At 46.6% G+C, this 65,367-nt stretch overlaps 2 protein-coding genes across 2 annotated transcripts; both read left to right on the forward strand.

Annotated features, from left to right (window-relative positions):
- Positions 1-4,233: 4,233 nt before the first annotated feature.
- On the forward strand, positions 4,234-33,310 carry Xpnpep2 (X-prolyl aminopeptidase 2). Its single transcript, XM_036174957.1, has 21 exons — positions 4,234-4,282; positions 6,794-6,867; positions 9,008-9,118; positions 10,351-10,414; positions 11,353-11,457; positions 11,684-11,770; positions 13,022-13,168; positions 16,374-16,475; positions 17,100-17,181; positions 17,458-17,653; positions 18,322-18,411; positions 19,125-19,234; positions 19,898-19,975; positions 22,723-22,794; positions 24,505-24,565; positions 25,702-25,771; positions 26,336-26,440; positions 26,797-26,856; positions 27,523-27,599; positions 30,274-30,363; positions 30,939-33,310. The coding sequence occupies exons 1-21, from the start codon at positions 4,234-4,236 to the stop codon at positions 31,131-31,133; spliced, it is 2,025 nt and encodes a 674-aa protein (XP_036030850.1). The 3' UTR covers positions 31,134-33,310.
- Positions 33,311-42,103: 8,793 nt separating this feature from the next.
- On the forward strand, positions 42,104-58,055 carry Sash3 (SAM and SH3 domain containing 3). The gene is made up of 8 exons (XM_036174793.1): positions 42,104-42,311; positions 50,124-50,219; positions 50,685-50,831; positions 54,058-54,199; positions 55,373-55,521; positions 55,661-55,870; positions 56,004-56,154; positions 56,641-58,055. Exons 1-8 carry the CDS (start codon positions 42,255-42,257, stop codon positions 56,829-56,831), a joined length of 1,143 nt encoding a protein of 380 aa, XP_036030686.1. The 5' UTR covers positions 42,104-42,254; the 3' UTR covers positions 56,832-58,055.
- The last annotated feature ends 7,312 nt before the right edge of the window (positions 58,056-65,367 follow it).

The raw sequence follows: 65,367 nt of genomic DNA on the forward strand, positions 1-65,367 counted from the left end.
TGACCATCCCCTACACGTGCTCACCAGCACTGACATACGCACTTATGCACAAAGAGCTTGTTTTTTCCCCACGTAGTACTGAGGACAAAACGGAAAACTTTTACATGCTGGGCAAGTATCCTACCACTAAGCTGTACTTTCTCTCTCTCTCTCTCTCTCTCTCTCTCTCTCTCTCTCTCTCTCTCTCTCTCTCTCTCTCTCTCTCTCTCACACACACACACACACACACACACACACACACTTTTTTTTAAACTATTTTTGACCCAGAGTCTCACATGTGGCCTGAACCTCACACAATTCCTGTGCCTCAGCTTCCCAAGCCCCTAAAATCAAAGACTTGCACCACCAAGTCCAATTCGAGGTAGCTTTTTGTTGCTGTGGGCCAGGTACAAAAAAAAAGAAGCACACAACAGCATCCCAGAAACCTTCTGCGGCTAGAAAACCCACCCCATTCAAGACATTCTTTTTGGAAGAGGGATGGGGAGGCTGGCCCATGCATGGGTGAAGTCTAGTGTCAACAAATTCGTGTTAATCCTACTCTGCTAGGCTCTGTCCTGAAGACAAAATTCTGTAACAGCAAGCCCCTGCCCTCGGGGATAGGTGATGTGGAAAGGAAAACTAAGAAAGTAAAGGGTCAGGGCAAAGTTTTTCTTTTTTTTAATGCTCAAATAAAATGAGTATTTGTTTGATTGTCTCTTTATTGTTTGTTTGTTCTAAGACAGAAAGGATGGGTCCAGGTCAGAATTTGGGATGGTAAGGAAGTAAGCAAAGGAGGCCTGGTGAAGAGAGATCCTGAAAAGCAACTTCTCCAGTCTCAGGACTTGGCCTTTAGTGAGGTCTGAAGTCCAAAGATACAACAGCAGAAGTGAACTGTCTGTGCAGGCCACAGGGGGACTGGAGTGTGTGACTCATGGGTTTCCAAACAACTTTGATAAAAAGGACCCTTGGCCAGTCACCCTGCCCATCCTGAATTATTGCTTCCCACTTCAGGACCGTAGCCAATATTCGAGGTCAAGTCTCCAAGATGATGAAAGTGAAGGCAGTGATTTCTGGATACAGAGATAAGAGAGGTTGAGGATACAGGCAGGTGAGGTCATTGTCATTACCAAGGCCAAAACAAGGTCCCAGGGGATGGAAGTGGAAGGCTAAGTACCGAGTAGACACATCGCAGGGCAGAGTTCACAAGATGAGGACAGGATGCCTGGGTTGTTGGATCGCTTTTGAGACCTAGATCCCATTGAGTTTTGCTGTTGTAACAATAACTGCCACTTCAGCAATTCTGGGGCCAGGGCAGAAAGGACTAGGTGTAGTTGAGACCTGCTTTGCTGCTGGTCATGCATGTCCACGAACAAACACAAATCATTTAGGCTTTGCTCTGGCAGGCAAGCTGCAGCAGCTTCATGGAGACTGACTACCCTGCCCACCTGCTCTGCTCCTTGTCATGGAGACTGACTACCCTGCCCACCTGCTCTGCTCCTTGTCAAGCCAGAAGACTTTCAGGTTTTGGGAACAGCATGTCACAGGTGAAGAACTGAGGGTTCAGATAGGTGACGTTAGTGCCTGAGGCCACGCAGGTGACCACTGACAGGAACTGTCTCTGAAGGCTAGCTCTGCATGAGCCTGTGCTTGCCCTAGGAGGTAGCTGTTACACCCCGAGGAGCTGAGTGCCTTTTCGAAGACCTTTCTTCCATCCTCCTGTTTCTGGGAACTACTACTTCCCCAGTCCGGGAAAGGGTGGCAAAGAGGAGATGGGACAGGGGTGGAGGGGGAGACAAGAGCTTTGGCAGTCATGGAATGGCATGGAGTCCTCCCAGTTCTTGGCCCTCAGGTTGGGGACTTCTGCCCTTTGCTTTTCCCTCCTGAAGACAGAGGTCACAGAGCATCCTCACTTATTTTGACTCTGCCTTGTCAGGGAGTCCCAAGACTGCGCCCCTTTCCCTCTACAAAAGTTCTACTTCATCTTTTTTTATTGTTTGATAATTTCATACACGCATGCATATAAATGTGTTTTGATCAAATCCACCCCCCATTATCTCCTCTCTAATTCCTCTACGATCCCACTCCACCAACCAGCTCCCAAGTCATGACATGGAGACTTAGTGTTAGTTTTGAATGCTTGGCCTTGTTCAGGCTCGTTTCTTTTAGCTTGAATTAACCTGTTTCTCTTTATCTCCTTTGGCCCTGGGCCTTTTTTCTTTTCTTACTTCTATATATCTTACTTTCACTGCTTCTTGTGTCTGGGGTTGGGGGGGGTGCCTCCCTTCTGGCCCCCAGAGTCTCCCTTGTTCTCCCCTCTGTCTTCTTCCTGTTCCTCCTCCTCTCTTGTTCCTAGAGTTCTCCTGTTTATTCTCTCTTCCTGCCAGCCTTGCCTGTGCCTCTCCTGCCTAGCTATTGGCCACTAAGCTTTATGTTAGACCAATCAGGTGCCTTAGGCAGGCAAGGTGAGACAGATGCAACCCATCTTTACATCATTAAACACACGTCCTCACATCATTAAACAAATGCAGCACAAACAAAACACATCTTTGTCCAGTTAAAATAATATTCCACAACATCCCACCACACCACTGTTCCCTCCCAACTTCTTGCACTTTAAAAAAAAAATCCACTGAGTCCCGTTAGTGTTGCCTGTGTGTGCATGGGTATGGGACTATCTACTGAAGCATGGGTAGCCTCTCAGGTGCTACATGTCTGGAAAAAAAAAGACTCTCCCTCCCATAACAGAAATCAATTACCAATAGCTCCTCAGATACGGGTGGGACTTAATGAGCTGCCCCCCCCCACATCCATGCTCGGAACACTTCATCATTCTTTTTTGTTGTTGTTTGTTTGTTTGTTTGTTTGTTTTGAGACAGGGTTTCACTGTGTCGTCTTGGCTGTCCTGGAACTCGCTCTGTAGACCAGGCTGGCCTCGAACTCACAGAGATCTGCCTGCCTCTGCCTCCTGAGTGCTGGGATTAAAGGCTTATGCCACCACCACCCGGCTACACTTCATTCTTAAATGGACTGTTGAAAGTCACCTTAAATTCATTGTGGTTACAAACAGGAGGTAAATACATTAAAAATAAAGTCAAAGCTGGACATGATGGCTGAAGCCTATAAGCCAGGAGGCTGAGGCAGGAGGATTGTAAATTCAAGGCTAGACTAGGCTAGGCTTTTGATACAAAACCTTGTATCAAAACTAATAAATTGTCACTTGGAAGTATTTCTATCTGGGCTCACAGGGCCCCAAAATTTCTCAAAAGCCTTTCCTTGGAGCCTGTGGCCTGAAGCTTTCCACTGAAATAGACTGGGGGTCGGGTGGAGCCTGCCAGCACACACATATGATCTCTGCTTTTGGTGTGGCATGAAGCTCACTGATGAAACTGACTACTGCTTAATGAGCCACACTGCAGGGTGACCAGATCTCTGTTCTAGAAGCCGTGTCAAGAGGATTTCTTCTCAGAGCCCCCAAATTCCTCCTAGGTCTTCTTCCTGCTTCCATGGCAGCCCCTGGTCCCTCCAAATCTTTGGGCCTTCAAAGGTATTCCTCCCAGATATCAAGGTCCCTCAGGAGTTTAGAGTTTGTAAAGGCCAGAATATTCAAATGACTGCGACTATGGGATCCCAAGGGAAGGTCTGCTGGTATCTTTTAGTATGGACTACTGGAGAGATTCATGCCAGTTGTAAGGAAGTCATCCCTCAGCTAGCCGCAATCAACCTCTCTGGAGTGGGACAGCAGAGGTTGTGGGGAGAGAGAGAACTCGCTGGCTTTTTCTTACCGAGAAGGGCTTGGAGGAGGAGCAGAAGTAGGAACAAATATCCACCCCAAAGCAAAAGCAGGGCTGTACCCATCGCCTGATGTGGAGGAGCTAATGGGAAACAGCTTGTTGGAGGGTGGGGAACAGAATTCAGGAACTGCTGGGGTAGCGCTGCTGAAGAGGGGGATGGGAGAAACTGGCTGATTGAGACCAGCTGTTGCTCCTCAAGCTCAGAGATCTTTGGACTGTGCCCTGGGGTAGGCTCACACCCTCCTCCAAGCCACAAGAAACCAACACAGGTTGCCCAGGCAGCCTGAGGCTCCTCTGCCCTCTGTGGTTTCCCAGACTCCTCTGAAACAGAAGATTAGAGAAGGATCCTGATCCAGCAGCAGGACACAGCCGTCAACCTTGCCTGCTCCTGCCCAGGAAAGGCCGGGAGGAAGAGGCCATAAACGACCCAGTCCTCTCCTCATCGCCAGCATCTGGAGACCCAATGGCCCAAGCCCACTGGCACTGCTACCCCTGGCTTGTTCTCCTCTGTGGTATGTGTACCCCAGCCTCTCCGGGAAGGCAACTCTGGTCTTTCTCCCCAGGCTCAGAAAAGTTTGGAGTGAGGGCTAAGAGTCAGATTATCTCCTTTCTCTTTGTCACCCTGTCTTGAAGAAAAGGGCCCCCTGCAGGGCCTTCATGACTTGGATCAAGTCTAGTTTAGAACCTTCCCACCCCACGACAAAATTATTTCAACACTCATTGGGTTGATGACTTTTTGAATGATGACTGCAGAAGGGACACAGGTGGGGCACACAGCACAGACTGCGAGAGGTTTGGAACCAGTTAGGACTGGAGGGCTTGTAGCCCAGAAAGTTCCTAAGAGGAATCCTTGAAGGTCCAAGGATGGAGAATTCTTGCTAAACTGACTTAACAGGATTCTTGCTGAAGGCAGGCTAGGGTAATCAGGTATCAAGGGTAGAGAGATAAGGAATCTGATCCACTCAGATATTGAAGGGTGGAGGTTCTCTCTAAACTGACTTAGCAGAATTCTTACTAAGACAATAAAAGCCCGGGAGGACAGGGCAAGTACAAAAGGTCAGTGTTGAGGTCTTGTCAAGAAAAGAGGCCAACGGGAGAAAATCAGATCACATCCATGGTGTCCTGTTTATTTCCAACCAGGTACCCAGTTCAGCTCCCTACTTCTATCCCTGGTCCCGGGGAAATCTTTCTTTGTTCTGTCAGCAGTACCCGCTCATTAATTCAGCCTCCAATGAATGAGTATCTCCTTGGTACCACCACTGTGCCAGAGAACACAGAGACAGTGATATATCCTGGCATTCAGAGGAACATGGATTGGCTAGGTCCCACTTCCTAGGTTGGCACCTTAGCACTGTCATTTTGCTAGACAGCTGCTCCTAAGGAATTGGGGGTTCATTTTCTTAGATTAATTTCTTAGATTTCCTTTGAGTTTATGAGGCCAAGTCATTCAAGCAGGGCATTCATGAAGCCACTTATAAGGTAGAAGTATAGCATCTCCCTGTACTCAATCCTCCATGGCCTCCAGGGAAGTATGTGCCCTAAGTGTCAGGATATGCAAAGAAGTTGTTGGACTTTCAGGTCAGGAAGGATCTCTAATCCTGGCCTCCTTTACACAGCCCCAGAGCTAATGGGGCATAGCTCAGTGCCTGGCGCACAGTAGGCACTTAAAAACATCTGTTAAGTGAATATTGGGGTGCTTGCTTAGGATCTTACCAAATTTGGTACAGAGCCCAAACTGGAAACTAGGTTTCTGTATACTATGACCCTTGTGTGCCACACCCACCCACATACTTTCCAGGACTTCCCATGCTTGACCTAGTGAAAAGATGGAGTTAAGTTCCCTAACTCCTATTTCTTTGGTGGTGCGAGAAATAAAACTGGGGACTTATTTTCGAAGTATGCAAATGCTTTACCACTGAGCCACACTGCCAGTGCCACTCTCTGCCCCCTCCTTAGATGGCCTGGCTTCAAATCTCCATCTAACCACTGATTTGCTGTGGCGAAACCTGAACAAATTATGAAACCTACCTGGACCTTGGCTTCTTCCATCATAGAAGATGAATAATTATACATTTCTCATAGGGTTGTCACACATATCAGAGGAGATACAGTTGTGGCCAATTGACAATGGGACTGCATTCTGGGAAATATACCATTAGGCAATCTTTTTTGTTCCATGACAACATGGAATATACTTTAAAAAACTCACATGGCTATAATATCATTAGACGATATAATATGGGGTCATTGTTATATATGTAAGCCTTGGTTGACCTCAATAGTGTCATGTGGTACATGACTATGCAGCAGTTAGACTGCCGAGCTCATTTATATTTTCTTCTGCATTATCTTTTGAGACAGGTTCTTATGTAACCCAGGCTGCCTCCAAATTTGCAACATAGCCAAAGATAATCTTGAATTCCTGCCTCCACCTTGTCAGCATTGGTGATACAGGCATACAGTGCTATGCTCAGCTGTCGATTACTGAATTCCATATCTGGCACACAGTAGGAGTTCTTTGAATGTTTACTCACCTTTCACCACCTAGTCTTGGACTAGGGTGGATTGCTGTCTTGGATTTAATCGAAGCCTAGAATAGTAAGCAGAGACTTGGACTGTAAGAAAGGGTATAAGTGACCCTTGTATTTCAATAAATCATATGCATACACACATGAAAGTGGATTATCAAGGTCCTCTAGGGAATTTCAAAGAAAATTTGATTTAAAGCCTTAATTTATTCAATTTTCCCACTTTACTAGACATTGAAAAGACACAATTAGATTAGAAGGGGAAAATGATGTAATGAACACAAACCCATCCAAAAGTGGCAATCACTTGTCAGTGAGCATGACCCAGGGTGCCATCCAGTTCAGACTGATTTCCCATGAAGTGTGATTATTTTTAGTCTCCAGCGTGGTGTGTTTCAAAGGATACGGGTCCTACAGGCTAAGGGAAGATGTCCCTTGACTCTGTGAGAGCTCTCTGGTCCCCAAATAACCCTAGTTTTGTCTCCTATTTCCTAGCATGTGCCTGGAGTTACCCACAACCTAGGTACCTTGGAAGAGAAGATGTGAGAAACTGTTCAACTAACCCTCCGGTGAGGCCTTGGCCCCATTCCCACATGCCCCTCCCACCCATCCTTCTCTCCATCCCCTATCGGCCCAGTTGCTAGCCTCTCCTACAGGCTTTCTTCTGATTTCTGCACGCTGGGGCCCCTGTTTCTTATTAAAACCAATCAGCAGCAGCTCAGGTATCTAACATACCCACTATGGGTCCTCCGCTCCTCAGACCCACTGATTTCCACAGCTTGTTGGCTTCTGCCCTGGTGTGGGGCTGGGAAGCTTCCACGAGGAGGGGGTAAAGATAGTGAGAGACTGCTAGCTGGCCTTGAACTGAGACTAGGAAAGAATGAAAACAGAAATTCTAGAGCAGTGGTTCTCAAGCTGTGGGTCACAACCATTGGAAAACATATTTCTGATATTCTTAGGAACTGAGATACCTACTCAGTAGCAACATTACAGTTATGAAGTAGTATCGAAACTTTATGGTCAGGGGTTCCTGAGACCATTGGAAATATGTGTTTTTCAATAGTCATGACCCACTGGTTGAGAACTGCTGTTCTAGAGGGAAACTCTGAAGAGGGAAGCGCAGATGATGGAAGGAAGAAGCCAGTGAGCTATAAGACCTATCTGAAAGGCAAAAGTCAGTTGGGAAATGGGAGGTAAAGGGAAGAAAGTGGCCAGCTTCCCAGCTGGCCTCTAAAGTGATTGTTCCCACAACTACAGAGGGTAACGGACTCCAGGCAGGGATGGGCTCCAAAGTGTGAGGAAGTGGACAAGCTCCAGTAGTAGTCTGAGCCACAGGGTAAACATAGAACATTGCCTGAGATAGCAGCTTTACAGAACCATGAGGGCCAGCAAGTGAATGAGCAAGCCACAGAATTTTTGTATTCAAACAAATCTAGATTTCTTGTAGAGGAGAAGGCAAAGAAAACAAACAAACAAGAAAAAAACATGGTTTTCATTTGAAAGATAAAAGACCCTCTAAAGAAATATCTGGCATGAAGAGGCTCTTTCTGGGATATGTCACAAATACTGGGGTACTCATTCACTCTCTGGGATTATTTGGGGTCAATGGGTAACTACTGGAAAAGTAGGATTGCTGGATGAAAAACAGGACTTGATTACATTTAAATTTCAGCTGATAATATTTTGGTATTAAAGTGTGCCCCAAATAGTGCATGGAACATCCTTATATTAAGATATGATCCCTTGGCGCCGGGTGGTGGTGGCACAGGCCTTTAATCCCAGCCTTCAAGAGGCAGAGCCAGGCAGATCTCTGTGAGTTCAAGGCTAGTCTGGTCTGCAGAGCGAGATCCAGAACAGGCACCAAAACTACACAGAGAAACCCTGTCTCACACACACACACACACACACACACACACACACACACACACACACAAACACAAAGATATGATCCCTTGCTTAACTGAAAGTCAAATATAACCAGATAGGTGGCCTGTACTTTTGTTCATTATATCTGGCAACTGTACTCTCAAGATATCCCCAAAGGGACTGCCCATAGCCTGGCCTGGGACCAGGGATGAAGCCCCTGTAGTTTTCAACCACACATCCAGTAGACATTCAGGTCCCTTAATTGTCACAAAGGGTCTTTCCTCAAGCTCTACAATACGGCCATCCCTACTTAGCTTAGGTTTCTTAATTTAGACTAACAAATAATAGCAGCAGCCAGCCCACTCCACCCTCCCCCTGTTCTTTAGAGAAAGGGTCTCACTATATAGTTTTGGCTGACCTTGAACTCTCTGTTTAGAGCAGGCTGTCCTTGAACCCACAGAGATCCACCTGCCTCTGCCTCAGCCACTAGCCTTGCTGACCTCATCATTTTTTTGTTTGTTTGTTTTGTTGTTGTTGTTTTGTTGTTATTATTGTTATTGTTTTCAAGACAGAGTTTCTTTGTGTAGCCCTGGCTGTCCTGGCCCTCACTCTGTAGACCAGGCTGACCTCAAACTTATACAGATCCAGCTGCCTCTGTCTCCCAATTGCTGGGATTAAAGGCATGTACCATCACTGCTTGGCAACCCCAAGACTCTTAAATATAGCCTAAATACCCCTAAACTCACCCTCAGGAGAAGCCGGGGGCTCCCCTAGAGGCAAAATCCTAGATGTCATTTTCTGTAAGCAATCCATGTGTTTGGGTGTCTTCCTGTTATCTGTCAGCACCTGCCAGTTACTGCAGTCAATACAACAGTGCAGCTTGCAGCCCTCCGCCAGCAGATGCAGGCCTGGAATCTCGCTGCCTACATCATTCCAGACACAGATGCACACATGGTAAGGACCAGCTCTGTTCTTTTTTGCCTTCTCCTTCTCCCATACTTGGGCTTGTTGGTCTCTAAACAGAAGCCACAAACAAGAGGCTAGCAGGAGCTGGAAGCTGAAGACAGAGAAAGCATTTCACAGTGAAAAGGATGAAAATGGAATGCTCAAATATACTAGTTTAAAGTCAACTGAAAGAACGTACCTCTTTACACTGGAGGAAAAACAGGGCCAAAGTTGCTTGACCACCCAGAGGGCTAGACTATACAAGTGTGGGGAGAAGACTGGGGAGAAAGCAGACAGAAGTCAAGGTGACGATCTGGAGCAGACCTCCTTTCCCCCACACAGTAGTGCTGCCTACCCAGCCTACCTTTTCCCACCAGTCACTCCACCTCTACCTCATCTAGCTCCTCACACCAACCCAGCTAGAAGAAAAGGCATGTTCAAAGTCAATGTATCTGCTTCAATTCATTTCTGACCTGCTGGGGATGCTTAAGAAGTTTGACCAAGCATCTTAGCTTCTTTCAGCAAAGATAACAATATATCCTCAAGGATGGGAAGCAACATTAAGTCGTCTCCCAGTATCTACAGCCTAAAAGAATAGTGTTTCAACTCCCATATATAAAATAACATAGTGTTTGCATATAATCTATTCATAACCTCCCATATGCTTTAAATCATTTCTAGAAGGCTTATAATACCTAATATAATTCAAATGCTATATAAATGTTTTGCTTAGGAAATAATGACAATAAAAGCATATACCAAATACTGTCCCAGTTTTTCCAACTTTTTTTTTTTTAACCAAGGCCAAGATTAATAGAAGCTGCACATACAGAATTCATGGATATGGATATCTATCTGGCCAATAGTGTATAAAGCCCAGTGCAGAAGTTATTTATGAAGTACCCAATATAGTGTGATAGACTCAGGAGGAAGACATGATATTTGAAGGGGAATACCAAAAGGCATGGCCAGAGACCATACTGAATTTGCATTATGACCATGGTGGTAAATTTTGCAGAACAATCTGGTGTAACCAAATCCAGTGCTACACTGTGGGTTTGGCAACCCAAGAGACAGTTTTTGAAAGGTAAAGAAGATAGTATGCTGAAGGAGTTACAGAGGCTTCCTGGAAGAAATGCCAGGTGTGGCAAGACAGGAAAAATCTAAGATGGAGTTGGGATCCTTCCACATGGCATCTGACTCCATGAAGAAAGTTAATGATGGTGTTGTTGATTTCCTAGAGTGAATATATTGGCAAACATGATGAGAGGCGAGCATGGATTTCAGGCTTCACAGGAACCGCAGGTAACAGCCATTGCCCACTCTGTTGGTAGACCTAAACTGATCCATAGTGGACCTGGTATGACCAGTTCCTCAGCACCTAGGACCAGAGGCTGGTGTTCATTCTCATTCTCCCCACCCTTATGAACCCAGCATGCTCCTCAGGTTAGCTATCTCAATACCCTATGGCCATAGTTCTTCATAGGAGCTGGCCCTCCTAGCTTCCTTCCCATGCTTGGCTGCCTCTGCCACAGCCAGGCCCAGCACAGTGCTCCTTGATAATGGTTTCTGAAGCAATTGCCACTTCCACATCTATTGACAAGAAACCTGTTCTTCCTTTTACATAATAGCTCATTTGGAGATAAAGTTTTACTTTATAGGGTCTTTTTACAGACAACACCACTCTATATGGCCAAATGAGACATAAATATGGAGGCTCTTAATGCTGTCTTGTCTCTGTTTCTGAAGAGCCCTCCTGTCCTGATCCTATTCTCTTAAATGGAGGTAGCTTCCTTTGTTGACCTCAAGGTGCTCTGCCTCCCTCATTGTGAGCCCTTATTCTCTCTCTCATACAGTTGTTGTATTCGTCTTCCCCAGCAATCCTCAGATGGGCACCTAGTTTGATGTCTTTATCAGCCCTCATCTTTTTCTGAGAACACCGATGTGTAGCATTAGCTCCTTTGGACTTGCAGAAGCCAAGCCGATTCTTGGCCTACTAAAAGTTCTAAAGGCCCTGTATAGGGGCCTACAACACAAAGCAGAGCTGGGTTGCCAGAGGAGCTCTCTGTAGGTTCCCCCAAGCGTGCCTTCGACATCTCCTACCTCTCTTCCTTCCAATGGGGGAGAGAAGCTGATTCAAAAGGTCCTCGTGACAGAGCCAGTACTACATTACACACCCAACAAAGTCCCACCCCTCACTGTCATCCTCGTACTCACCCCTAGACTGCTGTGCTCTGCTGCAGGTACTGCCGTGGTGACCATGGGGAAAGCAGCTGTCTGGACTGATAGTCGTTACTGGACTCAGGCTGAGAGGCAGATGGACTGCAACTGGGAACTCCATAAGGAAGGTAGAAGGCCCTTATGGATTTGTCCCCCCAGCCCTGGACCCTAGACTAGCTTTGGGGAGATACAGGTGAGTGGCTGTCTGCAAAGCTGTGCTTGGCCTAGGTTGGAAGTTCAGGAACTACGAGGGCATCTCTGATTTGTAAGGCAGGATTGTCGCAGACAGGAGTCCAGCTCTGGGGTCTGATGCTGGTCTGCAAAGTGACTTTTGTGTTCTCTCCCATCTTGTAGTTAGCGTCTCTTCCATTGTCGCCTGGATCCTTGCAGAAGTCCCTGCTGGAGGCCATGTGGGCTTTGACCCCTTCCTCTTCTCTGTTGGTATGTTTTTCTCTCAGTCTCTGGACTTGTGTGAGCTGCCAAGGAGGGTGACTCAGCCTCCTGGGAGGTACACAAACATATTTGCTTAGAATGAGTGGTAATATGACCACAGGGTATCTTGAAGTTGTGGCTGTAGAAATATTTTACAACGAGATATTCGTGGATTGTATAATTAAAATATGCTAAAAGAACAAATGCAAACTTCACCAAAAAAAATGCAATGAATGCAGAAAGCCAATCTGGAAGACTAGGAATAATTAAAATACAGTGGGTAAATAGGTCTGGATGTCCTTGACCCCAGAACTATCCCTGGGTCCTGGGACTCTACCAATTATGATACTTGGGATCTTTTAGAAAACGTTTCCTGGAAAGTAGCTTAGAAGGATCGAAAGTGTAGAGAGGGCCTGTAAGCTAAAGAGGGTCCCATAGGAATCTGGTGCCTATGGTGTGACACCTTGCACAGCCTTGGTGCAGTGGGAAGCCTTGGACCTGCCTAGGCTCAGTGTGCTGGGCTCTGCTGACTCCCCATGGGAGACTTAGATTTGGGGGATGTGGGGATGCGGGGTGGCTTGGGAGAGAGGGCTTATGGGTGAGAGGAGGGAGGAGGGGGGATCTGTGGGTGGTATGTGGAGTGCGCAGAAAATTTCCTAATAAAGAAAAATGAAAAAGAAAAAAAAAGGTCCCATAGAATACAGTTCCCCAAGTTCTGGGACCCCAGACAGCTGGACAACCCATACATACCATCAAAATCGACTTCATGAATATGCATTGAAAGGCTTCTACTTCCAAACAAACTTCTTTGTTGGCCTATCCAAAGCCCTGAACATCACCCTTCATCTGAATGGTGACATTAATTCCTAATAAATGGTTCGTACCTCAGAGGGATTGTCCCCAGTCACTGACACTTTAAAAAGACCAGATTAGGGTCAGGGGTATAGTGCAGTGGTAGAGTACTTGCCTGGCTTCCACAAGGTCCTGGGTTCAATCCCTAGTGCTGGGACTGGGGGTAGGGCAGTGAAGGGCAGGTTTAGCTAGTTGACAGTGGCTGGCATCGAGGTAGGAGAGAGAGATGGAAGACATGCTGGGAAGAAGAGAGATGCATTTCAGAGGGCCAGAGCCTAGGGCAGGCTTTGGGGGGCTGGAGCCATGGGAGCCAAGCAAAGGCAGGGCTGAAGGACTAACTTTGCCTAGATCAGTTCACCTTGAGTTGTAAATGGACAAGGAGCAAGGGACTCCTTTCTGTCTCTGCAGATTCCTGGGAGGACTATAATGTGGAATTCCAAGACTCCAACAGACATCTGGTATCTGTGACAACCAACCTTGTGGACCTGGCATGGGGGTCAGAGAGGCCCCCAATGCCAAGCCAGCCCATTTATGCCCTGCCAAAAGAATTTACAGGTGATTCCATCAGCCTATTGTGCTTCCTGGTCTGCACAAACGAGGGCCCCTCCCAGCATGGGTCCCCAGTGCTGCTGCCTGTTCTTTTCCCCTGAAAATGTCATTAACCAAGGCAACAAAGTAATGGTTGACAAACTACCTGAGAAGTGTGGTTAAAATGTAGACTGCTTTTGTCTCTCTCCTGGGTCCAGAGGTGCCCAGACTATATTTAGAAAGCACTGGAATGAGCAGTATTCCCATTTGCAGGAAGACATAGCTGAGAGGGAGGAAAAAGGAGGCTTGTGCAGAGTTCAACAACAAACCCCCCTTTCTTTGAAAAGATTGTTTCAGGTTTTGTTGTTTGGTTTTGGTTTTTGGTTTTTGTTTTTGTTTTGTTTTGTTTTGTTTTTTGCGACATTGGTTGTACTTTTTTTAACGTATGGATATTTTGCCTGCATGTTATCTGTGTATCATGTGCTTACCGTGCTTGTGGAGTCCAGAAAAGGGTGTCAGATCCCCTAGGACTAGAGTTTCAGATGGTTGTGAGCTGCCATGTGGGTGCTGGGAATCGAACCCACATCCGCTGAAAGAGCAACCAGTACTCTTACTGTTGAGCCCTCTGCCCCCCCCACCCCAAAGCTTTTTTAAGAGAGAAGTCTGTGATCTTAGTTGTTTAGTTGATTATCTGGTAGTGGAAGCTGATTGGTCATTTGCCCCTTTGCTTCTGGTTCTACTCTGAGGAGGAATTTAGATTTAGGACATGAATGACTTGGACAGTAAATGACTAAGTTCAATGTCACTCTGTGGCATGGAAGAGGGTTCAAGTTTTGGCTGGACCACAAAAGAAGGTTAATTGACCTAGAAAATTCTAACATCCATAACCCTGACCTCATTGGCACTATCTTAATCTGATATAAAAGATCAGTTTGCATTATAGTTCTTGTAAGCAATAACTAAATCCCGACCACGGTCTTGATCACTAACTATTTTTACTTCCCTGGAAATTCTGAATGGACCAGTGGAGATGCATTTCTTGTCACATTGAGCAATCTGCGAACCCCCTTTCCACATACAATTCCACATATGATTTCTGATTTAGAAAGGAGTCATGAAAGCAGGAGGGATTTCAAAACTGTGGCTCTGATGACACAAGTCGAAACAGCGTCCAATGTCTTCCTGCACGCCAGTGTAACTTACAGAATCATCTTTGTGCACAGCCTGCTATTTATGAGTATTTCATCACAAAAACCCCTCACTTTTCTCAGCTACAAAGGCCACCATGGTTCTGGGGAAACGTGAGGATAAAAGGGTTCTGATTTAAAAAAAAAAAAAAAAAAAAAAGGCTAACCCAGGATTGGGACAGAATTCACGTGCATTTTGTCACTTCCCATAAGCTAGGAGATGCTGAGGCATCTGCACTCTTCAAGGAAAAGCCATTTGGAGTCAGAGCTCGGCTCAGAAGCCAAAGAACAGAGTTCAGCTTCAAGACGCCTAGACAAAAGTAAATTTTCCTCTCCAGCCATGTTAGGATTTTTTTTTCATGTGTAGGTTTTAAGGGTGGGGTTGGGGATGGAACAAAGAGAATGAGTGGCAGGTGGAAAGTTAGCCACTCACATCAGACCATTTATGTGTGTTTTTGTTTTCACAAAATGGATCATAGTCACACATCTTTCTTTTTGTGAATTATAAGTTGCTGGGGGCGTTTGTTTTGTTTTTGAGGCAGGATCTCACCCTGTAGCCTAGGCTGACATTAAACTTACTATATTGCCTAAACAGGCCTCAAACTCACGGCGCTCCTGTTTCAGCCTCCCACATGCTAGGATTAGTCATGTGTCACCATACCAAGTAATACTCATGAATTGTGATCATAATTTTAAGTGAAAGGAGCCATATCTTGTATGATTCCATTTCTATGAAACACTCAGCATTGGCAAACTCATAGACAGAAAATAGATTAGTGTTTTCCTGGGGCTGGAAGGAGAAGAAATGGGGAGTGACTTCTTAATGGGTACAAGGTTTTCTTTGCGGATGTTGAAAATGTTTTAGAATCAGATACTGGCAATGGTTGCACAATACTATGAGGTTCTGAAAGCCAGCTGAATTGTGTACTTTATCTAGGCTAAAATGATACATTTTATATTATGTCTGTTTTATCAGAATAAAATAACCCTAAAAAGTGTATCATACCCAAAGCTTTTGGTTCTAGTTAAAAAGTTTTATCCATTTGCATAAAGTTTTTTAATAGCATTAAGTTATCATTTCTGTATCTGGGCCCAAGGAGGAGTCTTGATGCTCATGACATTCTGCCAAGTTTTTTCCAGTGCTGTCTAGAGAGAGACTTTACAAGCCTTGGAGGAGGCAGAAATGGGAGCTGAAAACTGAACTCCTGGAACTAGATCCATGCATTCTAGAAAGGATAGTACGGACAAAGTGTGAAGACTACTTAGAACACTGAAAATGTTCAAAGGGGAGCTCAGGGTTTGTACAGATTAGGACTGTGGGCCAGGCCCATCACACAGACATGAGTTCAAATCTCAGGTCGACCCCTTCATGAAACCCTAGGCAAGTCACTTTACCTCTCTGAAGCCTCACTTTGCTTATCTGTAAAACGGTGCATGTCAGCATTCAACAATGCCAAGAAGTGCTGAGTCCAATAGCTATGGCTTACTAAGTGCTGAAGTTACTGCAGGGAAAGTTAACCACCACCCACTCCTCTCTCCCTTCGTCCATTTAAGCAGCTCTTCTGTTCCTTCTTTAGGGTTATTACAGGTTAAAAAAAAAAAGCAGTCTGAAGCTTAGCGAATGCCTTTCTACAGCTTTATAAATGTCAATCCATTGGATTTTTGCAGCAAACCTATTGAGGTAGATACTGCTGTTACACCCACCCTCATCTAACAGATGTGCAACATGAGAGACAGAGGTGTCAAGTAATTTTCCCAAGATCACACCCAGTTACTAATGGCAAGAAGATTATTCGAGTGCCATCTGGGTCCAAGGCCTACATCATTAATAACACAACTGTTTGAAGATAGAATTCTACTGCTTTTGGAAACATAGAAAGCTGGAGTAGTTCAATTATAGAGCACTTGCCCAGTGTTCAAGGCCATTGGTTCCATCTCCTCCACCAGAAAGAAAGGAAAACTCCTACCCTTAAGGAGTTTCCCAGGAGCCCTGTGCCAAAGACAAGGTGTGTCACTCATACTTCTTTGGGTTCCTTTGCTTCTAGGGAGCACTTGGCAGGAGAAAGTAACCACCGTCCGAAGCTATATGCAGAACCATACCATGGCTCCCACTGGTCTCCTTCTATCAGCACTTGATGAGACAGCTTGTGAGTGGGAAATTATGAATGCAAATGGGTCCTGTAGTCCCAGGCCTCCTAGGCCTTGCAGCTTACAGCTCTTCCTGAGATAACAGCATAGTCAGTCACCAGTTGCTAGGAGCTCTATGGTCATGGCCCAGGGGAACTCAGAGGCCTTAGACAGCAGCTGCTCAGGGCTGCAGAATAAGGTGCCCAGGGAGCTTCAAGCCAGAGGGGCTAGCCCACAGGCCATCCAGGAAAAACAGTGATTCTGTCTCCTTAGGGGGAAGAAGGCCTGCAAAGCCACCAGCAGCCCTGGCTGTCGTCGGGGCCACTTAATACCCAGAGTAACCCTACTCTGTCCCCACGTGGCTGAGGGCTTTCTGCTCAGTTTCCATGGCTAGGCTTCAGACATTTGGAGGATGAACCAATACTATGTGCTGAATGTCACCTATCTACATTTTATGGGGGAGAAGTCCATAGCTCTCTTCATCATCTCAAAGATCTCTAAGAAGATTGAGAAGCAATCAGAGGCAAATGCCACAAGCTGCTGGCGTAATCTTGAGGTCAAAGCAAGCAGTGGACCATAGGTGTCAGCAATGCCTGCTCCCATGCAGAATGGCCTCCAAAAGTCCCATCAATTCCTTTTTCCAGGGCTCTTCAACCTTCGTAGTAGCGACATCCCCTATAATCCTTTCTTCTACTCCTACACGCTGCTCACGGACTCTTCTATCAGGTACAGCTTCTCCTTGGCTTACTGTTGCGCATTTCTTCCAACTTCCACTCTATCCAGTACCACTGACCTCACAACCTTCAGGTGCTCATGAGTTCGGGTGCCTGCCACAGCAGACTTCTCCAGGAGACTTCCCACTGGCTACTCTTGACGCGCTGACTTTGAGCTCTCTATGCTGGCTTCCTTGGGAATCAAAAGAGTGGTATATGGCCCCAGTTCCTCGTGTCTTTCTTAATAGGTAGGCATTCAGGGCTCTCCTGGTCTTCCCTCTCCACCTAGGTTGTTTGTCAACAAGAGCCGCTTTAGCCCTGAGACCCTGCAGTACCTGAACACAAACTGCACATCACCCATGTGTGTGCAGCTTGAGGACTACAGTCAAATTCGAGAGAGTGTAAAGGCCTATGCCCTAGGCAACGTAACAATCTTGATTGGGCTCAGCTACACCACCTGTGGGCTCTATGAAGTGATACCTGAGGTAGGTTGGCCAGTCACTGACTTGGAGTTGTCATGACAACTGGCCACTTATAATAGAGGCCCTCAGCCATTGGGCCAGCTAGTCAGTCAGCAAATGTGCAGTGGGTACTCTTGTAGACCTCAGTGACAGAAGACTGAAAAAGAGGAGGGGAGTAGGAGGAGGCAGCAGGGGTGTCTCTCCACAGAGCCCATACAGCTACAGAAGCTAAACAAAATACAGCCTGATCTAGAAGAAGCTTTAGAGTCAGCTGAACCTGGTACTGAACAGAGCTCTTTTCCTAAATGGCCATGCAGTGGCATTAGCTAAGTGGCTCATTCAAGTCTAGATCTCTGTTTCTTTAAAATAGCAGTGAAGCGGAGCACTTACAGGAGCTGCTGTCTGAGTTCACAGAGATAGTACTTGTGAAGTCCCATGGCTGACAGAGTACATGGTAATTGCTCTGATACATACAGCACACTTCACGCTGCTAGAACGGCCTGTGGACTGCAGCATGCCAGGCCTGACTGCTGGTACCAGGGCAATGTTCAGCAAGAGATCTGCATGTCCAGAAAGCAGCCAAAGGAGAGAGCATGGCCATGAGAGAGATCAGCGAGTCTCCCAGCCTCGCCCCAGCTGGGTCTTCTCTGTCCTTTGTTTACTGTTTATCTTTTGGTCCATGCTTCCAACAGGAGAAAGTCGTGACAAGCACCTACTCCCCAGTAATGCTAATAAAGGCTGTGAAGAACAGCAAGGAACAGGCCCTCCTGAAGGCCAGCCACGTAAGTCCCTATGGCATGGCCTTTGGGGAGGTCTGTCTGATGGGTTACCCTTCTAGAGAGAACCCTGAAGACGACTCTCAGTGAAAGCACGGAACACACATCAAATACCTATCTTTATATCTATCTAGGTATGTAGATATTAGATGTGGTGATGTGCATTGCTTTGAACACTGCCTACATTAAATAAGTGCTAGCTGTAATGATTTCCTGCCTGGCAAGAAGATAGCTCGCTTTTTAGAATAGTCTTAACATTAGGATAAAAGACCTCATTTTGAAAGAATTTTTCTTAAGAAAAAATTTTAACGTACACTACAGTAGAGAAAATTGCCCAAGATTCCCCATGTCCCCATTACCTAGCTTCAACAATCATCAAGCCATGCCTAATGCTGTTTCATCTGTAAACACCCCCCATCCCATGCATGACCCTTCCCTCCCACCCCTTGCTGCTGGATTATTTTAAGACAAATCCCACATATCCTATCATTTTGGCCATCAGCGCTTCAGTAAGTATTTTTAAAGATAAGAACGCTTTTAAAAACACGAGCACACTCTGATTAGATAGAAACATTAACGAGAATCCTTTGCTATCCAGTAGCTGGTAAAAATTATCATATTTTTAAAGCACTCAATCCCAGGGCAGCTATCTGATCTTCCCTGAGTGAGGAAGCAGCCACTCTGGCCAGCTTCAGTCACTGGTGTGCTTCCTGCTTCAGGTGCGGGATGCTGTAGTTGTGATCCAGTACTTGGTCTGGTTGGAGAAGAACGTGCCCAAAGGCACGGTGGATGAGTTTTCTGGGGCAGAACACATTGATGAGTTACGACGGTACAGGACTTATTATCTTTTGGTGCGCGGGGGTGGGGAAGTAAGGAGTAATTAGTCCCCTTAGGAGGAAGAAAGATCCTGCTTGTATTTGGAAGTGAGATTGACAGGTTCGTGGGTGGTCTGGGAGCTGTGCAGGGGGTGTTGGAAGACATTCCCCAGCCCCGCTGAAAGCGGGACAACCCAACAGCACCCCCTAGCGAATGCCTCATATGCAGCCTGCTCTCCCTGAGAAAGGCTGGCCGGACGGTGTGGGGGTGGGGGTAGGGGGGTGAGGGGGTGGGAGAGTGCGGGTATGCGGGGGGGGGGGGGGGGCGCTCTTGGGAGCTTCCAGTAGAGAGAAGGTTTCCCGAGGTAGCTTGTGGTGCCATCTAGGTTTGAGGTACAAGACATAACACACGGATAGGATGTTTTTCAGATACAGGAACTACATTTCTTCTCTCCCGTAAGTAAAACGGAGGCAGAGGGCCAAGAATTGGTATCCATGATCTGTTCTTCTCCATATTTGAGTGCTCTCCCTACATGTGACAGGACAACTTAGAGAGGCAGATGGAGCCAGGCTTGGGTGAAGGCAGCCGGGGCTTCATTTGCTGTGTAAGATAAGCTGTGTAAGTCACAGCTTAGTCCCTGGACCATTCTGATTATTCTTTACATTGCCCTGCCTAGGAATGAAAACTTCTCCTCTGGACCCAGTTTTGAAACCATCTCTGCTAGTGGCCTGAATGCTGCCCTGGCCCATTACAGGTATTTCAGAACAAAGAATTTTCTAGAGTACTTGTGAACAGGGGTCATTGTTATAAACAGAGGGACTGGGGTGAGAAGGAAATACACTGAGCTCTGGGTTAACATTTAGGGTTTGGGGCCTTCGGGACTGTGGGTAGTCAAGGAAGGAACTACTTTGCTATTTAGAAGCTCATTAAAATTAAAAGGCCTGAGTGTGGCTTGTGTCCCTAAAAAACTAGGACTTGGGCGGGTGGGGGGGGGTGCTTGGATGCTCTGAGGTCTTTAAAGTTTAAGGAAAGCATAGATACTGTTAAAAGCTTTTTTTCTTTTTTCTTTTTGTTATTTGTTATATTTGTGTTTTAATTTTACACATCAGCCATAGGTTCCCCTGTCCTCCCCCCTCTCGCCCCCACCCCCACCTTCCCTCCATTCCCATCTCCTCCAGGGCCAAGACTCCCCTGGGGATTCATTTAAACCTGGTGGATTCAGTACAGGCAGGTCCAGTCCTCTCCTTCCAGGCTGAGCAAAGTGTCCCTGTGTAAGCCCAAGGTTCCAAACCGACAGCTCATGCACTAAGGACAGCTCTGGGTCCCACAGCCTGGGTGCCTCCCAAACAGTTCAAGCTATTCTATTGTCTCTCTTATCCAGAGGGCCTGATCCAGCTGGGGGCTCCACAGCCTTTGGTTCATAATTCATGTGTTTCCATTCGTTTGGCTATTTGTCCCTGTGCTTTTCCAATCTTGGGCTCAACAATTCATGCTCTTACAATCCCTCCTCTTTCTCGACAATTGGAGTCCTGGAGCTCCAACTGGGGCCTGGCTGAGGATCTCTGCATCCACTTCCAAAAGTTATTGGATGAGAGTTCCAGCATGACAGTTAGGGTGTTTGGCCATCTGATCACCAGACTAGGTCAGATCAGGCTTTCTCTCAACCATTGCCAGCAGTCTACAGAGGATGTATCATTGTGGATTTCTGGGGACCTCTCCAGCACTCTGCCTATTCCTGTTCTCATGTGGTCTTCATTTATCATGGTCTGTTATTGCTCGTTCTCCCTTTCTGTTCTTGATCCAGCTGGGATCTCCTGCTCCCCTAAGCTTTCTTTCCCTCAAACCTTGCCCTTCATTACTCCCACTGTCATCCAGGTTGTTCATGTAGATCTCATCCATTTCTCTGTCATTGGGCTATCCCTGTGTCTTTCCTAGGGTCCCGTTTTCTAGGTAGCCTCCCTGGAGTTGTGTAGCAGTCTAGTCATCTTTGTTTTACATCTAGTATCCTACTATGAGTGAATACATACCATGTTTGTCCTTCTGAGTCTGGGTTACCTCACTCAGGATGATTTTTTCTAGATCTATCCATTTGCCTGCAAACTTCATGATGTCATTGTTTTTCTCTGCTGAGTAGTACTCCATTGTGTATATGTACCATATTTAGATCTCATTACAGATGGTTGTGAGCCACCATGTGGTTGCTGGGAATTGAACTCAGGACCTCTGGAAGAGCAGTCAGTGCTCTTAACCACTGAGCCATCTCTCCAGCCCCTTTTTCTTTCTTGTTGTGAGTTATTTCTGTTATTCCTTTGTCTGAGATAGTTTTTTTTTTGTTTTGTTTTGAGACAAGGTCTCATGTAGCCCAGGCTAGCCTCAAACTCACTGTGTAGTTTAGATTGGGTTTTACCTCCTGACCTCTGCCTCTGCCTCTTAAATGCTGGGTTTACAGGTGTGCACGGTCACACCTAGCTTGAAACAGGGTTTTGCTTTGTAGCTCAGGCTGACAAGGAACTTGTGATCCCTCTTTGTGACTACAGGTATGAATACCAAAGAAAACCCCATAACGAAAAGCCTGTCTACTTAACCTCCACCAACCATAGTGAAACCAAAATATGTTAGTCCACATGGTTGATTCCCATAGAAAACAAACCATGGTAGGCCTGCCTGATAAAATTTGGAGGCCAAGCTGACCAGATGCATCAGGTTGGCCTGGACATGACAGAAAATGTGTCAAATGCTCTCCAGAGAAAGACCTAACATGTCTGAGAATTCCCTTCCTTGATGCCTCCGCCCAAGTCTTGCGCATGGGATCTAGAGAGTGGCAGAGTATACCTGCCTCAGTTCTCTAACAAATTGTTCTCCAGCCGGGCAGTGGTGGCGCACGCCTTTAATCCCAGCACTAGGAGGCAGAGCCAGGCGGATCTCTGTGAGTTCAAGGCCAACCTGGTCTCCAAAGCGAGTTCCAGGAAAGGCACAAAGCTACACAGAGAAACCCTGTCTCGGAAAACCAAAAGAGAAAAAAAGAAAAAAAATTGTTCTCTAACCCTACCCTTGAAGTCCCCTCTCTTCCTGTGCCCTTGCTTCTTAGGGTCCTCTTAGATACACCAAGAAGTTACTGAGAAAGAGCTCAAGCCCAGCACCTCTCTGCTTTGCTGTGGACCTCTTACAAGCCTCTAGCCTCTGCAGATGTGTTCTTTTGTGAGCAGAGATGGCTGAACCAAGTAGCCTCTGAGACTCTTAGCTCCCCTCCCTGGGAACCAAGGTCTTGGCTTGGCCACATGCAGGATAAACAGAAGTGTGCTGAGGATGGCAGCTGCAGTTGGAGCCAAGTGCTTTCCTGGAGTCCTTTGAGAGACAGTTATTTCCCAGAGCAAAGAGCCTGAAGGCTAGCTCCCAAGTCGGGAAGGAGTTCTATTTCTCCTCAGCCCCCATCCTCGTGTCCACCCTGTTTGCCCAGTGCAGGATTCAGATTCCCCCCTCAGTACTCATTGTCTTTCCCAGCCCAACTAAGGAGCTGCATCGCAAGCTGTCCTCAGATGAGATGTACCTGGTGGATTCTGGAGGGCAATACTGGTATGTACACCCCATCATGCCTTGGCCTACATCTCAGCTCAGACATCTGGGGCTTCCAGAGGCTGGCTAAAGCTGGCTTTCCTGGGTCATCGGTCTTCATTTGATTAAAGCACAGACCTGCATTGAATAAGCCCTGGGCAGCCTCCTCCTGTTCCCACAACTTGTTAGAGAACTGAGGCAGGTATACTCTGCCACTCTCTAGATCCCATGCACAAGACTTGGGCAGAGGCATCAAGGAAGGGAATTCTCAGCCTGCACAGTAGAAAATACACAGAGATCAGAATAATGGGGGCACTCATGCAACACCTGTGTGGGAATTAGGAAAAGATTCTACTTGCTTAAGTAATTTTTTTTCAAGCCTGCAAATTATTTACATGGATCTGCCTGGCTGCACAAACACCAGCACCCATTTTCTCACCCACTCATGCAAGCCCTAGACTCAGCCCACATCAGAGCCATTTCACTCCCTGTGGCAGGATGACTGACCATGTGAGGTTGGAGATAGAGGCAGATGAAAGAAGTAACCCTTTAGATGTGATTCTCTTGCACCACATCAACCTAAACAGTCCAATGTGCCAGTCATGTTGAATAAGCTAAGTAGGCATTCCTTCGAAATGTGTGGGCAATCATTCAGTTTCATCCAGTTTCTATCCTGTGGAAAGGGTGAATGCACTAAGAACACAGACTCTTCTTCTTAGCACACCTCTTGGGGAGCCAGCTCGCCATGTGCTCAGTTTAGCAGCCTGTACTTACCACTAGTTTGATGCTGTGTGAACTTGAGATGGCCGCAAAGAGGAAGTAAGTTTGTGGGGGCGTGTTGGGTTGGTACATGCTCAGAAGAGGGTAAGGTAGGGAAATAGTCACCTCACTTCCTCTTCTGGCCTGAGGAAGAAGTTCCCCACGCTCCATGACCTACTCTCAAGAAGCCCCAGAGCCCTGGGATGGGTATGCTTAGTGCCAGCCTGGGGGAATGAACCCCTACAACTAGTGATTGTGACTTGGACCTGCTAGCTCTGGCTTCACTTCAATGGAATTCCAAGCCATATTGACAGCAAAGAGCATCTTAGGAGGAGTCAGCATTTCTCCAGCCTGGCTTTACCAAATCTTAGGGAGGGAGACGGCCTCATAGCCTAATGACTTCAGTGGTCTCACCTTTAGTAAGGAGGCCTGCTCTGAGGTCCTCTGGGGAGTTGCAAAAGTGTCCCATAGATGATAAATGGCAGTGATTATGGGAGTGTTAAGATAATGTCACTTCCCTGAACCTCAGTCTCCCCACATGTAATTTATAAAAAAGAGAGATAGACAATGCCCTGAACATAGCAACTTTTACCTTACAAACTCTGCTGAGTCTCTTTGGTATGTCGATGCTGAGTTATGATTCTGGTGGTAGTACCTATCCTCCTTCCCTCCCCCCACCCCCTCCTAGCCAGCCATCTTTCCTTCTTCCTAACATGATCTCACTGTGTGACCCAGGCTGCCTTTTCCATCCCAGTCTTCCTGTCTTCAACCTCCTGCTTGCTAGGATTCCAAGCATGCACCACCATGCCTGGTTCTCTGTCTTCCTTTTGCTTCCCACCATGCCCTGTTCCAGCTGGGTCACTCAAACCCCAGGAGAAACAAACAGTAGAAAATACACAGGAATCACATGGCCCCAGTCCCTCCTCCCAAGTGCTCAGCAGAGTTGGATGTGTTAGTTCCTTTTCTTCACAGGGATGGGACCACAGATATCACCAGAACAGTGCATTGGGGCACCCCTACTGCCTTCCAAAAGGTAAGTACCGACCCCAATTTCCCTCTTCACTCTCAGAGGAGCTAGAGCTGTTCTGAAAAGAGCTAGAATGGGACCTGGGACATTGACTGGGGCAGCTGGGCCAGGGAGCTGCTTGCATGCAGCCAGCAGGAGGGGAACAGAGGGGGGCCGGGGAGGGGAAGCCCTGTTGTGCAGGCAGGCCTCCTTCTAGCATGTGGTGGAGTCTGCTTCCTCAGAACTCCAGATGGCAAGCCAGGGCGGGAGTATGGGGAAAGGAAGTGACCACATGGCCACTAGTAGTGACCAGAGCAGGGCACCGTTGCCAGTCTCTCTCCCCCAACAGGAAGCCTACTCTGCCACATGATCAGGTCCAACCCAAACTTCAGGCCTTAAGAAAACTAAAGGAAGTTGCTAAGGCATGGTAGTACATACTGAGGAGGTAGAGACAGGAAGATTGACTGTTCAAAGACAACCTTGGCTACATAGAAAATTGAAAGCCTACCTATGAGGGATACAGGAGTCAGCAGGTTAACTTTGAACATTTGCTCATTGCCTTATACTCATTGTCAGTCTACTTTATCCTGCAACTTTAGGAACCAGGTACCATTCGCATCCATTAAGTATGAGGAAACCAAGGTACAAATAGGTGAGAGAGTGCTGGGCATGGTGGTATACGCTGCCTTTAATCCCAGCACTCCAGAGGCAGATGCAGGCAGATTTCTGAGTTTGAGGCCAGCTTGGTCTACTGAGTGAGTTCCAGAACAGTGAGAGCTAAACAGAGAAGCCCTATCTCAAAGGGAAAAAAAGAGAGAGGTGAGAGAGTCTCTGAGTGGCTAAGCTAAGATTTGAGACTTGAGATGAAAAAGACCTGCTGCCACCCACTCTGTTGTTACCCACTCTGTCACTACCCTCTACAAGCATATTTTCAGTACGTGACAATGAGCCCTGTACATCAGCCTAAGAGAAACACATGGAGTTGGCCCCAGCTTTGGGAACACCTTCCTTCCCCACCCTCCTTTGATCATCTTCCAAAACATGAGAATGTGTCTCCTGTTCCTGGGCCTCTGTTCTCATCTGCTCCCAGAGCAAGCATCATGGAGCTCCCTGGCTGCTCCTCCTGTCCTCTCCATCACCTCTTCCTCCTCTCTCCTTACCAGGAAGCATATACACGTGTGCTGATGGGTAACATTGATCTGTCCAGACTCATCTTTCCTGCTGCAACATCAGGTAGATTTCAATACGAGACTGGACCCAGTCGTCCCCCGCTTCCCCAGGCTCGGATCTTATGGGACTCAGATTGCGATCCTGGGAGGCTATGGAACATCCCATCCCTCTCACATAAATGACAAGATCCAGCCAAGAGAGAGGACTTGCCCAGGGTCCTACATAGGGTTAGTGGGAGGACTGGGCCTAGCCACTCAGTTCTCCTACCTCTTACTCCAGTGCTGTCACTCAGAGGTACGGGAGGTCAGTGTGAGCTTCAGAAGTCATATGCAACTTTTGAAGGAAGTCATTGTCAAAGTCCTAAGGCCTAAATCATGAAGAGACATTTCAGTCAATTAATCAGTCCAGGTGATTAGTCCAATGTATAGAGTACTAGAGACAGTGAGGGGTCAGGCTGGGCTGTGTAGGAGACACTAGCTTCATCCATCAGCCTTTCTCCATCCCACCCCAGTGTCCTCTCAAGAGCTCTTTTTCTCAGGTACCACCCTAGAAGTTGAGTAGGAAAGGCCAAGGTGGACAGTCTAGGGTCCAACCAATGGACCAGGAGCAATCTCTTTTCCCTTTTAGGGAGAATGGTGGAAGCATTTGCCCGAAGAGCCTTGTGGGAAATTGGGCTCAATTATGGTCATGGGACAGGCCATGGCATTGGCAACTTCCTCTGTGTGCATGAGTGTAAGTATCTTCTCACCTACACTTGTTTAACCCTCTCCTATGAGATAGAGTCTTCCACTGCATGTAAATTACCAACCCACAGAGATGCATGACCCATCCAAGATCACCAGATGGTAGGAATGATGCTCCAAGGGCTAAATGAAGAATATTGGCCCTGGGCATTCCAGAGGGAGAGCCAGGGCCTGCTGACTATATAGTCTATACCCCAGGGAAATAAAGGCAAAGCTTATCTGGTGAATGCTAGTTCTAGATATAACAAGTGCTTCTAGACATAGCTAAGGATCCTCCCTCAGAACCTGCTCACTTCAAGCTGGTGACACATAGAGCTGAAACCATGCTTATATCTTCCTTCCCAGGGCCAGTGGGATTCCAGTCTAACAACATTGCCATGGCCAAGGGCATGTTCACTTCCATTGGTATGGTTCTTGAGTCCTTCCACTCTACTACCCCATCCCAGAATGAAGCTATCTGGGGAATGCAGGCATACGTATCCATCTATGGAGATCATGCTGAGCATAGGCTTAGCCCCAGCTCTATCACTGCTTTCTTTCCTAAATCTAGACCCAAATGGTTATCACACTCTCACTCCAAGCTCCCTCTGCCCACACCTCTGTTTTCTTTTAGACCATCTTATATAGCACAATCTGTCCTTGAACTCATTATACAGCCAAAGCTGGCCTTAAGTTCCTGATCTCCTACTCCCGCTTCTCCAGTATTGGGATTACCAGCATGTGCCACCACTCCTGAATTTTCATAATCCTCTTTTTCTCCTTGGAAAATGGTTTCCAGGTTGTCCATCAAATGCTGGGGTAATAGGACAATGGTACACATGGAGATTGGCACCCTAAGTGGGATCTTCAGTCTTTCCTGCGAGACTACAAGAGAAGGAGAGTGAGGCCACGTTATACTTGAGAGGACCTGAGGCCTGGTGTCTAACAAGTTGTAGGGCTGACAGAGCCAAAGCCACAGGAAGCCAGGCTGCCAGGCCCTGCAGTTACTTGAAGATTGGTGCAGGCAAGCTGGGCATGGATCCCTCTTATCCATTGCTTAATATCATTTGCATCTCTATGTTTATCTCTTAGAACCTGGATACTACCAGGATGGGGAGTTTGGAATCCGTCTTGAAGATGTTGCCCTTGTGGTTGAAGCAAAGACCAAGGTAACGTGCTGTGGGCTAGAAACACATGGCCAACATGGCTCTCTTTGGTTGAATGGAAGTAAGGAAGGCTGAAGAAGGGCATTTGATGTACAAGCATGAATTTATCGGAAGTCTTTCTTGGCTCCTTAAGAATTCTATAAATCTGTTTCTCAGGCTGCACACTGAAATAAATCATCTGGGAATCTGCATTTTTTCTTTTTAAATATCAGTGCCAGGCCCCACTCCAGACCAAGTGAATCAGTATCCCTGCCCTAAATCACTGGTTCTCAGTGCACATAATAATCACCAGGGGAGCTTGTTAGAAATAAGGATCTGATATTATAGCAACCAACAAGATGAAATACCTGAATATAAACTTTAAAAGACTCACACAGTGAAACTCTGCTAAGGGACATAAAAAAGATTTAAGTAAATGGTGCTCTCTGGGAAAAAGCCTTACTATTATGAACATATCATTCTCACTAAATTAATCTATAAATTCAAGACAACCTCGATTTCAATGTTAAGTGGATAGTTTTTGTAACTTCACCAATGAAAGTAAAGTTTATTTGTGAAAATAAACATGCAAAATAGCTAGGTAGCTAGGGGAAAAAAATTGAAAGCTTGAGGAGCAAAGAGGCAAACTAGTCCCATCCAATCCTACCGTAAACTATCCCAACAAAAACAAGTTGGAACTGGAGATGAAACAGACAGCGGGAATAATGAAAGCAAACAGCCATTCCAGAAATAAACCTCCAATTCACATAAATATGGGGAGTTAGCTGGTGCTTCACCACAGGAGGGAAGAGAGAAATCACTCCACAAATAGGCAAAGGAATGAATGATTAATCATTGTGGGGAGTAAACAAAATGACGTCACTGTTATAGCAAATGAAATCCCAGATGGACCAAAGAGATTCTGTTATTATTTATTCATTGCATGAAATCGGGGTTATCATATACCTTAATCATAGCCATATCCCCCTTACCCACTCTTAGCACCCTCCTCCTGCTTGCTGCCAGATGAACTGAACTTTCATGGTCAACAATATAGAACCACTGAGGTCTAGAGGAAAACCTATATGAATTCATTTACAATCCTGAATGGAAAAGGACCTTTCTTTAAAAGACCCAGAAGTGATTGGGGGGAGGGGGAGGCTCATAACTAAGTTAAATAGAAAATATCTGTATGAAAATCATAGTATAACCAAACTCAAAAGTTCTGTTTCAAGTATAATATGTGCAACAAAGAAAGGATAAATATCCTTAATTTTACTGTGAACTACAAGATCAAAACTGGGGGACAATGGCAAAGGACATGAAGAGACAGTTCACTAAAATGAACAGTAACTCAATGCATGTGAAAAGAGGTTCAACTGCATCTTTAAATGTGGATAAATCAAAACAGCAATAGAATAGCAGATCACTGCCCTGGGTTTACTACCAAGTAAAAGGGGAGGAAGGTATAGAAAAGTATGTATGGTAGGATCCACTTTGTGTGCCTGTTTAAAATTTGCATATGTAGTTATATACAGTCACCAGATTAGTTAAAATTAGAGACTTTGATAATACCCAGTGCCAGTAAGTATGTGGTATGATGAGCACCTTCATTTACTGTTGAGAGAAGTATACATTGGTGCAAACTTTGTGGAGGATAGTGTAACAATGTCTATCAAAATACCCATTAAAAGTTTCTGTGACTCTCTCTCAGCTGTCCCTCCACTGGATATATAACATCTGGATATAGTGCCAAAAGTTCATCATCAAGATGTTTACATAGTGTTAGCAACTTGTAGCGTTGATGGTAATAGTAAAAGAATGCAAATATCTCCCAAACCCATGACTGGTTAAGTAAATCAGGATATATCCCCATACTTTAGACTTTTATACTTCCCTTTAAAAAGAAGTAGATCTTAGGGATGAAGAGATGGCTTAACAGTTAAGAGTATTTGCTGCTACTGTAGAGTGTCCAAGTTCAGTTCCCAGCATCCACATGGAAGCTCATAATCATCTGGAACTCTAGTTCCTCGGGATCTTAAACCACCTTCTGGCATCTGTGGGCACTGGGATGGGACTCGGTTATAGCCTTGGGTTTACTCCCCCAATGAACCTACCAAATGAACTGGTCATCCTACTACTCAGGAGTTTAGAGGCAGGAGGACCAAAAGTTCAAGGTCAGATTCTGCTACATAGTAAGTTTGAAGACAGCCTAGGCAACAGAAGACCAGAGAGAGAAAGAGAGAGAGAGAGAAAGAGAGAGAGAGAGAGAGAGAGAGAGAGAGAGAGAGAGAGAGAGAGAGAGCAAATAACATTTATAGATCATTTAAACATAGGTTCCAAGGTCCTGCCCTAGAGATTCTACCTGCAGTGAGTCTTGGAAGTAGTCCTTGCAACCCAAATATTTAATGTGCTCCCTATACACTGTTGATGCCCACAGTTTGAGACCCAGACATGTGTCTTAATCAAAATTTCAGGAATCAGGAAAGAAGCTGCAAAGTAGCGTGCTGAAGGGTAGGCAAGAGGACTGGCCAAGAGAAGGGCCTCTGGGAGGCTCAACCTAGCTGCAGTGTCCAGAGCTGGCAAGGATCAGTTCCCTGCACTCCTGCCTTCGGAGTGCAGTGTTCCCTTGCTACCTTCAGCAAGCTCCTCAGCCTCCCTCATTTTCTTACTTTCTACCTTCTCTATGGACTTTCAGTACCCAGGGACCTATCTGACTTTTGAAGTGGTATCCTTTGTGCCCTATGACCGAAACCTCATCGATGTCAGCCTGCTGTCCCCGGAGCAGGTAAGCATCTTTAGTATTGCCTACTCTTCAGGCAGCTGACTTCCAACCACCCTAGGCCTTTCTTGTCTTTATTCTCCCTACTCCAAGGACTTCTGCCCTTCACCCAGAAGATCCACATTGTGGCACCTTAGGTACCCATTGGGGGCGTATCTTCCTAGCTTGTCAGAGATCCCAAAGCTTCTAGGACTTTCTAGTCAGACCAGCATGCCTAAACTCAGTAAACCCCTAGGGACTCTGAGACTGGGCTACTTAGCTCTGCCACCAAAAGGCATAGAATGATATGCAGTCCCTTCACCACTCTGGGCCCCAGTCTCCTCTTCTATAAGATGCAGATAACTATACTCTCCTTCCTTTTTATTCTTCTGCCAGACATCAACCTCCTCTCCATGAGCATCACTATATTACTAAGCAATCACCACAGGGCACTGCCTCTGGAAAGCCCCAGAAAATAGCGGAGGTCTGAAAGTGGCTGGGACCCTAGTCCACAGTGAAGCTAGAGTACCACGGCAGGGGAATCAGATGGTACCAAGACCTCATCTCTTGGCAGCTTAGCTCAAACCCACTTCCCTTTGCAGCTCCAGTACCTGAATCATTACTATCAGACCATTCGTGAGACTGTTGGCCCAGAACTGCAGCGTCGACAGCTGCTGGAGGAGTTTGCATGGCTGGAGCAGCACACAAAACCCCTGTCAGCCATGGCCCCTCATTCCACCTGTTTGACTTCTGTGTGGGTAGCCTCTGCTCTTGCCATCCTCAGCTGGAGTAGCTAGAGGCCCCCCAGTTCTCCTGCGGACTGATCGCTTGGGTTTGGAATTCCTTTGCTCTTGCTTAGCTAGCCTCCCTCTGCCATACATGTCCCAAGAGCCCCTGCTGGCCCATCACCTTGAAGTCACTCTCCAAAGCTTCCTCCAGAGCCAGAGCCCAGGCAGTACATTCTACCTTCTCCCGGATGTACATGCCTCATCATGGACTCCCACCCCCAGGCCCTGGGATAGCAGAGCCACTGTGTAGCCTATAGGCTAATGCTCCTATTAGGGCTCCATAGCCCAGAGGGCCCCATCCTATCCTACTTGCTGTTCCCACCCACGCTGACTCCTTATTTACCCTCAGGCCTACAGTGGCCTCCTGGCTGCAGACTGTAGAGTTGAAGGTCTACGGGTGACTCAAGCCTGCCTGCACTACCTGTAGAAGGAGGCGGCTGGGTGCTCTGCCTGCAGACTGCCACTCTAGCACTGGGGAGAACAGATGAGTGGAAGTCAGCTGTGACCTGGAACTGGAGACCTGTCAGGAGCACGCATCAGTCCTCTCCCCACATGTGAACCCACAGCTCTTAAACCACCAATGTGCTCCTTGACAAGTGATCACGTAGGGAGTTAAGGCATAGGACTTTGACTGTGAAGAGAGAATGGCAAAGGCACTCTGGAATGTGGGGATCAACCTGGGCAGGAGAACCACACTGCCCTGGACTCCTCTGGCCCTCAGGGAGCATTTTAATCTTCTAAGGTGTAGCCACCATGACAATGCTATTAAAGCCTCCCATATCTTTGAAATCCTCTTAACTTTGTGTGGGCAGACTCTGATTTCCCCATTTTATAGACAGGAAAACTGACTTTCAGACAGGAGGTGTGGCCTGCCTGAAGAGACTCAGCATTTGGTTAGGCGATGGGGTTAGGCGATGGGGTTAGGAAATGGTGGGGCCAGATGGGCTGGCATTCCAGCTCCTTTGCCCATCAGCACTGTGGCAAGTCTCCTAGGCTACACGTCAGCCGCTGCCTCATTTACCAAACCCACTGCCATCAGTGTTTTCTCTGGTCTGGCCCCGACTAGTCGTTAGCCACCTGGCCTCACATCCTGCTAGATGCTTAAAACAACTTTGCAAAGAATGCAAAGATGCCTGCCTCTGGTTTTGCATTGTGTCTGCTGTTGCTGTATTGGAGGAGGCTGCTGGTACCTGTGGCTTTTGTGGTGGGGGAGGAAGAGAAGAGGCTCAGGTGGGGGCAGGGATGTGAGGCTTCCAGAATCTCAGTAGGGAAACACGTGGGCTTGAGAATGTGTTCATGAGCATGCGTGTTAGTGTGTGTGTGTGCGCGCGCGTGCGCGCGCGTGCGTACTTACGCTCATGGGCATGTGCTCCATGCACAGCCAGCTACCTCCAGCCTGTATGAAGGTTGTTGAAACATCATGAAGGGGACAGAGATGGATTCATCACTATTTGGAACTTAAGTGTGGTTCATAAAAGTTGGAGCCAGCTTTTTTGCCTCAAGGGAGCACATTGAAGGTGAGAATCAAGGTTCTAGAGGCCCAGTGTTCACCAAAGGCAACAGGCTGAGAGTTTGCCTGGCCTGGTCCAACAAAGCCTAATTCTCCAAGTGTGAAAATGATGTATGGAGAAATAAATGTCTTGGTGGTTTAAAGCATTGCTACACAAGTGTGAGGACCAGAGTTCATAACCCCAGAAACTCCTATAAATGGTAGGTGGGTGTGGAGGCCTGCCTATAATTCTAGTCTCCCAAAGTGGAGACAGGGCCTCCCCAGAGCAAGCTAGCTAGCAAGACTAGCCATATTGGCAAGCTTTTGGTTTACCAAGAAATCCTACCTTGATGAATAAGAAGAGCCATAGATGATTTCTAGTATAAACCTCCACTTCAACATGGGCATGCACACACAAGCAAAAACATGTGCATACACTCCACACACACAGAAAAAAAAATTATATATGACCACCCAAATTTGCTTCCAAAGGCCTCAGACCTGTCCTGTCCTCACCGAGAAGCCTGGCACAGGTGAGGCTGTCTGCCGTGTCACTTGCTCTCTGAAAGCTCCTACTTATAAAAAGTAAAGTCATCGTCACTGTCACCGCCGCATTCTGTACCACCGTGTGGAAAACTTTCCATGCATTGTCTCATTTTATCTTCCCAAGCTATAAGAAGGTGTTGGTATCATTCTCATTTTCAAAGTGAAGAAAGTGAGTGAGGCCTTTAGAGACTGGAGAGAAAGCAACTTGCTCAAGGTGATGTTTATATTAAGTTGGTGAATAAAACAGAATTCAAAGCAATCAGATGGCTCAAGGACGTGCTCTCTGAAAACAGCAAGAGGGTTATGACTCCTCCCACTTTCCAAATGAGAAAACAGGCTCCAGTGGGCTCACACAGCCGAGGAGAAGCAAATTCCATAGCACTCTGTTTCCCAGGGCCTGCCTGCCCAGGCCTGTCCTGTGTGCCCCGAACTTGCTCTGCCAGTCATGGGCACTAACCAAACCCCATCTGCAGGTCATTCAAGCTAAAACCTAGAACTCCACCTGATCACGTTACAATTTAGCTCCCCTGCACTTCCATCTACGGCCTTGAGATGAAGTTCAGCCTCAGATGCATAGCTGTAGAAGGGTCTCAGCTAGCCCAGCTCCTGCCTTCCTTGACACCTGGAGGGCTGGCCATAAGTGTTCCTGTTTAACAGTCTTGCTGCGAGACACCCAAAGGAGTTCTTGTGACATCATTAGGAATTGAAGATAGAGCGCTCCCCTTTTGCCTCTAGTCCTATCTTTTCACACCAGAGGGGAGAGTTTACTATGTTTCTCCTGAACTTATTGCAGCTAGGGAGCAGGCCAGGTGGAAAGGCTCCTCCCTGTTCCTAGGAGTCCGGTTTCTAGGATTCTGGCCTCTTTTGGAGCAGCTGCGTGGCCTTGGGCAAGTCACGTCATCTCTCTAGTCTTTGGTTATCAGTTTTGCAAACTACCCATGCAGGCTTCCTGGAGAGGCTGAAGAGAACGACCCGGATGTGGCATTATTCTGTAAATCAGGAAGCTACACAGACACAAGATAATAATGCTGTTATTTACCTAGCACAAGCTACCTTCAGAAGTGGATGGGAAAACAATTCATTTCGGGCCCAAATTACCTTTTCCCCCTCTCCCTCCCTCCTTCCCTCCTTTCCACCCACCCCCCACTCTCTGAAAAGGCTGTTGGGGCTAGCTTCTAATTTGGCATTTTCTAAGTATGCTCCCTAGAGCCCGAGTTTCCTTAGAAACACTTCAGGGCCTGTCACAAAATGCAGAGCTCCAGCAGCAAGTGGCCCTCCCGGGCTTTCCATACAACTGTGCTTGAAGAAGTTGAAGGGTCCGATTTGTCTGTGTTGGGGGGGTGGCCTGGGCATTCCTTCAGGGACTTGTGCTCAGAGGGGCCTCAAGCTGGTTTGAATGGTCTCTTCCCAGCCACCTGTCTTACCGTTCTTTTCTTTCTAGCTTGCTTTTTTGTTTTTGTTTATCTGTTCATTTGTTTTTGTTTTTGTTTTTTGAGACAGTCTCTTGTAATCCAAGATGGCCTCGAGTTCACTACGTAGTGGAAGCTGGCCTCGCTTGTTTCTCCACCTTGTTTCATAATTCTTAATACTTTTTTTTTAAGGAAAAAAAGCCCTGCATTTCCATTTTGCATCCAAGCCTGCAAGTTCTATATTCAGCCCTGAACAGTACCTTCATGAACAGACAGAGAAAAGGACACACCCAAGATCATATAGTCTGCCAGGAGCAAGTACTAAATCCCAGACATTCTGCTTCAGCTCTGTAGTGACTTCTCTCTCTCTCTCTTTCTTTCTTTTCTTTTCTTTTTTTTTTTATGAAAGAAAGCATTTAATTAAGGGCCTGCTTACAGTTTCAGAGGCTTAGTCCATTATCATCACAGCAGGGAGCATGGCAGCAGGCAGGTGTGGTGCTGGAGAAGCAGCTGAAAGCTGCATCCTAATCTGCAAGGGGGGTGGGGAACGACACAGAGAGACCTAGACAGAGACAGCCTGGGCCTGGCATGGGTGTGTGGGCTTTTATCCCCTCCCACTTACACTGTGTGCTTCTGTCACTCCCATGTGGTCTCGAATGAAGAAAATGAGACCCAAGGAGACCTGTTTGAGGTCATGTAACTGTGATGGAAGTGGTAAGGTATTGACATTTTTTGAGACTGAGGTTTCCTATGTACCCCAGCTTGGCCTCAGACTCAGTCCTTCTGCCCTTCTCTCCCAAGTACTGAGACAATAGACCACTACCAAGCTCTGCTCTAAGCCACATCTTTGTTTGTTGTTGCTGAGGGTCTTACTATGTAATCCAGATGGCCTATAATTCCCTATGTAACGCAGGTTGACCTTGAATTCACAGCAGTCCCCTAGCATCAGCCTTCAAGTATTACTATTACAGGCAGCAACTACTTAACTTTCTTTGTGCTTTCAATCTTTTTTAGACTAGGAAAGGATGTGGGCAAAATGGCAGATACATACACAAACACACTCACAGGGAGTTTAAGTAGTTCATCTCTAAGTGGTATCAAAGTCAGTTCTTACTCCTTTGTAGCCAACTGGCTCTAGCTGGTCATGAGTTGGGCCCTCAGAATGGGCTGGGCTACCAAACAGTTAACCCACGTCAGCAGTGAATTTTACCAACTCACTGAGCACTTCCTCAAATAAATAGTTGGGCATTCTTGGTCTCAGAAAAATAGAAATATGAAGATTTAGTAGCCACTGTTTCCTCTCTGTCCATCCCTGCCCCCACCCCCATGGTTCATCACAGCTGGGAGTGGGAGGTGCTCCCCAAACCCTCACCCAGGCAGGCCTTGCTCTGAGGCTGGCCAATCTCTTAACTTCTGTGTTTCTCTATGAAACAGGAACTTAGCAAGTAGCTTAGGTTTGGTAGGATGGATGGTTGAGAAAACCCCAGTGGGCTGTGGCAAGGCCCTGAAGCTGAAAAACTGGTTTTCCTTAGGCCTTTTTATTTGTCAACACCACGAATGTTCATTTTAGCAGAGGGACCTTGACTTGGTAAGGTGGAAAGACATAAGCTATGGAGAAACACTAGAAACGGGTCAATGGGATCATGGGCCAGAAGTTTAGAGTGGGCACAAGAAACTAGCAGGTGCCAAAGTGATGTGGGAAGGAGGCCGTGGCTCCAAAATAGTCACCACCAAGCTTATCTTTGCTTTGATAAAGTTTTTTTAAAAAGTCTCCCAGAGGGAACCTGGAGGGAACTGATGTAAGGTCATCCACCAGGGATCAAGCATGTTCCAGGAGTTCTCCCTCTCTGTAGGTAATCTGTAATAAGCCTAGTCTGTCTGTCTGTCTGTCTGTCTGTCTGTCTGTCTCTCTGTGTGTGTGTGTGTCTGTCTGTCTGTCTGTCTGTCTCTGTCTCTTTCTTACACACACACACACACACACACACACACACACACACACACACAGAGTTAGTTTTACTAAGGCACAATACTGTTACTTGCCCAATGTTTCACATCCAATAAGAACATTTTGAACTCAGTTCAACCTGCCTCCTTTTCTGGGATGTGTTCTCCTTGTCGTTAGAACCCTTGAAAATTGTCCCCATGGCCTACAGAGCTCACTGCTCATAGATGTTTGTCCTGGTAACCTGGGCACTGCTGCGTTCTAGGCAGAGCAACCCAGCCACACCTCGTCCTCCATCGTAAGGCCCTCCAATGAGTCATCAGCATGTTTTGTTCTGAACACCAAAGCCCCGCCTCCTCTCCAGAGGGCAACTGCCACAGCCGCCTGCAGGTGCTTTTTGTTTTTAAACCAAGACCTTATCATGAGTTCAGAACTCCCGATACGATTGTCTTTCTGGTAGGAGCTCCCCAGTGTTCCTGTGCTGAAAGCCCCGAGTGCATCGTGCACATGGTGTGTGTTAGGCACAGATGAACGAGCGTCCTAGCCTCGTCTCCAGGCCTTCTCTGGCCCTGCTTGCAGTTACTCTTCTTGCACTCACTCTGCCTAAGATTAGGAGCCAGGCTGCTAACGTGGTAGGCTTCACCTGGAAATCCCCAGGTATTTTTCAAGGGACTACATAATCCTTGCTTAGATATTTCTAGAAACAAAACTACTACTTAACCGGGACTGAATTAGTATCAGCTGAGTATCCAAAATTCCTTCCTTTAAATTAATCCAAAGAATCCATTTTCCTATTCCTCATCATTCCTAGCCACATAGATGTGGTCACCTATATGACAAGTGTTGGGAATCAACATGCCTCGAATCCCTCCCCCAACTCTCTAGGCGAAATATGACAGATGTTTGCTCCTCGACATGATGACAAGGGCCCTCTATACATCATTCCCACTCAACCAGCCCTAGTGACTGCAGCTGTAGCGCACATGATGTGACTTCAGATGCCTTCTACATCCTGTTCATGCCCCTACGGGCCTGCTTTAAGGTAGCCCTGTGGCACCTAGTCCTGTACCCAGCCCAGCATAGACCCAGCATGGAGAAAGAGCATGACCAAAAGGCTCCACAATGCTTTCATCCCCCTCCCTTTAAAAACTCTGTATTAGAGGCACCGCAAATACTTAATAGTGTGGCCCCAAAGCAACATATGCCACATGTTTAGAACTCTGACATCAATACTAGCTGTGCAGTCTTGAGCAAGTCACTTAACACCACTGTACCTTGACTTCCTGGAAAATGGGGCTGACCACAGTGCCTGGGTTGGGGATTGTTGTAAAGCCAAAAGTTTTCACCTGGAGTGTAGGGAGGGTTGAGGGTAGGACGTGAGATAAGAATCTTTGGGGAAATGTAAATCTTCCTTCAGTATCCAAACTCTTAGTGTCTCAAAGCAGGGATGGAGCCATTCAGGGACAGGAGGAGTGCAACTCCACCAGTCTGGATCCCACCTGCCTTATGTGACATGTCCCACCCGTGATCTCTATCTACCAAAAGAGAATCTCCACTGGGTGTACTGGTGAGGGCCTGCTCTGTGTGGACACAGTCAACAAGGGCCTGGTGTCTTTGGCACCCCTACATCCACCACCTGAAGTTTCATATTCATCCTGCTATCAGTAGGATAACCCCAAACAGCGCACGCATGCACGCACGCATGCACGCACACACGCACACACAATTGTGTGCTAAATCAAGGTTCCCTTACCCAATTATTTACACTTCCTTCTAGGCCACACCTCTGCAATCATTTATTCCAGCCTAAACTACCTCCCTAGCTTCTCTGGAGGGTTGTAGCGGGACTGAAGAATATTTGTGAAGGATCTAATGAAGTACTCGGTAAAGAGCAAGCACAGAGCAAATGGGTGCCTGCCACTCCACCTAGGGTGGCAGCTCTCAGGTACAAGGGACTTAGACATCTGTTTATCTTATACCTCCACCAAGTGCCTAGCACAAGGCTGTGACCACACCAAGCTCCTGGGTCCTGCCTGTCAGCCCATTACCGAGTTTAAGCTGGCCTAGTTCATTAAACTCTTTTACCCTGGGTCACTACTTTAGCTGAGGACTCTGTGTACCTGGAATGGAACCTATAAAATGCAAATATGACAGAAGCCTATTAAACAAGTATTTAGGACCCATTAGCTTCCTGGAGCTTGACCCACTGGGACTCTAGCCAGGGTCATTTGCTGAAAGAAAGGCTGGAGGAAAGCAAGTCTACATGAGGGAGACCCTGAATCCCCAGAACACCGGCTGCGGACTGGGTCTTATGCAAATCTGAAAGAAGAGAAGGGGAGGTGCTGAGAACACTTGCTCTGCCTGTTTAGGGGTCTGTCACCTCTCTGCATTCTGTCCTGAATGACCTCACCTCCCACTTCACCCCCACCCCTTTCCCAGGCCTCTGCAGCCCATCGCCCATCCACCCACCGGGTTTGCTGGCAGCCTTTGAAGGTTCTGCGGTTAGTGTGTGAGCTCTGCTCGTTGCTGGGGCTGGGCAAACAGGAAGTGGGCACATCCTGAGCGCCGGTCAGGGACGCAGCACAGGCCCAGAAGGTTCTGTGAGTTGTTCCTACCTTCGAGACGAGACGCCTGGCCCTGTAAGCTTTAGGTGTCCCTGGACAAATCAGCCGCACTCCCTATCCCAGACCTGGACAGAATGACTTCCCGGCTTGGATCACACTGAACCCCCACAGGCTGGATGTGTCTGTCCTCTTCCTAGCTTTCAGGGTTCTAAACACACTGCAAAGCCTTAACCAGTTAACACTTGGTGCCCCTAGGCAGCCAGGGAAAGACTTTCAGACTGAAAAAAAGCAAGCCGCTAAGAAAGGAATGGGGAACACAGAATCTTTCCATGAGTCAGCCTGACAGTTTGGCTGGACTAGCGCCGGAGGAAATACAGTTTCATCTGGAGAGAGATGGACTTTGCACTTCTTTCCTTAGCGAACAGATGCCGGAGGGCCCAGGGAGGAAGTCACAGAGAACATCTTGGGAGCTGGGGCAGGCCAGCTCGGGATTTCACAAGTTCCATAGAATTGAAAGTCTTTCAAAGGTGTATCATTAGAATTCTTTATGATGTTCCATGAGGCTAGGGAATAAAAATCGAAGGCAGGGCATGAACCAGGTAAGAAAGACTCCTCACTGAAGATGAATATTTAGTGCCACATCACTTTGAGAGTTTATTTCTTCCTTGTTCTCTTCTACCTTCCTTGAAGAATTATTTTAGTCTAAGAATAAAGCTGTCTTTAAATTAAGAAAAAAAAAGTGCACATCCTTACCCCAGCAATTCCAAACTTTCTGGACATTTAACCTAATAATAAACTTATAGATGTGACTGAGTAAATTTTACCTTAAGGATTTTCCGTAAGTATTTGTGTGTTTTTTAAAAACCAACCAAGACAAGATTAATTATTGTGGGTTCACACAACCAAATGCTAAGCAGCCATTTTAAAAAATCATGTAATTCAGGCTGGTGGGATGGCTCTTTGAGGAAATTGCTTGTTGTACTTGAGTTCAGATCCCCAGCACCCGCATAAAAGCTGGGTAAAGTGACATACATCTGTAGCTTCAGCACTGGATGGGGAAAGCGGAGACCTGTGGATCCCCGAAGTTCACTAGCTAGCCAGTCTAGGTGAACACCATGAGCTCCAGGTTCAATGAGAGACCCTTCCTCAAAAAATAAGGTAGAGAGCAATAGAAGTAGACACCCAGCATTGACGTCTAGCCTCCACATGTGAATGCACAGGTAAGCACGCACCCTATCTATGTACATGTGCACACTCAGGCACACATATAATCACATAGTTCCAGACTATTTCAGCCAGTCATGGTGGTGCACATCTCTAATCCCAGAACCCAGGAAGCTGAGACATGAGGATCACAAGTTACAAGCCAGCCTGGGATACAAAGCAAGACCCTGTGCATGAGAAAATATAAATATATTCCACATGAAAAGCAAATACGAACAGTTTGTGAAATGTGGGTTGTTGTTTGTTTTTTTTTTTCATTGAAAGTTTAAAAATAGCTTTACTGAGGTATAATTGAACTTCAGCAAATTGTAAACTTTTAAAACAAAGCTTAAAAAGTTTTAACATACATTCATAAAACTGTCACTACAATCAAAATAGCATACATATTCATTACCTCCAAAAAGTTCTATGTGTCCTTAATAATCTGCCCCTCCCGTCTCTCCAAATCTCCCCAAACCAATGGTCTGCCTCCCATACAGTTTGGTTTTTGTAAGAAGTAAACTTAAACAGAGGTGCTAGATGTTGAAAAGAGTAAAGGCTATTTTTCTGAACTGTGCAAGCCAGTTACGGAGACTGTTGAAGTTTCTTTTTTGTTTGTTTGGGTTTCTGTTTTTTGTTTTTTGTTGGTTTTTTTGTTTGTTTGTTTGTTTTTTGAGACAGGGTTTCTCTGTGTAGCTTTGGAGCCTGTCCTGGATCTTACTCTGTAGACCAGGCTGGCCTTGAACTCACAGAGATCCGCCTGGCTCTGCCTCCCGAGTGCTGGGATTAAAGGTGTGAGCCACCACTGCTGGGCCTGAAGTTTCTTTTTATTGTACATCTGTATTTGCTAAAGTGTATATGATATATAGCAGTTGCTGTGTGTAGTAAACAGGAGTCATTGAAAGTATTTAAACATCTGCCACAAATGCATATGTAAGACATCGGTTAGACCCCTAAGCACTGCAAATCATCACCACAATTGTTATCATCATCATCTGCCGATCATAATTCCAAGATGGGTGTGGTGAATAAGCATTTGATAAATGCCTTTTGAGTGGGGCACCTATTGTTGACATGACATTGCCTGCAAATGTTTCTCAGTTGTTCTTGTGATCAGTTTGTGTGACAGCTGAGGGGTGTTGAGTGTAGGCACACCTCCTCTAGAATGAGAGCCATATGTGTGCTGATGGAAATGTGGATTGTTGCTGGGATGATCGCTGTAGGAGTTGTGGATACAAGGCTTTTGAAGGTTGTAGTGCCAAGAGCATCATGAATGCAATGTTTGTAAGGGTGACCACTATAAGAATGATAAAAGCAGTGGAAATATCTGATGAGATGGCAACTCTATCTATCATGGCTAAGGTGTGCTGATAGCAGTGGGGGTGGTAAGGAGGATGATGGTTGTAGAGGTCATGGTTGTAGGAGTAGTGACTATCTGGTAATGGGAGCAGTCGTGATGGCCACAGAGATAGTAGTCATAGGGGTGACCATCAGAATAATTATAATCGCAGTAATGACTTTGAATTTGCCAATTGGCTGAGGGCATTTAATTCCGTAGCAGGCAGAGAGATTGTTCATGGTCTGGTTTCTGAAGTTTAATTAGTGAGGCTAGAGCCTGAATAAGCCAGAGAGTAAAGAACTGCTGGTGAATGGCTTTTCTCTGATTGTTCAACTCAAGATCTGTCTGCATCAGAATCTCTGGAGACCGAAGCTGGGACTTCCTTCCTCCCTAGAGGCCAGCAGGGGCCATGATTGCTGTAAGAGTAGGTCACGTGGCAAGGTTTCCTGTATGCTGCTGCTACTGCTGCTGGGTGTCCATGGCCCTCACCCCCAAGCTGCCACTGCAGCAGTAACAGTGGCAGCCGGAGGCTCAGTCTATGCCGTGCCACCTGATTGCTGCTGGTGAGGCTGAGCAAGAGGTCTTTGCATCTCAGCACCTTGGAGAACGGAGCAGGAGTGGCGTCACAGTAGAGGACCATGTTGCGGCGCAAACCCTCCAACGCCAGTGACAAGGAGCCCACTCAGAAGAAAAAGGTGAGGAGCATTTTTGAGCGCTCACTCCTTCCTGTCCTCCTCCACTCTCTCCACCAATCCCCTCCTGGACTCTTGGTAGGGGGAAGTTGAACCAAGACTGTATGTTGAGCTTGTAGGTGAGGGCCATTCCCCCCCCCCCCCACCGCCAAAAAAAGGCATGGGCTCAACGGTCACCGGAGTAGGAAAAGTACGAAGACACTGTTTAAACTCTGGCATATAGAGCTATGAGTTGAACTTTTAGAAGTGCAACCCTACAACAGTGGGACTAAAGAATGTAAGGGCTAGAACCACAGTCTTCAGTTTGAGAATTACAAAATACAGAGCTCAAGCTGAATCCCAAGAGCATACTTAATTTTGTCTCCCCTAACCTGGTTCTGTTCAAGTGTGTCCTCTTGGGAACCATCTCATTCAAAGGGCCCCACTGGCCTACCCAACCAAGGTGGCCCAGGCTGCCTACGTTTTGTCAGGAGCCAAGCCCCTGCCCACTGGGCACATATCTACTACAGTTCCCCAGGCCACTGGAGATGAGGCAATAGGTGCTTTTCAGACGCAGGAGAAGGGCCCACCAAAACACAGTGGAATTCGGGAGGGTTATACGAGTTATTTCTGGGCAGGGAGAACTTATGAAAAAGGAGACATGAAGCTGATGACATGGTGAGTAGGTGTGAGAACTGAGGAGGAAAATTTTGTTGGGGGAGGGAGATTTCAAAGGCCAGGAAGGAAGGTAGCTGTCATGGATGGCTGAGATGTTCATCTTCCTGAGACAGCAGCTAGATGGAAAGATTCTTGAAGACTCTGTTATATCCAGATCTCTCTGATTGTATGTAGAGAGTTCATTTTATGGTAGGATTCTCCCAGGCAATCAGCTTGTCTGGCCTGCATGTCTAGCGAGAGCACAGAAACATCCCAAAGCAGGCCTGACTAGATCCAAGCGCCCAAGCCATAGTCAGGGCCTCCAGGACTCACTGTGCCCTACAAGTTTCCCCTGGGATTCAATTCAGGTACACTATGGGGGAGCCCCCTTGTCAGTTCCCAGACAGAGGGTGACAGCTGAGAAACAGGCTCGAAGCACTGGGGTGTGCATCCTGTCCCATCTCTGAGGATCTGGGTGGTTGCCACTTTTGACTGCACTCACCCCACCTCAGCTGCTTCTCACAGGCTGCAGTGCTGGGAGCTGGAGGAGGGGGAGATTTGTGAATCTTCACACAGGGCCCTATCCCCCCTCCCCCCTCCCTCCCTCCCCGCCTAAACTAGGCCCCAAAGGCTTGCCATTGGCTGCCACTCCTCAGAGCCAAGCTACTTCCCCTTGCTCTCTAGCTCATGAGAGAAACAGAGACTGCTGTGTAGACACTAGTAGGCCCCAAACCACAGGAGAATCAAGCTGGAGCAAAGTCTGAGAAAGGGTTCCCACTGTGATACTAGGACCCTATTCTACCTCAGGCAGAGGTGCTCTGAGGCCCACAGAACAAGAAATCCCTTTCCTCTCTCTCTCTCTTGGCTCTGAGGCTCACAGAATGAGAAATCCCTTTCCTCTCTCTTGGCTCCAATTACCCAGATTCTGTTTGGCAGATGGGCCTCTGGGAATTCCTCCAGACCTTTTCTAGAAAAGTCTTCAGTTCGCATCCTTTAGGGAAGAGTAGTCCATGCAAAGTGCACCACACCCCTGTTAGAGCCTACACCAGCCTCCAGGAGCCAAGAGCTTGCCTCTACACTGTACTATAAAGCCCCATACTATAAAAATGCCCTTAGCACAACTAAACTCCAGAAGATGTGGCATCTTCCCAAGGCCAACAGCCAGCCAGCTCCATCTTTGATTGTCAGATGACATGGTAGAAGGGAATGAACAAAGACAAAGAAAGCTTCTCTCACATGTCCCATCTCCTCCTTCTGCCAGTGAGAATGTGCAGGGCGGGGAGGGGGGGCAAGGAAGTGGAGTTGGAATCCTGCTGTATTCTGCCTTAGGGCCCTGGACAGTTCATTGACTTCTGGTGGGCCTCAGTTTCTTCACCTCGGAAAGAAAAGGTGAAGTCTGATCTAGAGGTAGGGATCACTGAAATAATAGTTGTGAAAGCACTCTGTCACGTGTGCACTCCTGCCTACAAGGAGGTGCTTGCTTTGGCATGAGCCAAGAGAGGGAACACGCTGCAAAGAATAACCCATGGTTCCATCCTTGAAGTACAGGAAACAAGACCTCTGGAGAGCCACCACTGAGAGAAGGCTCATCAGAGGCCATGTGCTGTGCTCTGCACTCTAGTCATGGCTTAACTTGCTGACTTTTCACTGCAACCTTGAAGAGTAGGGACAGGTGTTGCTTTTATACTGGTTTCACACTAGAAGCCCAGACTGGTGAAATTTGCTCGAACTATCGCAGCTAGTAAGTTGCAGGGATCCAAGCCAAGATGCTTAATTTCATAATCTTACCTCCTCTCTGCACTCCCTTGGCCCAATACTGATCTCAGAAGCACTAGGAGAGAGTAACAAGCACAAGATTCAGTGTACCAGTAGGAGAACTCCATGGGGGAACACCCAGAAATCTGGGGTCTGAGAGACAAGCCAACAGAACAGAGGAGGAGGTAGGCCTTGGGGACAGTAGGTTGAGAACATGGCAGCTGTTGTGGTTCATGAAGGATGGAGGATGCTCCGGAGTGGGAAGGTTTGGTCCTTAGCTGTCCTGTGGATACTTGCAGATCTTCAAGTTTGCACCGCATTCCCTTTGCTATTACTTCAATCAAACATCAGGGCCAAGGTCTAAGAAACGGAGAGGGATTTGTTCTGGACTTGTGTCTCCTAAAGACAGCCTTTCTCTAATGAAACCTAGCCTCCCTCTAGGGGAAATGGAAAGGAACCGAGTGAGGCGCATGTTCAAGTGCGAGGCTGTTGCCTCCTTCCAGTCTTTCTTCTCATCTCTTCCCCAACACCAGAGTATTGTTCCCCATGTCACACTTCTAGAATGACATAGCCGGGCGTTGGTGGCGCACACCTTTAATCCCAGCACTCGGGAGGCAGAGGCAGGTGATCTCTGTGAGTTCAAGTCCAGCCTGGTCTACAGAGTAAGATCCAGGACAGGCTCCAAAGCTACACAGAGAAACCCTGTCTCAAAAAACAAACAAACAACAAAAAAAAACCAACAAAAAACAAAAAACAGAAACCCAAACAAACAAAAAAGAAACTTCAACAGTCTCCGTAACTGGCTTGCACAGTTCAGAAAAATAGCCTTTACTCTTTTCAACATCTAGCACCTCTGTTTAAGTTTACTTCTTACAAAAACCAAACTGTATGGGAGGCAGACCATTGGAATATGGAATATATGAAATTAATGTTTAGATGTCTCATTGAAAAAATATCTCATTATATATGTAAATATTAAATTTTTTATATTGGAAGGGTTAATGATGTAGCTCAGTCACTAGAGTACTTATCTAGTATTCATAAAACTCTCAGTTCAATCCTCAGCACCACAGAAACTGAATATGGTAGCGATAGATGTAATCTTAATATTGGTCATCCTCTACTACATAGCAAATTGGAGGCCAGCCTGGGCTACAAGAGGCACTATCTCAAAAACTAAAATCTGAAATGTGGAACACTTTTGGTCCTGAGCATTTCAGATAAATGTTATTCAACTTGTGGCTCCCCATTGTCCACAAGGACCTTCCATGGCTTTTTCTGCTTTGCCTCCCAGAACAGCTATGAATGCACCCACCACTACATCACCCCTCGTTTCTCACTCTCCTTCAAATGCTTCCTAGCTCAGTGTGGAGGACTACCCCATCTCGTGCCTGAGTCTATTTAAATGTGCATTCCCCCCAAAGCCCGAGCCTTCCTCCACAATTGCCCCCACCTGCCCTCCTGCAGGCGGACAGTACCCGTTTTCAGCACTGTCCTCAGTCCATCTCCATCTTGGTGTGGGAGTGAGTGAATGCGCTAGCTGTGAGGTGGGGACCAGCACCGTAATGCACATGGCCTTCCAGTGTCAAGCCCCAGACCTGGGTTTAGGAATGCCCTGCTCTTGTGTCTCCATGATAAGTCATGGAACTCTGCCTAGAACACTTCTTTCCATCTCCATTTCCTTCACTGAGAGATGGGGATGTAATATGGAGTTGGTGATGCTGGAGTAGGCTGTCACATGTGAAGAACCTGGAAGGCTACTGGGCATATGGGCAGTTTCTTTGATGGTTTCACATACACACAGAGGCTAGGGCCTAGATCACTGAAGTAGCTTAGAGGGCAATTCAGGGGATATGTAGGAAAGGTGAGCCGCCCGCGACAGGGTGAAGCTATGAGGGATGATCACAGAAAAATTTCTGTAAGGGGTGCTGCCTTAGAAACTTGAGTAGAAACCACGTTTTTCTACCTGAGTATGATATCCACATGGTGAGTTTCCATAAAGTGGATATTCCCAGGGAGGCTGCACTCAGCTCAAGAAGTAAACCATTTCAGAAGTTTCTCTTACAACACTATCTGTCACCACATAAATCTCTTCCCCAAGAGTAACTTTCCTGACTTCCAACAGCATAAATGAGTTCCTCTACTCTTTGAACTTTGTGTAGGAAGAATTATGTGTCATACTTTGGGGGGAAGCTGACCAGTTTTCATTAACTGTATGTTGGTGAGATTTATTCAAATTTTTGGAATAAATATTGCTGAGATAGTTGCATTGCTGGTTACTGTCCTCTTGTATGACTCTGATACAATTAATCCACTCTACAGTTGATGGACATTTGTGTTGTCTCCAAATAAACTAAAATCAAGAGGATGTTTCTTTCTGGCAGTTGCTAAAAGTATAGAGTGTTTTAGGTGGGGAAACGTACAGGTTAAGAGTTTGTAGGTAAGGCCTGGTGTGGTGGCGCACACCTTTGATCCTCGAACTCGGGAGACAGAGGCAGGCGGATCTCTGTGAGTTCGAGGCCAGCCTGGTCTACAGAGTGAGTTCCAGGACAGCCAAGGCTACACAGAGAAACTCTGTCTCGAAAACAACAAACAAAAAGTTTGCAGATGGGTCATACAAAAAGCTAAACATAAAGCAGCATCCCAGAAGGGCCAGATATGCCCGGTGATGCTCCCGGCGCTGGACGGGTACTCGGTTCATCTTGACACCAGCTCAGTGCAGTAGAGGGTTTTGTCCTCATTTGACTAATGAGGACACAACAGCACAGAGAAAATAGTAACTTACACAGCTGGTCAGTGTCAGAAAAGAAGAAACTGAGGTTTGAAAGGTTAAGTAAGTCATCTGAGGCCACACATACCAGAGTCATACCAGAGTTGAACTTAGCAACGCCCAATGCCCAAAGTGTAGCTGTTTCCAAGAGGCCCACATGCTCTCCCTAGACTTGAAAAAGAAGCCACAAGTACATGGGACTTCCTCCTTGCCTGCACGGCTCACAGCCAGGCTTTACCCCAAAGGGAAGACAGATAAAAAAAAATAATAATGAGCTCATGGATTTCAACTCACCTTTGGGCTAGGTTATCCCAGGGTAAGCAAAAGTCAGCCAGGATATTTGCAGCTGCCCCAGAGGATGGAGGAAGGTCTGGTAAAAGACCACCTTAGCTCATTCTTGCCACTGATCACCTGAAGATCATGTGCCTGTCCTATTTATTTATCTGGATTAAGGAATGGCCAGCTGGGTGGGCCCAAGCCCCAGAATTATCTTCATGGCCCTTCTGGGTTATCTCCTGCTTTGGGCTGAAGTTAGACAGAGGGGCCATCGCAGGAGCCTGGGAGTCAAGGGCCTCTCCTCCAAGTTTCCCAGCCTGCAAATTAATGACCGGAAAAGGTCTGGAGAAAGAACAGCCCAGCAATGAGCTTACTCTTCCCTAACAAAGCCTACTTTTCCCACCTCACATCTGCCCTCTGGCTTGCTTTCCAGCCTCACCAGTCCCTGGGGCTTCAGGGGCGACTCTCGGCCTCCTGCTCTGGAGGCTAGGTTAAGCAGTTATGGAGGGAAGGCCACAATAGGCCCATCGGCCTATAAATAGCAACCCAGCCTGCTCTCCTTGGGCCCAAGCCAGCCTGGTGCCCACCCTCTCCCTGTTCCCTCTTTTCCATGCAATACGAGGGGGAAGTTATTCAGGCAGCTGCATCCTACCATACAAAAAAAGGAAATAGATGGAAAGTAGAGGAGAGAGGGGAAAGAAAGAAAGAAAGAAAGAAAGAAAGAAAGAAAGAAAGAAAGAAAGAAAGAAAGAAAGAGACAGAGAGAGACAGAGAGAAAGAAAGAAAGGAAGGAAGGAAGGAAGGAAGGAAGGAAGGAAGGAAGGAAGGAAGGAAGGAAGGAAGAGGGTTGGGGATTTAGCTCAGTGTTAGAGCGCTTACCTAGCAAGCACAAGGCCCTGGGTTCGATCCTCAGCTCTGAAAAAAAGAAAGAAAGAAAGAAAGAAAGAAAGAAAGAAAGAAAGAAAGAAAGAAAGAAAGAGGAAAGAACAGTGGGAGGTGGTGCTAAGGATGGAGGATGGAGGAAATGTATGGGAATCATGGAAATCACCCCATGGTCAGATATTCCTCTCTGTATACCCACTCACAGCCCTCCTTTCCAGGTTTCTAAGGTATCACAAAGGAAACTTACCAACTGAGGCTCCAGGCACCCTCCTATGTGCCCCGGATGAAGCTGGTTTCTGCTTGGCCTGACTGCTGACCTAGTTTCTGGTCAACTACCTTTAGGAATACATGACCCTGAAACCTAGTTGCTGATTCAGCTTTGGTCAAGACCCAGAAAATGTACCAGACAGCTACCCTGTAGTCTCTAGGAGTTAGGACAAATTGCACTTGAGGGGCAAGTGTTATTGCCCCTGCTCTGGGTGGGGGGGAGGTTGTCACTAGACACACCTCCATTTAGTAGGAAGAAGGATGTGAAACCTTCAGCTTTAGTGGGGGTTTGGAGCTCTGGTTCCTCCAGCCCTTATCTTGCGTGTCTGAAGTCTATCCCCTCTATCTGTCTGGCCATCTGTGACCCCTGGTTCCTGTGTGTGTCTTCTGGTTTTGTCTGTTTATCGTGACACAGGCTTAGTCTCAACTCTTTGTGTCTATAGCTACTCCCCGTTACCTGTCTTGTCCTGTTTTCAGGCTGATATCTCAGCATGTACACATGTAGAGACTTAAAGATCACTTCCTGAAGATAGTCTCATCAACACAAACAATAGGCCATGCCTGAAAGTCCAAACACTGGCAAAGTCAGCAGTGGCCAGTTTCTCACCTCAGTGGCCAAGGTTAAACTCTGAGATGAATTAAGAGAAAATGGTGGCTTTCTTGAACTGAATTGGTTCTAATCGTTTATGAGGCAAATCTATAGGCACCTTCTATACGTAAGCCTCTGCTGTGGTTTTCCTAGAAAGTGTCACGCCAGGCATCTGTTGGGATTGTCTTTCCATTCCCAGGACATGAGTTCATCAGGCTATAGGCCTGGATATTTGTCCCTGTCACTGTGATAGCAACCTGGCTCAGTGCACACCAGAGTGTGGAGGCCACAGAAATGCTTCTGGGCAGGATTTCCTCCCAGTTCACTTACGATTTCTTCATATACACTGACTCAGATCCATTGACTCTTTTATGCCAGCGTTCTGAGATCAAACTTTGGGTGCTGGTGGGAATTGGAGTTAGGCCTGGAGCTGCATTGAGGTATGAGGCACCTGAGGCCAGAAGTCCTTTGTTCTGTGGCCAGGGATAGAATAAAGAACAATTCATCTTGTCCCTTCACCTCACGGTTTCTGTTGTTCTGCCCAGCCCTGATGTGGGTGTATGTGCCCACGAGGGAGAAGAGATCCACCCTTGGGCAGCCATTTTAGCACCAATGATTACATCATTTCTGCTTCTTCCAGCTTTCACTGCAGCGCTCCAGCAGCTTCAAGGATTTTGGCAAATCCAAGCCCAGCTCCCCTGTGGTGAGCGAGAAGGAATTTAACCTGGATGATAATGTGAGTTTCAGAGATTCTTGGAGTATATTGAGTGGGGTGGGGGTGGAATAGCGGCGGGGAAACAGGAGGTATTAGTGTCTCTGGGACAAAGCTTCCTTAACACAGAAGGGCCACTTCTCTCTCCTAGGCACCAAATTTCTGGGCCCAAGCGTTCTACTTGTATTAATTACACATTAAAAAGCAAATGAATTCATCACAAATTATTAAGTATGCGGGAGAAGGGGAGGGAGGGGGAACTGGGGTTGGTATGTAAAATGAAAAAAAATTTAATAAATAACTGTATTAAAAAATTATTAAGTATGAGAACAGGATTGGGCCTGATGAGAAAGGGAATTGGTGGCGGGGGCTGCTCTCAATCCTACCACCTCCACCTACTTCAGGATCCTGAAGACTTCTTTGTATACTAAGACCTAGATCCAAGCCAGTGTTAGCATGGTCCCTCAACCTCCTCTTTTGTCATCACAGATTCCAGAAGATGACTCAGGTGTTCTTACCCCAGAGGACTCTGGGAAGAGTGGCAAAAAGTTGGGAAAGAAGTGGAGGGCAGTCATTTCCCGAACCATGAACAGGAAGATGGGCAAGATGATGGTGAAGGCCCTGTCAGAGGAGATGGTGAGGCCTGGAATCCAAGGGTGGGTGGAGGCCAAGGAGGGCCAAGGAGGCCACTCTGGTAGGGGTGTGAACATGATCACCTGGATAGCTGCGACTTAGATGTGCATGTGCTGCTCAATACAAACAGGAAGGGGGAACGACACAGGGTTTACCACCAGCCATGGGCAGCAGGGGGCTGGCTAGGGAAGGATTGAGGTTGAGGAAAGATGAAAGTCTGGACAACAGAAGCTTTCTGTAAAGACAGGCATAGAATGAGGGCAGCTGAAAGGAAGATGAACTCTCCTGAGCTGTATGTATCCAGCCCAAAGCTCTGATTGGAAGAAGCCCCTGAGACTGATTTAAATAGGCCTGATTCCAGGAAAATAGAAAAATACAGATGCACCTCTATTTACCGTGTGGTTACATCCTGATAAGCCCTAAGTTCAAAATGCCGAGTCAAGAATGCATGAACACTACTAAGCTTAGCAACATAGCACTATATAGAGTGTCCTGTGCTCAATGCCCTCACTGCTTTGTTGCTGATGGAGAGCTATGACTTGCTGTTGCTATCCAGCATCACCAGAGAGGATCATACTACACAGTGCCAGCCTGGGCAAAGATCCAAACTCAAGATTTAAAGTGTGGTTCCCCTGAATGGTGTCACTTTTGTAACCATCAGAAAGTCAAAGAGACTGGGGGGCTAACGAGATGGCTCAGCAGTTAAGAGTGTGTACTGCTCTTCCAGAGAAAAAAAGGTTGGTTCCCAGCAGCCATGTTGGGTGACTTAAAACCACCTGTAATTCCAGCTCCAAAGTATCCAATGCCCTCTTCTGAATTCTGAAGGCACTTGCACCGGCATGCATATACCGCCCCCCATGTCATCCTACCCATACATATACACATAATTTAAAAAGTAAAATAGATCTGTAAAAATGAAAGAGATAGATTGGTTGAACCTGACAGGGTTTCTCTCTGTTGTTTTGGTGCCTGTCCTGGATCTCACTCTGTAGCCCAGGCTGGCCTCAAACTCACAGAGATCCGCCTGGCTTTGCCTCCCAAGTGCTGGGATTAAAGGCATGCACCACCACCTCCTGGCTAGTTGAACCTTCATTAACTCAAAAACTGTAGAGAAAATGGAGGTTGCTAATGGGGGTCATTCAGCCCCAGGATGAGGGGGATACAGAGAGCTATAGGGGCAGGCACAGCCCCAGTAGCTTAGAGCACTCAGTGGGCTGCTTGTGCATGTGACTCTTACAGGAGGCATCTTGAATACTGGAGCCAGCTCAACTAGCTTGTATGGGCAGTTGGTTAACTATCATGAATTCCATAAGCCAGTTGTTAAATAGAACTCTTTTTTGTTGTTGTTGTTTTGTTTTGCTTTGTTTTGTTTTTCGAGACAGGGTTTCTCTATGTAGCTTTGCATCTTTCCTGGAACTCACTCTGTAGCCCAGGCTGGCCTCGAACTCACAGAGTTCCACCTGCCTCTGCCCCCTCCCAGTGCTGGGATTAAAGGGGGGTGCCACCACCACCCAGCTAAATAGAACACTTATTAGAAATCAACTTCTATAGACTTACAGAAATGAGTGGTAAAGTACTTGCCTAGCATGTGCGAAGCCCTGGGTTTGATCACCAATACTACCACACTACCAAACACACACACACACACACACACACACACACACACACACACACACACGAGAGAGAGAGAGAGAGAGAGAGAGAGAGAGAGATGTAAATCAAATAGTCCTATTAAAAACAAAGGTTGTCCTAATTAGGGTTACTATTGCTGTAATGAAACACTATGACCAAAGCAAGCTGAGGAGGAAAGGGTTTATTAGGGTTTATTTGACTTATACTTCTACACTGTAGTCCATCATTCAAGGAAGTCAGGACAGGAAGGAACTCAAACAGGGCAGGAACCTGGAGGCAGGAGCTGATGCAGAGGCCATGGACAGGGTCTGCTTATTGGCTTGCTTTGCCTGCTTTCTTATAGAACCTAGGACCCCCAGCTTGGGAATAGCACCACCCACAATGGGTCTTCCCCCATCAATCACTGATTAAGAAAATACCCTACAGAGGTTGGGGATTTAGCTCAGTGGTAGAGTGCTTGCCTAGCAAGCAGAAGGCCCTGGGTTCGGTCCTCAGCTCCTAGGGGGTGGGGTGGGGGGAAATGCCGGGCGGTGGTGGCACACGTCTTTAATCCCCACAGAGGCAAGCAGATCTCTGTGAGTTAGAGGCCAGCCTGGACTACAGAGTGAGTTCCAGGAAAGGTGCAAAGCTACACAGAGAAACCCTGTCTTGAAAAACAAAACAAAACAAAACAAAACAAAAGAAAAAGAAAGAAAGAAACAAAGAAACAAAGAAAGAAACAAAAAGAAAAGAAAATACCCTACAGTCCAATCTTGGAGGCATTTTCCCAATTGAGCCTCCCTCTCTCAGATGGTTTTAGCTTGTGTCAAGTTGACATAACACTAGCCAGGGCAAACGTGATGCTAAAAAAAATCTTCAAAATTCATCATCTCCTGCCAGCACAACCTGTTATTCTTATGCATGTTGCTAATGTGTGTGTATACTATCTACATAATGGAAATAACCTAGATATCTCTTCTGACGACTCATCCAGGGACATGCAATGGTACTCAGGTGTTGACCATTGATGGGGAACATTCACAAAATAGGAATTGGGAAATCATCCAGCCCTTTATTCAAAGAGAACCAGTTGCTAAACAACACCATGCTCAGATGCACTGAGCTGAGATAGAAGGAGCTCTGGAACCAGTCAACTTGGTTGTCGTTTCTCACAGGCCTTGGCAAAGATACCTATTTTAAAACTCAGGCCAACCATACCACTTAACTTCAAGTGTTACTGTGAGGATTAAATGAAATGGCAGGCCAGCCTGGCACGCAAGAATGTGGACAATTGTTCTCAGACAAAATTGTCTGCCTGACTGGGTCATGGCAACAGCCCCAAGTCCAAGTTTAGTCGCTCTGGCCTCTTCTTCATATCCATCAACACTGGGAATTGACAAAATATGTCCACTCTATGCCCTGGGGGTCTCTTTCTGTGACATAAGAGAACTGGGCCTGCCATCCTCATTTTTACAAAAGAGGTTCAGAATGTGGTCACTGAGCCTGTAGCTAACAAAACTGTGATCTGAACGAAGCTCATGCCCAGTTTCACTACACTGGGGACTGGCCTGTATTACCACAGCAAAGCTTCTCAGAACTTCCAACGCTCTTCCTATAGGGAGACACACTGGAGGAGGGCTCAGCCTCCCCAACATCTCCAGACTGCAGCCTGGACAGCCCTGGTCCTGAGAAGATGGCCCTATCCTTTTCTGAGCAGGAGCAGCGTGAACTGGCAGCACTCAGCCGCCAGACCTCAACAGGTAAGGGAAGTGAGGGGACATCTGCCACATCTGGAGAAAAGAGCTAGACTAGGGCCGTGCCAGGGCCTTTTCTGGGAAAGGTTGAAAGAGAAATGAGCATTTGTCTTCTACTTACTGGAATCTCGTCGACCACTTCACATTAAATTTTCATCACAAACTGATAGGACCTGTACTGTTATCCCCACTTTGCTGATGTGGAAACTGAGGCTTAAGGAAGTCATTTGCCAAGTGACCCAGTATTGAACTCAGATCTGCTTTGCAGGGGCTTCCACTTGCTGTTTCAGGCCTGGAAAGGCCTACAAGCAGAGGAAGAACCTCATTGTCCTCAAAGACCAGCCTGTCCTTAGCTGTCCAAGGGGACCTACAGGTTACAGCCCTTGAGTATCTGAAACTTCTCACCTTGAAGTCCAGAGATAGTTTCCAGTTCTGAACAGTCAGCCTCTTGGACCTCAGCTCTTTGTTTATTGATCTTATGGCACCACTGAACATCTTTTAGAAGTTCAGGGGCTAGACAAGAGGTGCCTTGCCTGAGAAGTCCCTCAGGCTCACCCCACTTTGGTCACCCTCTCTCTGCCTCCCACTGGAATCCACTTAAAATGCCCATCACCCTGCCCCTCCTAGGTAGAAAGAGAGCACTTGCATTTTCAAAAGGCCTTGTTACTAAATGTCAAGTCTTATAAAATAGAGAAAGTTAAAGGATCCTGTAAGATATGACTTCCTGTGTGGAAGGAACACTATGGTGGGAGTAAGGAGACCTGTGAGGAGCCCTGGAGTGTGGTAGGCCCAGTGGCACCAAATACATGTGAGAGGCCTTGTGTGTGTCTGTGTGTGTGTGTGTCTGTGTGTGTGTGTGTGGGGGGGTCATTTGGCCTACCTGGCCTCCAATTCCTCACCTGTTCTGGGCCCCAGAGGTGGTCTGGATTTGCCCATTCTTTAGTCTCGGTGAGCCAGCTCTCCAGCCACCAACTCTTCATTGTCTGAAGCCCTGGAGGTAAAAAGCTATGCTTCACCAGAGTGGCTAAGGGGATGAACCACTTCTGCTCTTCCCGTGAGCACGCAGCTTCTGTCACCAGGGTGTTTCCTCGGGACCTTCCTGTAGTGCCCCTTCTGGGCACTGCCTGCCCCAGCTGCCTTGGGGCAAAGACATGCTTCCTCTCTGCCCATCTCCTTCAGGCAGTGAACTCTGTAGCCCCGGCCCAGGCTCTGGAAGCTTCATGGAGGACTCGCCTGCTCCCCAGTACACAGGGCCTTTCTGTGGGCGTGCTCGGGTCCACACTGACTTCACTCCCAGCCCTTATGATCATGACTCACTGAAACTGCAGGTAAAGTGGGCATCCGGGTCCCTCCAGAGCCTGGCAGGCTTCAGCCACAAAGAAAGAAAACAAAACAGCCAATGTATGACAAGTATCAGCAGAAGCCAAGTGTTCCCTCCCCCTGCTCTCTTCTGCTCTTCCCCCCCAGAAAGGAGATGTGATCCAGATCATAGAAAAGCCACCTGTGGGCACATGGCTGGGCCTTCTCAATGGCAAGCTGGGCTCTTTCAAATTCATCTATGTGGACGTGCTGCCTGAGGAGGCTGTGGGGCCTGTGCGCCCCAGCCGCCGACAGAGCAAAGGCAAGAGGCCCAAGCCCAAGACTCTGCATGAACTGCTGGAACGCATCGGCCTGGAGGTTTGAGTCTGGACTTGCATTAGTGTCTGGGAGTAAAGGAGGCATACTTGCCACTGGGATGGGGGTGAAGGGAAAGGTTCCAGACAAGGGTGACTCATAAAGGAGACTGCTGATGGCTTGTCTCTGCCCCCAGGAGCACACATCCACCCTGCTGCTCAATGGCTACCAGACACTGGAAGACTTCAAAGAGCTGAGGGAAACACACCTCAATGAGCTGAACATCACGGACCCACAGCACCGGGCCAAGCTGCTCACGGCTGCAGAGCTGCTGCTGGACTATGACAGTGAGTCGCTTTGGTGGGGGTGGGCATTGGAGACCCTGTACTCTGACTATGCTCTGCCCCAGAGCCCCACTTTGCAGAAGGAAGGCACTTTTCCACACTTGAATTGGAGTTTCCAGGAAAATTTGTTGGGGGTGGGGGGCAAGTTATAGGGGTGGTCAGGCCTAACCAGCTCCCTTTGAATCAGAGGGGAGATTAAGGCCAGAGAAGGCAAGGGATTTCGTGAAGCTATTGGCCCGGAGTCCAGGTTGCCTGGCTCCAGCTCAGTGCTAGGGATGTGTGAGCTCTTGGGCCTGGGAACAGCTCCCACTTTCTATGCCGGAACTGGGGAGAAGAAAGGCAGAGCTGACTGCCTACAGGAGACTGCCCAGGGGTCCCAGCCCATGACCAGGCCCCAAGGCTTCTCAAAACACCCTGCTATCCCACTCCCACCTCCACCCCCTACCAGCTTAGGACCCAGCCCCTCCATTTTGTCTTCATTCCTGGCAGCTGGCAGTGAAGAGGCCGAAGAGGGTGCTGAGAGCAGCCAGGAGCCTGGGTTGCATACAGTGTCAGAACCCAAGGTGGACATCCCACGTGACTCTGGCTGCTTTGAGGGCTCTGAGAGCGGGCGTGATGAATCAGAGCTGGCAGGCACAGAGGAGCAGCTGCAGGGTCTCTCCCTGGCGGGGGCACCTTGAAATGAAGATGGCAAAGGCCAAGGCTGAGCCCTAGCTGCAGAGACTGCAGGCATGGGTGTGGCCTCCCACAATGGCTCAGGATCAGAGGACTGGTACAGAATCTGGCCCTGCTTCACCAGGGAGGCTTATGGCTGAAGGCCCTGCCAGGGTGCTACAGTGCTACAGGCTCAAATAGAGTGGATAAGGGACTGCCCAAAGGCATTTCTCACCTTCTGGACCCTCTCCCTCCACCAGTGACTGACAGTATGGGCCCTTCTGGCACCTCCCATTCTCCCATTATGGCCATGCAAGTGGGGCATCAAGGGACCTAGCCATGCCCCAAGACCAAGACACCCCAAATCTTCTTACTCTCACACCACTGCCACACTGCTAGAAGAACACCAAACTACTATTTCAAACCAGTCTCATAGCCCTGGGGAAGCTGTCTGTTTCAAAGGACCTCAGTTGGATGCAGGTGAATCTAGAATTCCTTAAGTGAGGTTTGAAGGAAGCTACACATATTATTCCTGCTATCCTCAACATTTTAAAGGTCTGATCACTAAGTCACCATGAGACTTGAACTAGCCTGGTCAAGATTCAAATGGGCAGTTTTGAGGACCCCCTCGCTGACATTCTGCACCTTTAAATATGTACTCTCCAGTTGCCTACCATCCAAGACACCAGTGGGCTTCTTGAGGAGGCTGGAGGGGCCTCAGGCTTTCCAATGAACTAGCTTCTTCTTCTCATCCACATCATACCTTCCCATGTGACTCAAACTGAATGGCACCTTCCAGCTTAAAACAATGCCCAGATCTCATATAAGTGTTCACACTGGTTCCTTGGCCCCTTCAAGTGAGATTTTCCACAGGCTGGTTGAAGATGGCTACACCTGGCTTCCAATGACACAAGTGCCTCTTTGGGGCCCAGATTTGGTCATTTATGTGGATCTTCTTTTGCTTGCCATTGGAGGCTCCACTATTCCCAACATTGCCCTGCTAAAGTTTTTTTTTTTTAGTACCCTAGCTCCAAAGGGTGGGGAGATCATCACATCTGTTACTGGCCCGCCTTGACTTCAGTAGCAAGAGCAGCTCTTCCTGATGCAGGGTCAACTGTGCCCATCACAGGTGGGACTACCTGCTTAGTAAGTGGGCATGCTTCTGATCTTCTGCCAGGAACTTCGGTAAAATCTAGTGTCGATGAAGCGGTTGAATTATTGTAAATAGGGGTTATGGGGGAAAGACATTAATAGCAATAAATAGAAATAGAACTTAATTAGTTTCCTGTTTTCTTTCCTATGGAGAGAGGGTTGGGGGAGGGACAGAAAGGTCCTTAAAGCTGACCTCGGCAAAATATCCATGTGTTGTCCTTTCAGAGCCATTGTTCCCCTTCCCGAGGATGCACGACTCCTTGACTCTGCTAACCTAACTTTCCATCTAAAGCTGCAGCTGGTTCCATCCTCCCTTCGAAACATCCCTACTGAGAACAGGGCTCAGGTGCCCATATCCACAGGCCTTGCTGGGGTCTGCGAGCTAGTCAAGGAAGAGCTACTTTCCTCTTCCTACAATCCCTTAAACAAGAGCCTTTTAAAGCTCTACACTGGGGAGCTTTACAGGTACAAGAGTAGGAGAGCTGGAATTTGTCCTGGACACACTAAAGTGTCATGATCTCCTGGGAAGTCACATAGTGATGGAGACCTTTGAACTCCCTTTGTGCAGCATTACCTGAACTAGGGAGGGCCAATTAGAGTGAGATATGCTACCAGACTAAGCATGGGGGCTTCCAGGCTGTTCTATCATGCTGCTCCTAGTAACTCTGGATATCAGAAAGCTATGAGCATTATCTTCACCCAAGAAACAAACACCCTGAGAATGACTGATTAATTGCTATTATCACTGAGCATTTTATGTATTCAGGTAGGTATCATCATAAGGCCCCCATAAGGCCATGTCTTATATTTCTCTCTATCCAACAAGCAATAGTTGTGGACACTTCAGAAGAAATCTGACCCTTTGACACAACCTTCCCTCTTCCACAATTTGTCCTACATACAGAATAAAAACGGGAAAGATCAGCCCTAAAGGTGATGAGGGATGTTCTTGTGATCAAGGAGGATCTTGAGTTTGAGGTCATCCTAGACTAATACAGAAAGTTCTAGGCCAGCCTGGGCTATATAACAAGAACCTGTCTCAAAAAAGAAAACCATATATATATATATGTGTGTGTGTGTGTGTGTGTGTGTGTGTGTGTGTGTGTGTGTGTATGTGTGTATGTGTGTGTACAGTGTATGTGTCAATATATATGTATTTTGTAAATATATATGTAAATTAGATTTAATCAAAGTAATACTTCCAAACTTCTGGCCTCCAATACAGGGCAAAAGTTTCTGGAAAGATGGATATTGTGAGTAACTAATGCCCAAAGTGCTTTAAAAGAAATCATTTGCCCCAGAGGTCCCTATCAGAGGAAATCCCTCATCTCACCTAGTATGCACAAGGACTTGGACTCCATCCCCAACACCACAAAACAAAAACACATAAACAATATAACCTTGGGTAATGGTTTTATATTAGTACTAAGCTGAAGGGAAACATCGAGAAAAGAACACATGAAAAGCCATGTTTTGATACCCTCTCTTGCCCTGGGGAAGGGTGTGGGGAGTAGGAGAACAGCTCAAAGATATGGGACTCATTTTGGCCAGTATATCAATTACAGACTTAAAGGAGGTAGCCACACAACGATCCCAATGATCACAGGAGGAACAGATGAGGGCCATCAAGGTCGTGCAGACAACAGGCCACAGGGTACGCAGGACAAGAAAAACAGTGCTAAGCAAGGCTACAGGTCACCCAAAGATCCTTCTCCATGAAGGGTTGCCAAGCCCCCTTGTCCAACGAGCTGAACTGTTGGAAGATGATGAACAGTAGTACCCTTACCCTGACCTCAGCAAACTCAAGCCTGGGGTCCAAAAGGCTGATGTCTCAAGGTGGAGACTCTACACTCTCACTGAGCCTGGTTCTTGAAGGCCTAAGACTGTAACCAGTGTCTCCTCTAAGAAGGATGGGGACAGACTAGTCCAAGAAGGAAGATCTTTGTCCATGAGCCCAACAACAGCCCAAGGACAGCAACTGGGATGTCCTCTAGAAAAGATGAGGTCTAGCCTTTAGGAACTTGGGCCAAGCTAATTAAATTCAAGGGTTTAGATGCCTCTCACTAGCTGGGTGACTTTAAACAAGTCACATGACTTCCTTAAGCCTCAATTTCCACATTACATCAAGAAAGTGAGGATATGGGGCCTCGTGTGGACACATGCCTTTAATCCCAGTACTCAGGAGGCAGAAGCTGTGAGTTTGAGGCCAGCCTGGTCTACATAGCGAGTTCCAGGACAACCAGAGTTACACAGTGAGACCCTGCCTCAGAAAATAAAAACAAAAACAAAAACAGAAAGTGGAGATAACAGTATTAACCTCTTGATACTAGTGTATGTACTTAACAATGAATAGTGCACACAAATCCCTGTTTGTACCACTCTGCCACTTCCATTTCCTTCAAAAGTCCATCTTCCCCTGGCCCCTAGTAAATACAGTGAGTATGAACAATGCTAAAAAGATCTCAAGATCTGGCATCACCACTCACTAACTACTTGACTTCAGGTAAGTTACAGATACACTGCCTTCCTATAAAGTAGGAATAGTGGCCTATTAATAGAAGTGGTCTAATAGTACATTTAGAGAACTAAACACAATAATGCGTACTAAATTTTTGGCATACAATGTCAGTAAGTTACAGTTCTTTGACCTTTTTATAATATCCAGAGTACTGAGTTCAAGAATAGACCAGAAGCCATGTTAATATATGCTTGTCTGTAAACAGACATTCTCACCTGCCATAGCCTAGAATCAAGCTGATCCTCAAATACCTAGGGGATATTGGGCTTCAAGCATGGATTGAGGGTGCCAACTCTGATTACCATGGAGGCTGGTGATGGAGATAAGGAGCTAAGTCTCTCTAAGGAGTCTAGCGCAGCTAGGGCAGCCCTGAGCTCTGTCCAGTTTGTAGATTTTCAGCCCTAGGCACAAGACTCCTGTCTGCTAAAAGCTAGATGACAGGGTTCGTCTGGTCAGCTACTTTCCAATTCAAGGTGACAGGCACATCTTTCGTCTTCCCATCAGAGGAAGCAGCTCCTGGAATTGCCACATACCAGCTAAACTACCTCCCTTCTCACTTACAGACTCCATATCTCATTAACACTACCTAAGGCCACTCTAGGCAGGTTCTGACCAGCTTCCCACAGACCCTCACCATTCTCTTTCCCACCTGGCCTCAACCCCAATGGCAATGTGGGTCAACACATATGGCAAAGGCCCCAGTCTCTGCTGATAACCTTCTAACTTCTCATCTCTAAACATCCCACTCGGACTTTTCACAGGAGTGGAGGCCATATTTGGTCCACAGAACCCAAGGACATTGAATTACAAGATGGGGGTGGGGTGGAGGAAGCACACTGATAGACCCATAGTCCCATTATTCCAGCAGGGCCCAACACCTTCCTCCCTCCCAATTCAGGAAATTCAGGATGAGGTGTGAGGTTTCCAGGCTGGGAAAAAAGTAGTTCGCCCAGCTCTCTCTCACAATAGAGCCTACCTCCACTTCTCACACAACAGTGGCCACACTATATTATGATTCAGCCAAGAACACAATCAAGTGGGAAGGAACTGCCTCCCCTCTGGACTTAGCCAAGACTCCTCCTCCAGGAAGTACTTAAATAAGTGGAATTCTATAGTACTTGATATGTAGGCTTCACCTTTTCCTATAACTTCATAGTGACCAATATAGCATTTGTATACTATTACCTCTGGGACCTGCTAGGGATAGCGTCAGAAAGCCAGAATGAGCCCAAGGCAATGGCCCTCACAAAGGCATAGCCAACTTGATTGTGGGAACTGGCAAAGCAATTTCCTGACTTTCAATACTAAAGAAACCTCACCACCAGTTCAACCTAAGTGCAGGGGTCTGGAGAAAGATCGAACAGATTGAACTTTTAAACAAAAACCCAGTAACCACCCCCTTGTCAACCCAACCCCTAATGGAGAAAGCATCAGTCCTATAAACTCCAAATGACAATCCTAAAAACCATTGCTGTGTGTCAACACGCTTAAGAGAGAATGAGGTCAGCAATGCAGTTTCTCCTGTTAACCCTAGAACCTTCCTAATGCTGTGATGCTTTATTACAGTTCCTCATGTTGTGGTGACCCCAACCATAAAATTACTTTCGTTGCTAGTTCATAGCTGTAATTTTGCTACTTTTATGAATCATAATGTAAATATCTCATATGCAGGATATCTGATATGTGATCCCTGTGAAAGGATCGTTCGACCCCAGAGGGATCGTGACCCACAGGTTAAGAACCATTGCCCTAGCACATACCACACAATACAGAAATTGCTCTCTAAATGTGAAACAAAGCAAAGGCTTATTTCATTCAAATGCCATTTGTAGTAATCCAAACTCCTTCTCTTAATACCCACTTAACATAGAGGGAGTAGGTTATACTATAAAACTATGGATTTTGAAATTAGCGCATCTTCCTTTTGGTCTTGACTTTACTGGTAACTCTTTAGGGGACTTGCATAAATCTTTGTACTTAATGTGGAGAGAGAAAGATCATGAATATGAGAGCACAAGCAAGTAGCATGGCCCATGTCATCAATAGGCTCCTCTCAGCTATGTTGTTTAACAGAGCCTGCATTTTATGACAAATAATCATCATGTGTCTTATTTCAAAACTCTAACTCTTTCATCCAAGTTGGAATAGACAAATAACTACTAATAGATAAGACAAATAGATGGGCAGTAGCTCTCAGAAAAGACTGGGAAGATGGGCATCAAACAGTGGGAGCTAGATTAAAAGTACATACTGCTTTTGTAGAGGACCTGAGTTCAGTTCCCAGCACTCATGTTGATTGGCTCACAACTCGCTATAACTCCAAATCCAAGAGATCTGACATCTTCTTCTGACCTCTTCAGGCATTGTACATATGTGGTATATACTCATAAGCAAACATACATATATATGCATAATTAAATATAAAAATAAGTATAAAAAAGAAAGTGAAGGAACATGAAATGTCAAGGAGGTAGCTCTAGCCTGTATTCTGGAATTGTAAAACCATTTCTAAATCAAGGATCCTTTCATTTCCAGACCCATGAGGGAGTGGGAGCCCCAACCTCTGATTTATTGATATATCAGAAAATGACCTGGTAGCAAAAGAACATGGACCACAAACAGATAATTCACAGAAGAATTACAAATGTCCATAAATATAGAGTAGATAAAAATTGTAGAGAATGTCTAATCTCACTATTAACCAAGAAGTACATGATACTGAGATTTACACTCTCAAATTACTGTACTGTTTGAATGACATGGGTTGAAGTAAGCTTTCTGATACACTGCTAGCACCCTTTCCATGTAACAAATTGGCCAAGAGCTTGTAAAAGAGCATTTTCTGTGACTCAATAGTTCTGCTTCTAAAAACATATGGGTATACCTGTGATTACAGCCTTATATATTTCTAGAAACAGAACTTTTGAGTCACAGAGTGCTCTTTCACAACCCACAGCATTGAAATATTCAGTGCACTGTATTATGGAATATTGATACACAAAAGTGTGTATTTAGTATGCTTAGTATAGATGCAGGATGTTCTTGTTTTGAGATAGGGTCTCACTGTGTAGCTCTGGCTGGCCTTGAACTCACTCTGTAGACCAGGCTGGCCTCAAACTCACAGAGATTCACCTGCCTCTGCCTCCAGAGTGCTGAAGTTAATGCGCCACCACACCAGGCACAGATAAAGTTTTTAAGAATATCTTAAATCTAAGGTTATTTTTATCTGTGAATATGGGACGCAAGAAAAAGAGCCTACTGTACTAGGTATACTAGAAAGGGAAAAACTAAAAGAAAGTACTTTATAAGATAATACATGTTAATAGAAATACTTGGGAAGGTTTATGCTAAGCCATATAATAAAGTACAAGATCTACCCTACTATATGTAGAATCATTGTTGAATGCTGTATAAACATATGCTCACACAGGTAGGTTGTGCTGGCAACTTCAATCCCCAAGAATGGCACTACAGACAAGAAAAGCTCATAGTAAGTTTCCAAACAAAGAAAGTACTACCTTTCCACAATCTACATAATTGCTGCATTTCTGGAAACTCCATCCATATATATTCACACTATAAGATCATTTTATATTTATTCATGAAATTATTAGGACCGTGATTATATTATACCATTTTCCACCTGTATTCATGTTCTATAGGACATTTGAATGTTCTTAAGATGTATGTGTATACTTCTTATTCCCCTTTCATATTTACCCAAAACATGCAATTTACCAATACTCTTTCTTGTGTGTTGGGCTTGCATCCTTTAAAATTAATGATATTCAGAGTTTGAGCCTTTGAGGCTATTTTTAAAACCTATCGCCTGAGAACAGCAAGAGATTCCTAGAATGTATTCTCAAAAGTAACACAAATGCCTTTTGAATTACTGGGAACATGATTCTTCTTTAGTAGCACCATAAGAAAAAAAATTATTATCTTTAGGGGGAAAAGCTATTTACTGTGATCTCTTGGTGATTTTCTAGCCTGGCCCCAGCCTCGAGAGTATAAAATGAACTGAGTTGGAAGAAAGGACTAACAGGGCCAGGCTACAGGGATTGAGAATGAGGCTAAGTTGCTAGGTTACCACTCGAGCCAATCTAAGTGGTCCCAGAGGGGTACCAGGTACCGGACAGGTCTCTCTCTCTCTCTCTCTCTCTCTCTCTCTCTCTCTCTCTCTCTCTCTCTCTCTCTCTCTCTCTCCCCCTCCCTCCCTCCCTCCCTCCCTCCCTCCCTCCCTCCCTCCCTCAACTTGGGCTCTCTCAAAGGAAAAGGGGAGGTTTCAAAGGTGAGGGAGGGGCCCAATCATTCATACTAGGCACAAGTAAAGAAATGAGGCAGAAGCACAAAGAAACAGACAGCCCTATATTTCTAAAACCATTCAAGTCTCCTTCATTAATTGGCTTCCCCCCAAAACAAAGATTTCTTTATTAAGAAATACCAGAGAGTGGAAAAACCCCAACACATACACATTTGTAGGCTCACACAAAAGTGCAGAGATTTACATATTAAATTGCATTTAAGTTAGAAAATAGATTTAAAAACAAAATATTTTCCCCCCAAACAAAGTAAAGAGATTTGGTCAGTAGGAAAAAGGGCCTTAGGGGTAAGGGCAGGATGGTCAGGATGGGAAGAATGGAGTTTAGCTGCTATAGAATTAGAACCCACCTCTTATCCAACCCCACTCCTGGGGGAAAATGTAAAAGGAACAATAATGATCTCAGCTAGGGCCAAGAGGTCCCCAAAGCTAAAAGGACATAAATTTCCCCTTCCCTCAGAGGTCTTGGATCAACGCCAACCATCCTGGCCTGGGGAAGTGGGGTGGGTGCATAGGAAGTGCAAGGATTGGAGAGGAAGGGGCGAGTTGGAGAGAGTGTCAGCCATTGAAA

The sequence above is a fragment of the Onychomys torridus genome, chromosome X, assembly GCF_903995425.1.
Source record: "Onychomys torridus chromosome X, mOncTor1.1, whole genome shotgun sequence".
NCBI classification, from domain to species: domain Eukaryota; kingdom Metazoa; phylum Chordata; class Mammalia; order Rodentia; family Cricetidae; genus Onychomys; species Onychomys torridus.

Bases quoted from the DNA above. Each gene is read 5' to 3' on its own strand.
- Xpnpep2 (XM_036174957.1), top strand. From the start codon at position 4,234: ATGGCCCAAGCCCACTGGCACTGCTACCCCTGGCTTGTTCTCCTCTGT. The intron at 18,412-19,124 runs GTAAGTCCCTAT...TTCCTGCTTCAG, and splicing joins CCCTCCTGAAGGCCAGCCAC to GTGCGGGATGCTGTAGTTGT. The intron at 26,441-26,796 runs GTAAGTATCTTC...CTTCCTTCCCAG, and splicing joins CTTCCTCTGTGTGCATGAGT to GGCCAGTGGGATTCCAGTCT.
- Sash3 (XM_036174793.1), top strand. From the start codon at position 42,255: ATGTTGCGGCGCAAACCCTCCAACGCCAGTGACAAGGAGCCCACTCAG. The intron at 54,200-55,372 runs GTAAGGGAAGTG...CATCTCCTTCAG, and splicing joins CAGCCGCCAGACCTCAACAG to GCAGTGAACTCTGTAGCCCC. The intron at 55,871-56,003 runs GTTTGAGTCTGG...CTCTGCCCCCAG, and splicing joins TGGAACGCATCGGCCTGGAG to GAGCACACATCCACCCTGCT.